The 72089-nt window shown below is 45.6% G+C and overlaps 1 protein-coding gene and 1 pseudogene across 5 annotated transcripts; one reads left to right on the forward strand and one right to left on the reverse strand.

Moving 5' to 3' along the window:
• The first annotated feature begins 26258 nt into the window (after window positions 1–26258).
• LOC123128458 (non-specific lipid transfer protein-like 1) lies at window positions 26259–46809 on the forward strand. 5 transcript variants are annotated; one of them, XM_044548464.1, is made up of 3 exons: window positions 26259–26678; window positions 30388–30405; window positions 46394–46809. In XM_044548464.1, exons 1-3 carry the CDS (start codon window positions 26327–26329, stop codon window positions 46408–46410), a joined length of 387 nt encoding a protein of 128 aa, XP_044404399.1. In that variant the 5' UTR covers window positions 26259–26326; the 3' UTR covers window positions 46411–46809. The 5 variants fall into 5 exon arrangements, with proteins under 5 accessions (XP_044404399.1, XP_044404398.1, XP_044404396.1 ...); XM_044548463.1 differs by lacking the exon at window positions 46394–46809 and adding an exon at window positions 41775–42069; XM_044548461.1 differs by lacking the exons at window positions 26259–26678; window positions 46394–46809 and adding exons at window positions 29663–30155; window positions 41775–42069.
• A 2836-nt stretch (window positions 46810–49645) lies between these two features.
• On the reverse strand, window positions 49646–51450 carry LOC123131011 (7-deoxyloganetin glucosyltransferase-like; annotated as a pseudogene).
• Window positions 51451–72089: the final 20639 nt, after the last annotated feature.

Consider the following 72089-nt stretch of genomic DNA (forward strand, 5'->3'; position numbering starts at 1 on the left):
AAAGAGCTTGAGCAAAAGGGACACAACACTCCGGTTAAAAGTACAAGCATGAAAAGAACAGGATCCTGACAAGAACGAGAAGAAAGGTTGAAGAGAGCAACAACACAATTCCTCCGGAAGAAAGAAATAGAAGATAGATCATTGAGATAAAAGAATGTAGAAGAAAATTCCAACTTCTGCTACAAAAGAGCTTGAAAAGGTATCCTTAGGAGAAGGGTCGAACGGAGTTGTTGGAAAAAACCAACAACGAAAAGAATAAGCTTGATATGGTCTTATGGAATACATCTCAAATTATGAGGTGACAACCTGCCACCCACGGGAAAAGAATTGATTGGATTTATATGAACAAGGAGACGAGAAACTTATTTCACCGGGAGGATAAAAGAAGAACTTGGGTCATTTATAAGCACCATAATAGCAACAAACCTTAGAGAAGGCTTTAGGTGAAATATAACCCAAGATAACTCCAATGACGAGATTGATGGATTTCAAATATCTCATTCATGACAACATGTGAATCATGAAACATGAATTCAAATTATCAAGAATGACATAATACCACCTCCAATGATACGGAAGAAAGAATTGCACTCCGGATTACAGGATGAAGAAAGCATGAGCTCCTCAGAAAAGAATGTTGATGAACACTTCGAGAAGGAATTAAATCCTTTATGAACCATCATGTAGAGTCTCCATGAAGAACTCCGGTAAGAAAAGAATGATCAAACGAAAGGAAAGAGAGGTTGAAAACACAAGGTGAATCCTTGCAATGATTTGATGGATCTTTGGAATGATAATTGAAATAACTTTGAGCTCCGGAAAAGAAAGATGGACAACTTGAATCGAGAATTTGATGAACCTCCGAAATAAGGAATTAATCACTTGGATGAAGCAAGAATAAGAATTACGTTATGTGTATCCTTCACCAATTAAATTGATGACAATCAACGGATTTGGCAAACTACTTATTCTCGTATAAAGGATTAAGATAGATATAACATAACTTGAGAACGTCTTCAATGAACCGCCGGTAGGATTGAAACAACGAATGAATTAATATGATAAATGAAGGAAGAGGAACTCTTGAACGAACCACCGTAAGAATTGAAAATGATCGAAGTAGGGGTGAATCACCGGTAAGAATTAGCAAATGAACGAAGGTGCTTGAGAGAATTTAGATACAAGAGAACGAAGGGATCACGAACTAATTAGAGATTACTTGAACGAAGCACCGGTAAGATAGGAGAATGATAACTGACAGCTGAGAATGAATAAACCTGAATTGATGGACTCCGGATAACAAACTAAGAAGACTCTTGAATTGCTTCGGATAGGTGAAAAGAATTTTTCACGATCAAAACAATTACGAGAGGATGGCAACAAACTAGAATCATGAATCTTGAAGAGAATGGAGCAAGATTAAAGAGAAACTCTTCTTCGGTCTTCAAATTCTGAGAATGACGATGAGAAACACCACCGTGAATTGTTGAGATACTCCGAAAGAATCAAAAGCGAAGAGGTAGAGCCAACGATGAAAAGAATTTAATCGATCTTGGAGAAAGACATTTGACTGATGATAAATCATTCTTACGTCAAACTTTGAAAGATTTGAGAATAGCTCCGGTAAAGTAAGAAGAGTCAGGTAAGATCTTGGGAAAAGACCTGTGGGTTAGGGCCCACTCAAAAGAAACATCATAGAACGATTACTTGAAAAAGGAGATTGCACCGGTTGAATTAAATGGCTTGAATAAGATAAGAACCTCGCAAAAGCTTGAACAGATTGAGAATGGAAACGAATCTTCTGAGATATCTTGAGCACTCCGGAACAATTGAATAGCGAGAAATGAATGAATATGAGGAGCACCGGTAAGAGAAGGTACTTGAAACGAGGAAAAAGGATATGATCAACACCAAAAAGCTTGAATTGAATCCACCGGAGAAGAAAAGAATGAAGAATGACGAACGAGTAGAGCATCTTCATGAGAAACACCAGGTAAAAAAACATGAAGGAAAAAGAATGGAGAGACTTCCATCAATAAAATGGATAGTGATTAAGAAATCTAAATCCTTGAAGAAAAAGGGTGGGTGGGCGGGAAAACAAATGCAACTTGGAATGGATGAAACGAACACCGTTGGAAAACCCAAGAGGTGATCTTACGGATGTTGAAGTGATCGGATCCACTTGAAGAGAAAAAACGCCGGTTGAAAAGGACTGACATGACAATCTCAATTATCATGAGGATTGGTATCCACATCGGAGTATGAGAACACCATTTCGGAAAAAGTATGGAATCAACATTTGACTTCGAAGCAACTCGAATACCACAACTCAAAAACAAAACAAAGGATTGGCTTGCAGAATAAGCCGGAACAAACATATGATAGAGATTTCGTCCGAAGTTTTCGTGGTGGGGCCTACATGGGCTTGATCGTACAGCACCATCATGTACAAGGCAATGCACATGACATACGAAGCGTCCCCGAGTCGGCATAGCCAAGGACTCTTTAAGACACAACGAGACCACTGTAAAACCAACCGTGAATAGGCGGACCACTAGACGTCAAACCCCAATTTCATATCATACATCTGTCGGAAAGATATCCTAAGAGCTACTTGAATTCCCACCTATAAACTCCCGAACCTTTCCGGTTATGCAATCAGGTGTTGGGATACAGGGGAAGCATAATATCTCACCCAAAACTAGCAAATCCTACATCCAGCTGTATCTCAGGGTGTGCAAAACCGAACCGAAAACCAATAACCAAACCGAAAAAAACAAAACCGAACCGAATTTCGGTTTTTTCAGTTTTTGGTTTCAGTTTCAGTTTTTGATTTTCAAAACCATACACCCTTCGGTTTTTTTGGTTAGAAACCGACGGTTTTCGGTTAAACCGAATTAAACCGAAAGTACCCCCACTGTATGAAGGGATTTAAGTGAAACTACAGCCACTCCTCTATTTATAGCCTTCTGCCAACCACGATGCTGCTCCATACGCGAGGTGGGACTAAAACGCTGCAGTTTGAACGAACGACCTGGGCACCCAGCGTACGTTGTGCTTGCTTGGGCCTCAAATTATCCAGCCCATATGACCACTCTGGTCGCTTGCCTGAGAAAAATGCCAGCCCGCCGCTTTTGTCATGATTAGGATTCGCTCTTTCCTTTTTTTGCTTTCTCCGTCTTGTAATAAAATGAATATAATTGACTCTTTCCTTTAGCTTGCTCCCTCACGTAATAAAAAACCTTCCTAATCTCAGATTTGCTGCCATTTAATACCTAGGACCAGTCCATGTGTGCCATCTAATAATGATCTAATCTACGTAGGCACTTCTCACAAGAAAAATCTTACCTACATACACAGACCAAATCATGTGACCAAAATATATTTGTTGTTCATTCAAAAATTCGCGTCAACTTTGGTTATTTTGGTTATTACCGAAACCAAACCGAATTTAAATGGTTATTACCGAAACCGAACTGTATCTATGTATAAAACCGTATAAACCGAAGTATAAAAACCGTATAAACCAAAAACCGTATAAACCGAACCGAATCAAACCGAAAAAACCGATTGCACACCCTGAGCTGTATCCATCCTTCAACACATAACCAAGAAACCTTCGGAAATCATCTACCTCATACTTCGAAAAGCATCCGTTATACGAGTTATGGCAATACTCCCGAACTCCCGCCCCAGTACTGGGTGGCGTCGAGGTTATCTCACCAACAACTGCATAAAAGAGATTTTCGATGTCGGCGAAACTAAACTCATGTATTCCAGAACTGCAACGATAAAATTGTGATGACAACACCTCGGAGCTCAACTCCCCGGGACACTGCCACAACCCCTAAATGACAGGAGGCACCAAGAACAATGTTCTCGTCACAAATCGATCTGAAGGATTCCAAGATACCCGCGTGATCCTAAAAAAATTAGTGAAATTTGAGAAGAGAAGAGCCAAAATTCTACGTCAGGATGCCTCACCAGAGCGATGAAGGGACTGGGAAGTAAAAAAGAATTCCTAAACTCTCCGATATATAATTCCTAAATGACTCAAAACATTTTTCTAGACTCAACTCGTCAGCTAATTCGATCAAGCAGTGGGGGCTCCTAAGGTCGGGGAAGGCTCTGATTACCAACTTGTAACGCCCTCGATGCGGCTATATCTCCCATGTGTCGAAGCACGACTTAGAGGCATAACCGCATTGAAAGCAATGTCGCAAGTGAGGTAATCTTCACACAACCCATGTAATATATAAGGGACAGAGATACATAGTTGGCTTACAATCACCACTTCATACAATTACATGAATAAAGCATTACAACATCCAAATACAATCAAGGTCCGACTACGGAACCAAAATAAAAGAAGACTACCCCAAATGCTACACAGATCCCCGATCGACCCCAACTGGGCTCCACTACTGATCAACTGGAAACGGATCAACACAAAGGACAAGTCTTCATAGAGCTCCTCCTTGAGCTTGGTTGCGTCACCTGCACGGTCTCATCGGCACCTGCAAGCTGGTTTTGAAAGTATCTGTGAGTCACGGGGACTCAGCAATCTCTCACCCTCGCGATCAAGACTATTTAAGCTTATGGGTAAGGTAAAGGTATGAGGTGGAGCTGCAGCAAGCGACTAGCATATATGGTGGCTAACATACGCAAATGAGAGCGAGAAGAGAAGGCAAAGCACGGTCGAACAACTATGATCAAGAAGTGATCCTAGAACAACCTACGTCAAGCATAACTCCAACACCGTGTTCACTTCCCGGACTCCGCCGGAAAGAGACCATCACGGTTACACACGCGGTTGATGTATTTTAATTAAGGTCAACTTCAGGTTTTTTACAACCGGACGTTAACAAATTCCCATCTGCCCATAACCGCGGGCACGGCTTTCGAAAGTTCAAATCCCTGCAGGGGTGTCCCAACTTAGCCCATGACAAGCTCTCACGGTCAACGAAGGATATACCTTCTCTAGAGACATTCCGATCAGACTCGGTATCCCGGTTCTACAAGACACTTCGACAAGTTAAAACAAATCCAACAACACCGCCCGAATGTGCTGACAAATCCCGATAGGAGCTGCACATATCTCGTTCTCAGGGCACATTTAGATGAGACATCCTACGAGTAAAACCAAACCTCAAGTTGCCCCGAGGTGGCCCCGCAGTTTGCTCGGTCGGACCAACACTCAGAGGAGCACTGGCCCGGGGGGGTTAGAATAAAGATGACCCTTGAGTCTGCAAAACCCAAGGGAAGGTGGTAGGTTGTTAGTGCAAATGGTAAAACCAAGGTTGGGCATTGCTGGAGGAGTTTTATTCAAGGCGAACTGTCAAGGGGTTCCCATTATTACCCAACCGCGTAAGGAACGCAAAATCCGGGAACATAACACCGATATGACGGAAACTAGGGCGGCAAGAGTGGAACAAAACACCAGGCATAAGGTCAAGCCTTCCACCCTTTACCAAGTATATAGATGCATTAATTAAATAAGAGATATTGTGATATCCCAACAAAATATCCATGTTCCAAACATGGAACAAGCTCCAATCTTCACCTGCAACTAACAACGCTATAAGAGGGGCTGAGCAAAGCGGTAACATAGCCAAACAACGGTTTGCTAGGACAAGGTGGGTTAGAGGCTTGGTTCAACAATATGGGAGGCATGATAAACAAGTGGTAGGTATCGCAGCATAGGCATAGCAAAAGAGCGAGCAACTAGCAAGCAAACATAGAAGTGATTTCGAGGGTATGATCATCTTGCCTGAAATCCCGCAAGGAAGAAGAACGAGTCCATGATGAAGACAAACGGACGTAGACGAATGGGTCCTCACAAACACGACGTTATCGGAACCAACTCAAAGAAGCAAACACCGGAAAGAAGCACGCAACATAGTAAACAGCCACGACATGAACATGGCATGATGCACAATCAAGTATGATGCATGTCCGGTTTAATGATACATGGCATGGCATGGCAAAGTGCAACAAACAACACTACAACTTAAGTGGAGCTCAATATGCAACGGAGTTGCATATTGAAGAAAACACCACATGACTTATTTAGTTCTCTCTCGTTTAGGTACCCAACAATATTAAATTTGTTAAACAGACAAGGGGTGAAGCATAAAGAAACTATCTATCTAGGCAAGTTTAAATGAGACCGGAAATAACAAACAACAAATCCGAAAACTCCTCATGTGCATATATTAGGTTTGGTCTTGTTCTGCCCTAAACCATATTTTAGAGTTGTTAAACATGCAAGATGATGCCACCATGTTAAACTAGGCAAAATTCTATCCCATTTACATATAAAGTTTATTAAATTTGGAGCTACGGTTAATTAGTTATGAATTAAAACATTTTAACATGGCATATGAGAAAAATTACACAAACAGCCTTTTAAACATTTTTAACATGCAAGAAAGTTGGATATTGTGAAACTAGACGAGAATCTAAGCATTTTACATATATAACTTATTTTAAACCGATGCACGGTTGAGGAGTTATAATATGCATGAAGTTAAGGGCCTAATATGTAAACATGCAGTTTTTACAAAATAGAGAAATTCGTCTGCTTAAAAAAAATAGCAGTTGGGCCGAAACTGGTTGGCCCAACAGAGAAAGGAAAAAAAAGGAGGGCGCTTGGGGGGCGGCCTCACCATGGGCTCGGCCCAGATCTGTGGAGAGGGAGAGGCCGACAGGGGCGCACTGGGCGAGCCTGCTAGTTCAATCGGGGAAGGGCCAACGCGGTCGACCGCATCTCTCGAAGGAAGCAGAGGATGCAGCGCCAGGGACTTGCAGGCGAGGCAGGGAAACTTGGCGGCGCCAGGCGACTTGGTCTCGGAGCAGCGAGGCGGCGACCATCCATGGCGTCGGGCAGGGGAGGCCCACGGGCAGTGAAGACAGCGACGTGGGTTACACCGGGAGCGAAGACGATGAGAGGACGAGGCGCTGCTACTCTCGTTCTTAAGAACTGAAATAGCAGCAGGTGTCTGGCGATGCAGAAGACGATGCAGTGGGGTTTCCGCGACGAGGTCGACGGAAGCCGGACGGAATGGGTGGAACGGAGCGTGGGGAGACGCCTGAGTTCAGATCCGGCAAGGGGAGGCGCGGATCAGAGCTCGAAGCAGAGGTGCAGTGCAACCTGTTCGAACAAGAGAGAGGGAGCTCGAGGTTAGGAGAGGAAGAGAGTAAACAGAGGGGAACGAGGAGGAGAGGGCAACGTGGGGGCTTGCTCACCCGCGGACCACGGTGGCCGGCGCTCCTGCGATCCCGCATGGTCGAGGTGCTCCTCGAAGGGTTCCTGTAGGCGACGGGGAGAGAGTCAGGCCAGGCATGGGTGAAGGAAAAAGAAAAAAAAAGAGGAGGAAGGGAACGAGAGAAGCAGGACACGATGCCGGTGGGAGAAGGAGCGCGAGGGCGGAGGTCCTGGTCCTGTGGGTCGCCGGGATGCACCGGACGAGTGGCGGCGGTTCTGCTTGCGGGCGAGCTCCGGCTCGAGGGACACATGCACGAAGCATGAGCGCGGTGGGGGCACGGGGCCTGCTAGTTCGGTCGTGGCTGAACACGAGGAGGGAGATGGTTGGCTGCGGGAGGATTTGGATCTGGGAAGATCCCGAGGTGGAAGGAGAGACCAGGTGGAGTGGCGGCGCGGTGAGGAAAAGATGGGACATCTCCCAAAATTTTAGGGTTGGTATGGATATATAGCAGACGGGGGGAGTTTTAGGTGCGTCCGATCGTCATCGGACGGCTCTAGGTCAATTGGATAGTCAAAAGAAAAAACGAAAGAAGTATTGTGGTATTTCAGGGTTGATCCGGACTCAACTGTTATGATTGAGGGGGTCGGGTTAGGGGGTATCCCGTCCCTCCGATCAAAATCGGACGGTCAGGAAAAAATAGGCTAGGGAGTCCAAATAAGAAAACGATGATGTTTTGTAGATGTTTGGGGATGATCCGGACCCGACGGTGACGACTGCCCGGGTCGGGTCCGGGGAAGTTTCGGACGCGCACGTGAGGGATTAGAAGCACTGTGCAGAGAGGGTTTCGGGGTCTGGCGGTTGTCAGCGGACTGTGCAGAAGCTTTGGGCTAAGAGAAGAGAAGAGAGAGAGACACGGCGACAGTTTCCGGAGACCGAAAATATCCGACGTTAGACCGACTATAATGTCGCTATAGTTATCTGTTGGGATATCAAACGAACTCCGAATGCGTTGAAACTTGACAGGCGGTCTATCTGCACTATAATAAGACCACACTCAACTCTCATCCCATTCCGAGAACATTTTTCTGGCCACTTATAAAATAATATTTCGGACGTGCCGCGGGCGCGTGCAAGTGTGTCTGGGCTCAGAACGGACACGGACGGAACTGGGAGACCCGGACTAATGCAAGTTTCGAAAACATGATGATGCAATGCGGATGATGACATGATGAAAAGCAACACGCAAGCAAATGACATGGCAACGACAGCGAACAACAGGAGGACACCTGGCGCAATGGTCTCGGGGCATCACACCCAACCCCCAACAGGGCTCAACTAAGCTATTGCTAGATACATCAGTGCACAGTCAGTGCACCAATGGCACTGAGATATGGAAACTCTGGTCCCAATATCTCTTGATCATCACCCTTAGGCCTAAATGGGTCTTTATCTCTATCAAGAGATTTGACGACCATAGGTGTTTTTGACGGATATGCTTTATCCATATTGAACTTTTCCAATATCTTTTGGATGTAAGCAGACTGATGAACAAGTATTCCTCAAGAAAAATGTTCAAGTTGCAAACCAAGACCGAATTTGGTTTTACCCAAATCTTTCATCTCGAATCCCGCCTTCAAATGATTACTTGCCTTATGTATTTCTCGTGTAGTTCCAATGATGTTCAAGTCATCAACATACACAAAAATTATACAAAATCCACCAGTGGATTTCTTGATGAACACACATGGGCAATCATTGTTGTTTGAGTAACGCTTCTTTAGAAGGAACTCACTTAGTCGGTTATACCACATTCTACTCGACTGTCTCAAGCCGTATAACGACTTTAGTAGCTTTACGCAATGCATGTTACGATTAGCTTTCGGATCCGGAATCTTCAGTTCCTCGGGAACTTTCATATAGATATCCTTCTTGAGTGACCCATATAAATATGTTGTCACCACATCCATCAATTGGATATACAAATTCATTTGCATTGCCAGTGATATCAAGTATCGGTACGTGATTCCACTCATCACGGGAGAATATGTTTCATCATAATCGATGCCAGGTCTCTGTGTAAACCCTTGTGCTACAAGCCTCGCTTTATATCTCACCACCTCATTGTTTTCATTCCGTCGAACAAAAACTCATTTTGCCCCCACAGGGACAACATTTGGAGGAGTAGGTATTACTGCAGTAAATACCCCTCTCTTGGCAAGCGAGTGCAATTCGTCCTCTATTGCAACCTTCTAATTGGACCAGTTTGAGCATTTCATACACTCTGCCATGGACTTAGGTTCGCGATCCAATGCCAGGTCATCTGTAATCTTTGAGGCGAAAAATATGTCGACAATTGTAGTCTTTCTATTGAATGATTCTCCCGATTCAACTTAGTTGATGGAAATCTCATCAATACCTTCTGACTCATCGATTTCCCACAATAATCGAGTCAAGGTGTACCAATGTCCCAGCACCAATATTTGTGTGCACGGTTGTGCTGGGTTCTGGATGCATAACGTCCTTTAGGTGTCTTTCAACACTAAGTTGAATATCAACTCGCGGTTGACCTGCATTTACTATTTGAGGGATCCTCACTTCCCGCGGACACTTCTGAGAAGCCTTGTCCTCTTAATTGCCAAGAGTTCAGCTTCGAATATATCATTGCATGAGATTAGGTGTCTACTGGAGCTTAATATAATTGTCCCCTCGTGGTCTCTAAGGACCATGCGTACTCCTGCATTACCATGGAGTACCGATCCATCTGTATTTAGTTTAACACGTCCATTCACCGGTTTAGTCCATGTTTGGTGCAAAGAGCATCAAATAGGAGGTCCACTATGGGTGTGTTTGATTCCTGGAATGGACTGGAATGTCATGGGTCGGACCTATTCCTGGGCCTAGTTCTCGCATTTGGTTGGTACATGGAATGGTAACCAACTCGTCCCCGCAGAGCGAATATTCGGCCCAGATGCGGAACCGAGTGGAACCTCCAAATCGGGCGGACGACATGGAACTGCTCCTCATCTCACCCCCGCAAACCCAATCGAGCCTCACCTGTCCTGGTGCGTCGTTGCCCCTCGTCTCTCTTCCTCCCTCGATCTAGTCTGCCGCCCCGGTTCCTTCCGATTCTCGCCGCCGGCAGACTCTTCTTTCCTCTCTCTGGATCTACAGCACCATAGGGGAGTCACGAACGGGGCAGAAGAACCCCCCCCTCTCTCGATCAGAAGCTGCGTGCCGGCGTTCTTGCAGCGGGACGGAGGTCTAGGTGGGATTCCGGCAGGCTAACATTGGCGCAGAGGTGCAGCAGACTCTCCTCTCCTGAAGGTACGAGCCTCTCTCAGATCCCCTTGTATATGATGCAGCTGGTACTTTTTTCAATCATGGAAATTGTCCAGCCGAGAGAGCTAGTTCGGCTTGTGGTTGTTTTTTGATTCATGGCTGTTTTTTGATCCAATATCTACTCAAATAAATGCTATCTAGTATGTGTTTGCAGTATATGCTAACGTGTGATATTCTTTTTGATTCAAGGAAGAGAAGATCACGCAAGGAAGAGAAGATTTGTGTTCGATGTGCTATCATTTATGTGTCAAGCTTGTCAATATATACTGATATGTTGCCTTTCTTAAAAATACAATTGAAATGCTGCCCAAATTATGAATTTTATGCCGTTCCATTTTTCATTCCGTTCTTCCAACCAAACACCGGAACGGAAACAACTCATTCTACTTTTTTGCTCATACCAAACACAAGAATGGAACTGACCCGTTTCTCTGGAATGGAACCATTCCATTCCATGACAATTGGTTCCTCAACCAAACACACCCTATGTATACACGTTCGGACGGCCCTTTACCTCCTTTTGGTTTTGGGAAGGTTCTATAACCAAAAACATGATTATGTTTTTCTACTTTTTTCAGTTTCATTTTATATTTTATTTTTTTGTTTCATTTTCACTTTTATTTATTTTTATTTGTTTTTTAAAAAAATTTACATTCTTTGAAATCATGAACAATTCTCCTATTCGCTAAAATTTCCTACATTTTAAAGAAAATAAAATTTCCTTTTGAAAATCATGAACATTTTTCGAATTGACTATTATTTTTGAAATTGATGGACAATATTTGAAAGCCACAAACATATTTTCGTTTTGACAAACATTTTTGAAATGCATGAAATTTTTTTGAATCAGCAATTATTTTAATTGATGGAATTTTTTGTAATTCACTAACTTTTTTGAATATTGGGAACATTTTAAAGAACCATGAACATTTTTAGAATTTGTGAAAAAAATTGTTCCAATTCGTGATTTTTAATGTATGAACACTTTTTCCAGATAATGAAAAACTCTATTTCCCGAATTTTTTAATATGCATACATTTTTAAAAAAATCCCGAACATTCTTTGACTCCCTGAGAATTTTATGATTTGTTGAACATTTGTTCTTTAAAAGTCACATTTTTTAAATGTGGAATTTCTTTGAAATCTCTCTCTTTTTTTTAAACGAAGAACACAAAATAGAAGGACAAAGGCTAAAAAAGAATGCCCCGCACATGGGCTAGCCGAAAAAGGGCGCGCGGGGGGAAGTATGTGTGCGCTGGGTCGTTCGCCAACGCCTAGCGACAGATAGGAGGTTCCTGTGTCAATGGCCTTAAATTCTTCAGCCGAAAATTCTACACACACGGGGTTTTACATAGAACTTAAAGGGCCTGTCCTAAGTAATCTTTTCTCCCCTGTGAATTTCAGCGGGGTTAGACCCCTCACCTTATTTCTATCTGTGCGTGTAGTGTTGTTCTTCTTCAACGCATTGTCAGCTCACTTTGCCCTTGTTTTTTGAGGGTCAAACGCTGCATTTATCTATGCGCAAAAAAAAAAACGCTGCATTTATCACTTAGTTCCCGACGAAATCGTTGAAGAGAACATCACGAATACACGCTGGAGAAATACTAAACCAGGTTTTACAAAGCCTGTTCATGCAGCCTTCCCTCGCCAGCTGACTTTGCCCTTGTTACTTGTTAGTAGCCCATGTGTGCTCCTGAGGCGACTCGGGGGCGAACCCCAGATCCCCTCCGCGCCTCCCCCTCCCTCTCCTCTCCCTCCGCCGCCGCCTGAGGTGCTCGTCGGCGCGGCCGCGCGACACCTATGAAGGTGGCGGCGGGGATCTGGTGGCTCCGTCTTCGCGGAGGGCCCCGGCGTCCGGGTCGGCGGCTCCGATGGGTGGTGCCCGGCGTGGCCGGTGCGGCGGGCTGCGCCGGCGGGTGCTGTCGGGCTACCTCCCTGGCCGTGCGGACGGCGGGGGGTGGCGGGTGCTGGCGATGCGGCGCCCCCGCGTGGGTCGTCTTGCGCTCCTGGAGAAGCTCCCTCCCCGACCTCGGTCTGCTCCGATCTGCGCCTGCTCCAGCCCCTGGTGGCTTCGGTCGCCGCCATGGGGGTCTGGACGGTCGGATCTGGTGGTTGGGCGTGATTCCGGGGGAAACCCCTGGCCGGCGCGGCGGCCTCACCAAAGGCGACGTTTTCGGCGCCGTGGTCCTTCCTGGGGGCTTTGGTGTGGTTCTCCCCTCCCACCCTCCCTTGAGCATAGGTGAAGACCTGCCCTCCCCTTGCTTGGACGAGGCGGCTTCCGGTGACGTGCTCCTTCTTGAAGGCGTCTTCCGGGATTGCTCGTGTGGGGTGGAGCTGCTGGTGGCGTGGTGACGGTGTGAGGCGGCCTGCTCTTCTCAGTGGCGGCCGCGGTGGTCTCGGTTGCATTCCAATCCTTGACCACCGCTTTGGTTGTACCCCTTTTGGCCATCCCGTGGTTCTTCGCCTTCGTCCGACGACTTGCGGCTGCCGTCCTGTCCTGCGGCTTCCGGCGACGGTGCTCTTGGTCGGCTTCCGGTGCGTGTGGGTCTGCCTTTGCTGTTTCCCTTGGTGGCTCGGCGCCCTGGTCTGGGTTCATGTGGAACCTCTCTGCCGGCCGCCGGTGCGGCTCCCGTCGAGCCCGGGTAAAGGGTTGTGGCCCTTTGCGGCGGCAGAGACAGATCTTGGGCTGCTCTTGTCTTCCCGTGCGGTTGCAGTCAGCAACACAATACTATCCTAGAGTTATCGTCCTCCTGTAGCCTTAGTTTGGTTGCTTGTTTGACACTGTAGTGGTTGTTGGCAACTTTGTCTGTTGTTGTCTTTGGGCCGTTCCACTTAGCACTATGTATCTCTGCTCTGCTTGTTTCCTTTAATGTCGTTCCTTGTAATCCTGGCCGGTTGATGGCTTTGTTAATTCAAAGCCAGGCTAGGTTCGAGCCCTCTCTCGGGCTCGGTCGATGCCTTTTCTCTAAAAGTAGCCCATGTGCCTTGTCATCTTATGTTCCTTCGTCAATGGACTATTTTTTTAAAAGCAAGGGTTCCCTCAGTTTCCTCTAATAGAATGACTGCACTATTCAAGAAAGTACTGACACCATGTGTAACATCCCAAATTTTCTAAATTTGGATGTTACTAAAACCATGCACTCCATATCATTATTCAAATGCATTGTTAGATTTTTTTTAGGATATTCAAACCATCTTATAACGAAGGAAAATTTAGTGAGCGAAGATAATATTGATTCTTCCATATAAAAAGAATTGGGAAATATTGGGATATTATTTGGAGTTAAATAACCCCTAAAAGTAATTTTACATAATTCTTATTAAGACCCGAATTGGTTTTATTAAATGAAATAAATTAGTTGCATTTGGAGCGGGAAGATAATTTTCCTAGGTTCTACATGAGTATTATTAGTTTTTTGATTTCTTTGATATTTTCATAAAATGATTCGGAGTATTATTTGAGCCAAAATAATTATTTGGATTATTTTTAGCAGGAAAAACCTATTTATACTAGGAGGAACATCACAAAGTGTGGCTTGCACTCTGTAGGTGCTGGGTCGAGACCCAAGCTCCACCGCTTGTCGGTGGAGCCTCCCGACGTGGTCAAACCCTATTCGGCGCCTTTAGCGGCCGATACTACTCATTTCACTAAGGGGTTGTGCGCCCCTCATCGTGTTTGGGCTGGCCCATTTTTCTGTTCCTAAAGTGCACAAAGTGTGCGCGAGCCAGGATTCGATCCCACGACACGCAAGTTCAGAGTAGGACGCGACAACCACCCAACCACTATAGTTTTTTGTGATTACTTACATGTTTTTATCGCTAGGAAGTCGTTTCGGTTTTTATCCTTTTTACATTTCTTCTGTTTTTCCTTTTTTCTATCCCCCTTTTCTTTCCTTTTTCAAATTAGAGAAACTTTTTTCTTCATGAATTTTTTTCTGCAATCGATGAATTCTTCTTCAAATTCGAAGAACCATTTTTCAAACACGCTGAACTTTTTCAAACTCGAAGAACTTTTTTTCAAATCCGATAAACTTTTTTTCAAATCCGATAAACTTTTTTTCAAATCTTCTGAAATGTGTTTAAAAATTGATGAAAGTTTTTTTAGAATTGATGAACTTTTTCAAATTCATGAACTGCTTTCAAAATTCGTAATTTTCATATCTGCATGTTTTTTCAATTTTGTGAATGAAGGGCCGCACACACAAAAACGAACGAACGAAACACACACGGAGCGAGTGTGTTAGCTAGGCCGGCCCACGCGAAGCTGCTACGAGCGTCCGCTAAGCTAACCAGCGCCTAAGGCGCCGAAGAGGAGGTCTCCCCGACGTGGATCCTCTAGCAGCCTACGACTTCCCCACAGTCCGGCTCGGATCCAACAATGGCGTAGTAGGCGCAGTCCACGTCACCATCGGAGCTTGTCCCTGCGATATTTACCTCGAAAATGACACCCACCATGGTTACAAATGTGATAGTTGCCACGACTACTCTGGGGTACAGGCAAGGCATGTTGGGGAACGTAGTAATTTCAAATTTTTCTATGCACACGCAAGATCATGGTGATGCATAGCAATAAAAGGGGAGAGTGTTGTCTACGTATCCTCGTAGACCGGAAGCGGAAGCGTTAGCACAACACGGTTGATGTAGTCGTACGTCTTCACGGCCCGACCGATCAAGCACCGAAACTACGGCACCTCTGAGTTCTAGCACACGTTCAGCTCGATGACGATCCCCGGACTCCGATCCAGCAGAATGTTGGGGAAGAGTTCCGTCAGCACGACGGCATGGTGACGATCTTGATGTTCTACTGTCGCAGGGCTTCGCCTAAGCACCGCTACAATATTATCGAGGATTATGGTGGAAGGGGGCACCGCACACGGCTAAGAGATCAATGATCAATTGTTGTGTCTCTGGGGTGCCCCCTGCCCCTGTATATAAAGGAGTGGAGGAGGGAGCCGGCCAAGGAGGGTAGCGCGCCCAAAGGGGGGAGTCCAACTCCCACCGAGAGTAGGACTCCCCTTTTCCTATTAGGAGTAGGAGAAGGAAGGAAGATGAAGGAGGGAGGAAGGAAAGGGGGGGCGGGCCCCCTCCCAATTCGGATTGGGCTTGGGGGGCGCCCCCTCCCTTGCTCCTTTCCCCTCCTTTCCACTAAGGCCCAATAAGGCCCATATACCTCCCGGGGGGTTCCGATAACCTCCCGGTGATCCGGTATTGTCCCAATCTTACCCGGAACCTTTCCGGTGTCCAAATATAGTCGTCCAATATATCGATCTTTATGTCTCGACCATTTCGAGACTCCTCATCAAGTCCGTGATCACATCCGGGACTCCGAACAACCTTCGGTACATCAAAATATATAAACTCATAATGAAACTGTCATCGTAACATTAAGCGTGCAGACCCTATGGGTTCAAGAACAATGTAGACATGACCGAGACATGTCTCCGGTCAATAACTAATAGTGGAACCTAGATGCTCATATTGGCTCCTACATATTCTATGAAGATCTTTATCGGTCAGACCACATAACAACATACGTTGTTCCCTTTGTCATCGGTATGTTACTTGCCCGAGATTCGATCATCGGTATCTCAATACCTAGTTCAATCTCGTTACCGGCAAGTCTCTTTACTCGTTCCGTAATACATCATCCTGCAACTAACTCATTAGTTGCAATGCTTGCAAGGCTTAAGTGATGTGCATTACCGAGAGGGCCCAGAGATACCTCTCCGACAATCGGAGTGACAAATCCTAATCTCAAAATATGCCAACCCAACAAGTACCTTCGGAGACACCTGTAGAGCACCTTTATAATCACCCAGTTACATTGTGACGTTTGGTGGCACACAAACTGTTCCTCCGGTAAACGGGAGTTGCATAATCTCATAGTCATAGGAACATGTATAAGTCATGAAGAAAGCAATAGCAACAAACTAAACGATCAAGTGCTATGCTAACGGAATGGGTCAAGTCAATCACATCATTCTCCTAATGATGTGATCCCGTTAATCAAATGACAACTCATGTATATGGTTAGGAAACATAACCATCTTTGATCAACGAGCTAGTCAAGTAGAGGCATACTAGTGACACTCTGTTTGTCTATGTATTCACACATGTATTATGTTTCCGGTTAATACAATTCTAGAATGAATAATAAACATTTATCATGATATAAGGAAATAAATAATAACTTTATTATTGCCTCTAGGGCATATTTCCTTCAGTCTCCCACTTGCACTAGAGTCAATAATCTAGTTCACATCACCATGTGATTTAATACCAATAGTTCACATCACCATGTGATTAACACCCATAGTTCACATCGACATGTGACCAACACCCAAAGGGTTTACTAGAGTCAATAATCTAGTTCATATCGCTATGTGATTAACACCCAAAGAGTACTAAGGTGTGATCATGTTTTTGCTTGTGAGAGAAGTTTAGTCAACGGGTCTGCCATAATCAGATCCATACGTATTTTGCAAATTTCTATGTCAACAATGCTCTGCACGGAGCTACTCTAGCTAATTGCTCCCACTTTCAATATGTATCCAGATTGAGACTTAGAGTCATCTGGATTAGTGTCAAAACTTGCATCGACGTAACCCTTTACGACGAACCTTTTGTCACCTCCATAATTGAGAAACATATCCTTATTCCACTAAGGATAATTTTGACCAATGTCCAGTGATCTTCTCCTAGATCACTATTGTACTCCCTTGCCAAACTCAGGGCAGGGTATACAATAGGTCTGGTACACAGCATGGCATACTTTATAGAACATATGACTGAGGCATAGGGAATGACTTTCATTCTCTCTCTATCTCCTGCCGTGGTCGAGCTTTGAGTCTTACTCAATTTCACACCTTGTAACACAGGCAAGAACTCTTTCTTTGACTGTTCCATTTTGAACTACTTCAAAAACTTGTCAAGGTATGTACTCATTGAAAACTTATCAAGCGTCTTGATCTATCTCTATAGATCTTGATGCTCAATATGTAAGCAGCTTCACCGAGGTCTTTCCTTGAAAAACTCCTTTCAAACATTCCTTTATGCTTTGCAGAATAATTCTACATTATCTCCGATCAACAATATGTCATTCACATATACTTATCAGAAATGTTGTAGTGCTCCCACTCACTTTCTTGTAAATACAGGCTTCACCGCAAGTCTGTATAAAACTATATGCTTTGATCAACTTATCAAAGCGTATATTCCAACTCCGAGATGCTTGCACCAGTCCATAGATGGATCTCTAGAGCTTGCATATTTTGTTAGTACCTTTAGGATTGGCAAAATCTTCTGGTTGCATCATATACAACTTCTTCTTTGATAAACCCATTAAAGAATGCAGTTTTGTTTATCCATTCGCCAGATTTCATAAAATGCGGCTAACATGATTCGGACAGACTTAAGCATAGATACGAGTGAGAAACTCTCATCGTAGTCAACACCTTCAACTTGTCGAAAACCTTTTTGCGACAATTCTAGCTTTGTAGATAGTAACACTACTATCAACGTCCGTCTTCCTCTTGAAGATCCATTTAATCTCAATGACTCGCCGATCATTGGGCAAGTCAATCAAAGTCCATACTTTGTTCTCATACATGGATCTCATCTCAGATTTCATGGCCTCAAACCATTTCGCGGAATCTGGGCTCATCATCGCTTCCTCATAGTTCGTAGGTTCGTCATGGTCAAGTAACATGACCTCCAAAATAGGATTACCATACCACTCTAGTGCGGATCTCACTCTGGTTTACCTACGAGATTCGGTAGTAACTTGATCTGAAGTTACATGATCATCATTATTAGCTTCCTCACTAATTGGTGTAGTAGTCACAGGAACAGATTTCTATGATGAACTACTTTCCAAGAAGGAAGCAGGTACAGTTACCTCATCAAGTTCTACTTTCCTCCCACTCACTTCTTTCGAGAGAAACTCCTTCTCTATAAAGGATCCATTCTCAGCAATGAATATCTTGCCTTCGGATCTATGATAGAAGGTGTACCCAACATTTTCTTTTGGGTATCCTATGAAGAATTACTTCTCCGATTTGGGTTCGAGCTTATCAAGTTGAAACTTTTTCACATAAGCATCGCAGTCCCAAACTTTAAGAAACGACAGCTTAGGTTTCTCGCCAAACCACAGTTCATACGACGTCGTCTCAACGAATTTAGATGGTGCCCTATTTAACGTGAATGTAGTTGTCTCTAATGCATAACCCCAAAACGATAGTGGTAATCGGTAAGAGACATCATAGATTGCACCATATCTAATAAAGCACGGTTACGATGTTCGGACACACCATTACACTGTGGTGTTCCAGGTGGCGTGAGTAGTGAAACTATTTCACATTGTTTTAACTGAAGGCCAAACTCGTAACTCAAATATTTTACTTCTGCGATCATATCGTAGAAACTTTTATTTTTGTTACGATGATTCTCCACTTCACTCTGAAATTCTTTGAACTTTTCAAATATTTCAAACTTGTGTTTCATCAAGTAGATATACTCATATCTGCTCAAATCATCTGTGAAGATCAGAAAATAGTGATACCTGCCACGAGCCTCAATATTCATCGGACCACATACATCAGTATGTATGATTTCCAACAAATCTGTTGTTCGCTCCATTGTTCTGGAGAACGGAGTCTTAGTCATCTTGCCCATGAGGCATGGTTCACAAGCATCAACTGATTCATAATCAAGTGATTCCAAAATCCCATCAGCATGGATTTTCTTCATGCGCTTTACACCAATATGACCATAACGGCAGTGCAACAAATAAATTGCACCATCATTATTAACTTTACATCTTTTGGTTTCAATATTATGAATATGTGTATCACTACGATCGAGATCCAACGAACCATTTTCATTGGGTGTGTAACCATATAAGGTTTTATTCATGTAAACAGAACAACAATTTATTCTCTTACTTAAATGAATAACCGTATTGCAATAAACATGATCAAATCATATTCATGCTCAACACAAACACCAAATAACACTTATTTAGATTCAACACTAATCCCAAAAGTATAGGGAGTGTGCGATGATGATCATATCAATCCTGGAACCACTTCCAACACACATCGTCACTTCACCCTTAACTAGTCTATGTTCATTCTGCAACTCCCGTTTCGAGTTACTACTCTTAGAAACTGAACCAGTATCAAATACCGAGGGGTTGCTACGAACACTAGTAAAATACACATCAATAATATGTATATCAAATATACCTTTGTTCACTTTGCCATCCTTCTTATCCGCCAAATACTTGGGGCAGTTCCGCTTCCAGTGACCAGTCCCTTTGCAGTAGAAGCACTTAGTCTCAGGCTTAGGACCAGACTTGGGCTTCTTCACTTGAGCAGCAACTTGCTTGTCGTTCTTCTTGAAGTTCCCCTTCTTCCCTTTGCCCTTTTCTTGAAACTAGTGGTCTTGTCTACCATCAACACTTGATATTTTTCTTGATTTCTACCTTCATCGATTTCATCATCATGAAAAGCTCGGGAATCGTTTTCATCATCCCTTGCATACTATAGTTCATCATGAAGTTCTACTAACTTGGTGATGGTGAATAGAGAATTCTGTCAATCACTATTTTATCTGGAAGATTAACTCCCACTTGATTCAAGCGATTGTAGTACCCAGACAATCTGAACACATGCTCACTGTTTGAGCTATTCTCCTCCATCTTTTAGCTATAGAACTTGTTGGAGACTTCATATCTCTCAACTCGGGTATTTGCTTGAAATATTAACTTCAACTCATGGAACATCCATATGATCCATGACGTTCAAAACGGCTTTGAAGTCCCGATTCTAAGCTGTTAAGCATGGTGCACTAAACTATCAAGTAGTCATCATATTGAGCTAGCCAAACGTTCATGACGTCCGCATCTGCTCCTGCAATAGGTCTGTCACCTAGCGGTGCATTAAGGACATAATTCTTCTGTGCAGCAATGAGGATAAACCTCAGATCATAGATCCAATCCGCATCATTGCTACTAACATCTTTCAACTTAGTTTTCTCTATGAACATATCAAAAGTAAAACAGGGGAGCTAAACACGAGCTATTGATCTACAACATAGATATTCTAATACTACCAGGACTAAGTTCATGATAAATTAAAGTTCAATTAATCATATTACTTAAGAACTCCCACTTAGAAAGACATCCCTCCTATCTTCTAAGTGATCACGTGATCCAAATCAACTAAACCATAATCGATCATCATGTGAAATGGAGTAGTTTTCAATGGTGAACATCACTATGTTGATCATATCTACTATATGATTCACGCTCGACCTTTCGGTCTCAGTGTTCCGAGGCCATATCTGCATATGCTAGGCTCGTCAAGTTTAACCTGAGTATTCTGCGTGTGCAAAACTGGCTTGCACCCGTTGTAGATGGACGTAGAGCTTATCACACCCGATCATCACGTGGTGTTTGGGCACGACGAACTTTGGCAACAGTGCATACTCAGGGAGAACACTTTTTATCTTGAAATTTAGTGAGAGATCATCTTATAATGCTACCGTCAATTAAAGCAAGATAAGATGCATAAAAGATAAACATCACATGCAATCAAAATATGTGACATGATATGGCCATCATCATCTTGTGCCTTTGATCTCCATCTCCAAAACATCATCATGATTTCCATCGTCACTGGCATGACACCATGATCTCCATCATCTTGATCTATATCAATGTGTCGTCACATGGTCGTCTCGCCAACTATTGCTCTTGCAACTATTGCTATCGCATAGCGATAATTGTAAAGCAATTATTTGGCGCTTGCATCTTATGCAATAAAGAGACAACCATAAGGCTTCTGTCAGTTGCAGATAACTTCAACAAAACATGATCATATTATACAACAACTTATATCTCATCACGTCTTGACCATATCACATCACAACATGCCCTGCAAAAACAAGTTAGACGTCCTCTACTTTGTTGTTACAAGTTTTACGTGGCTGCTACGGGCTTAGCAAGAACCGTTCTTACCTACGCATAAAAACCACAACGATAGTTTGTCAAGTTGGTACTGTTTTAACCTTCTCAAGGACCGGGCGTGGCCACACTCGGTTCAACTAAAGTTGGAGAAACTGACACCCGCTAGTCACCTGTGTGCATAGCACGGCGGTAAAACCAGTCTCACGTAAGCGTACACGTAATGTCGGTCCGGGCCGCTTCATCCAATAATACCGCCGAACCAAAGTGTGACATGCTGGTAAGCAGTATGAATTATATCGCCCACAACTCACTTGTGTTTTACTCGTGCATATAACATCAATGCATAAAACCTAGGCTCTGATACCACTGTTGGGGAACGTAGTAATTTAAAATTTTCCTACGCACACGCAAGATCATGGTGATGCATAGCAATAAAAGGGGAGAGTGTTGTCTACGTACCCTCATAGACCGGAAGCTGAAGCGTTAGCACAACGCGGTTGATGTAGTCGTACGTCTTCACGGCCCGACCGATCAAGCACCGAAACTACGGCACCTCCGAGTTCTAGCACACGTTCAGCTCGATGACGATCCCCGGACTCCGATCCAGCAGAATGTCGGGGGAAGAGTTCCGTCAGCACGACGGCGTGGTGACGATCTTGATGTTCTACCGTCGCAGGGCTTCACCTAAGCACCGCTACAATATTATCGAGGATTATGGTGGAAGGGGGCACCGCACACGGCTAAGAGATCAATGATCAATTGTTGTGTCTCTGGGGTGCCCCCCTGCCCCTGTATATAAAGGAGTGGAGGAGGGGGCCGGCCAAGGAGGGTGGCGCGCCCAAAGGAGGAGTCCAACTCCCACCGGGAGTAGGACTCCCCTTTTTCCTATTAGGAGTAGGAGAGGGAAGGAAGATGAAGGAGGGAGGAAGGAAAGGGGGGGCCGGGCCCCCTCCCAATTCGGATTGGGCTTGGGGGGGGGCGCCCCCTCCCTTGCTCCTTTCCCCTCCTTTCCACTAAGGCCCAATAAGGCCCATATACCTCCCGGGGGGTTCCGATAACCTCCCGGTGATCCCGTATTGTCCCAATCTTACCCGGAACCTTTCCGGTGTCCAAATATAGTCATCCAATATATCGATCTTTATGTCTCGACCATTTCGAGACTCCTCGTCAAGTCCGTGATCACATTCGGGACTCCGAACAACCTTCGGTACATCAAAATATATAAACTCATAATGAAACTGTCATCGTAACGTTAAGCGTGCGGACCCTACGGGTTCGAGAACAATGTAGACATGACCGAGACATGTCTTTGGTCAATAACCAATAGCGGAACCTGGATGCTCATATTGGCTCCTACATATTCTACGAAGGTCTTTATCGGTCAGACCGCATAACAACATATGTTGTTCCCTTTGTCATCGGTATGTTACTTGCCCGAGATTCGATCGTCGGTATCTCAATACCTAGTTCAATCTCGTTACCGGCAAGTCTCTTTACTCGTTCCGTAATACATCATCCTGCAACTAACTCATTAGTTGCAATGCTTGCAAGGCTTAAGTGATGTGCATTACCAAGAGGGCCCAGAGATACCTCTCCGACAATCGGAGTGACAAATCCTAATCTTGAAATACGCCAACCCAACAAGTACCTTCAGAGACACCTGTAGAGCACCTTTATAATCACCCAGTTACGTTGTGATGTTTAGTGGCACACAAAGTGTTCCTCCGGTAAACGGGAGTTGCATAATCTCATAGTCATAGGAACATGTATAAGTCATGAAGAAAGCAATAGCAACAAACTAAACGATCAAGTGCTATGCTAACGGAATGGGTCAAGTCAATCAGATCATTCTCCTAATGATGTGATCCCGTTAATCAAATGACAACTCATCTCTATGGTTAGGAAACATAACCATCTTTGATCAACGAGCTAGTCAAGTAGAGGCATACTAGTGACACTCTGTTTGTCTATGTATTCACACATGTATTCTGTTTCCGGTTAATACAATTTTAGCATGAATAATAAACATTTATCATCATATAAGGAAATAAATAATAACTTTATTATTGCCTCTAGGGCATATTTCCTTCAAGGCATGCCCGTTGTGAGAGGGTGAACGCGTGTTGCGACTCCTGCTCGTCCTCTACGGTGTTGGCGCCGTCTGGATCTCACGAGGGCCGGGTCGTCCGTACGGTCAAGCAGCAGATGCTAATCTCTAAGGGCACCTACAGCCGGACTGAAGAAATTTGGCCTCTCAAACGTTCACGGATGCGTCCGTCAGTGTGCGGGTGTGTCTGTTTTGACTCTATTTTCTCATTCATGCAACCATGTCCTTCACTTTTACCTTATATGTCCAGTCACATGCATATGATTGATGGAGAAGGAGAGAGAGAAAGAAAAGAAGGAAAAAAGATGCTATGTGGTGGGCCTAATCCTATGTGACGGACGCAGTACCACTGACCGGACACGCCCAGCACTCCTTATACTCATCTCATATATGAGATGAATATGAGGAGTGTCGGACAACGCGGGCATTTAAGGAGGCTTTGAGGGGTCTGGTTAGATAAACTTTTTTGCTTCTCTCTCCTGTTCGGTCAGTGGTCCTGCGTCCGCCTGATCAATTTGAAGAGTCCGCCTGTAGATGCTCTAAGGAGTCAGATGTGTGCCGCCGTCGAATCAACACCAAGTTAATGCAGAGGGTATTGCGGCGTCGCGCTTCAACGCGGAGAAGAAAGCAAAGGAGGATGCCTGTGCCTGAATCCTCGTGAAGGAGCAAACCAGGGTCGCCCCTGACCTCACGGAGGAGAAAGCCTGGGCCATCTATGCCTTAGCCGGCATGCCCGCAAAGTCAGACGAGAACATGTCCCATGCCTCCTTCGACACATCCAACTCATGCGGCAAACGGATCCGCCTCGACCCCTACATACTCTCCAAACTCTATTTTCGCGATAACGACGACAAGTTCAAGGGCAAGGGCAGCCGTCAATGAAATTTCCCTATCTACTCCTAGCTTAGTTTAGTGTTGTCTTACGCCATCGAACTGTCTAGTCTTAGTTTAATATTAATGTTGTCCTCTGTTGGCCTATGTATGTATGTGTTGATCGACGTTGCATGGTTTGTATGGATTTTAGAGCAACTCCAACACACTGACACAAACGGACGCGCGTTTTGTCCGCCTTTTGTACGTTTGGGTCGACTGGCTGCTCATCGTCCGCCCCCTTTTGCATTTGCAGCGGTCGTGTGCCCAACGCGCGGACGCATTTTCGTCCTCGCGGCCGGCCTGCTGTGTTTTTGCAAACATATGGAAATTTGACCCTAGTTTACATATTTCAAACCAAATACAATATCGGTTGTCCGACGGTAGCGACGCGGGTTCGTCCTTCACGCGGCACTCAATTTGGACGCCGCAGTTGCATGCCGGGGACGTCAGGTCCTCCTTGATGCGGCATCTGATCTGAACGTTACCGTGGTTGCGTAGGGGGACGTTGTCTCCTCCTTCACGCGGCGGAGTGGAAACGCGATAGAGCGGTAGAGTGGAGATGCAATAGCGCGGCGGGGATGACGGTTCCTCCTTGTTGGAACGCGGCGGCAAGGGCGGTGTTGGTTCACACTCCTGGAGCGATCGCCCAGTAATGCTTCCGTCAAAGCAAGGAGGCGCGATTGACACTGCAGCAGCGTCTGGTCCTCCTCATTGCCGGAGGAGATGGCAATCTCCTTTTTGCCAGAGGAGCCGGTCGTCGTGGAGGCCGAGGCCCCCCGAAACCGCGGCGGCGACGCCATGAGCTTGACGAAGATCGACTACTTCTGCTGGCGCGGAGAACCAATATTTCAACATCGCTAGAGTTGGTGAGGCTTGAGGAGGAGGAGGGGCTCATAGAGGAGAAGGTGTGGATGTGCATTGTCGGAACACGGTTCATTTAGCCGCGGCGAGGCCATGCGAACGGACGGCCAACCCGCTTCAATGTGGCGCAACGCCCCGAGTTGGTTTCTTGAGGCGCGACACCCACATTGAAGCAGTGACACCCGAGAGGTTGCATCGTTAGCGCTGCCCTCCCAACCGGTCATGTCGCACAACTTCAATGTCGGTTGGTACGTGCTCTGGGCTGCCATGAATGCGGGAAAGAAAAACGAAGCGTGGGTTGGATGGAAATGGTGGGAGAGGCCGAATGTTTTTTTAGGTGGGCTAGGATATTCGGAAGCGGGCATGGTTTGCGGGTCCGTACCGTCGAACAGAGCAATACAGGACCGCGTTAGATGGCAAAACACGTCCGGACCGCGTGATATGGACGATTACGAACAGTTTGAGAGTCGGCATTGGAGATGCCCTAAGTCTCCTTTTCCATCTCAGGTAATACAAAGGATTACAAATTCAGCCAGCCGCTTTTTCCATGAGAGGAGGGCAAACTTAATCTGGTTCAAATCTGATGACGTCAGTTTGATCAATTTCAATGACATCAAAGCAAATCCGAAGAGACAAGAGAGAGACAGAGACTTACACACGAGATTGACGAGCAGAGTGGCGAAGTGAAAGCTTGATCAAGTTCAAAACAAATCAGATGATAGCAGTTCAATCAATTCCACTGCTCCGTCGACCTCCCTCCGTCGACCTCGCGTCCACTTCAGCGGGTCAATTCCACTGCGCGTCGACTGCGCGTTTCTGTCGTCCTCGCGCCGTATACGTCCGAGGATCTCGCTTAAAAAATGACTCCACGCCTCCTTTAATTCTGTCGACCATACCTGGTTCGCCTCCCAGCTCCACCGCCACAGACTCGAATCCACTCCACTCGCACCCAAGCGCACACCACACCCCATGGCTCTCACCGGCGCCGCCACCACCACAGCGTGCATCCTCGTCCTCCTCGCACTCGCCGGCGCCGCGGGGGCAACCTTCTCGGGCTCGGCGCCGCCGCCGGTGGACTGCTCGGCATTGTTGGCTGGCCTCGCAGACTGCCTCGACTTTGTGTCGCCCGGCAGCAAGTCGAGCCAGCCTTCCAAGACCTGCTGCGGGGAGGTGAAGACCTCCGTCGGCAGCCCCGCCGTCGTCGACTGCGTCTGCGCCGCCATGTTCTCGAAGCTGACGCAGTTACCGATCAACAGGACACGGGTGTACGCTCTCCCCGACGCCTGCGGCACACCCGCCTCCGTCTTGAACAGGTGCCATGGTGAGCACCGTGCCTTTTCTCACTTCTTTCATAATCTTCTTGCCCTGACTCTGGCTAGAATCTGCTTCCCTTTTTTACATCAAGAGACTAGAGCTAAATCGTGTTGTTTTACTAGGAAGTTTATCGTTGATTTGATTCCTGTGTGGGATTTACGATGAAAGATCTCAATTCTTGTTAGAGCATCTGCAACAGCAATGCACAAATCTGACCCCCTCTATGTCCGCGGACACATCCACGAATAGGGGCCAACCAACCCATGTATGTCCTCCCTGCAACCACATCCTTCACTTGCAAAATCTCAAATCCATGTAGCCACATGCACGTCGATCATTTCATGATACGGATACATGTAACAATGATTATAGCACACAATTAAAATCTAGGGCGGCGACCATGTCCGAGGCGGCAAGGACAACCGTGCATGGTTTGGGTCCGATGGTGGCGGTGTTGTGGGTTGGGGACAGCGACGAAGCTAGGGTGACGGCGGCGGCTGAGCAAGGGAAGGGGTGGCATGGAAGAGACAAAAGAAGGCAGGTTGGGCAAAGGCAAGGGATGATTTGGAGAGATATGAGATGAACCTGACCTGTCGGGTCCGACATGTTGGACGCGTTCGAGCGTCCCCATATCCACGCCACATATGGACTGAATTTGAGGGGTATCAAACAACCCGGACATTTAGGGGAAAATGTGTGTGTGTGTGTGTGTGTGTGTGTGTGTTGGGGGGGGAGTGGGGGTGTGAAGTGGAGGGTCTGGTTGTAGATGCTCTTAGACCTTTTTGGTTGGATTTAACTTTCATGTCTTGTTTGATCGCCGTTGTGTGGGCTAGCGAAGCAAAACAATTGCATGATCAACATGTTATAACATAGAGCAAACACAATCCCCTGCACCACAAAACATAGGCCAAAATGAACCAAAAGTGCGCATCAAGTCCTATGATGCTTGATGCCCAATTTTGTATCTGTGTATACGAACCACAAAGCTTGTTAGTGGATTCTTAAATGGCGTACCATCGATGGTTGAGCGAGCTCGCGTTCCGATCAAGAATAATTTTAGTATTATACAACAGGTAGAGTTTGTTCTCATGAAAGAATGCATGCACCCTCCTCCAAAATGCCCCCCCCCCCTCTCTGCACCGACAAACGGGTAATACATGTGCCCAACCAAGCCAAGCACAACAATTCGTCCTCTTTCGTCAAGTAGGAGGCTCCTCTCCTTTTCTTTGTCTGCACATCCTGCACTTGCGAGTATTGATCTTCCACTCTTCAGAATTCTCGATCTACGTTGATGATATTCATCATCACATGTTCGGTCATCATTGAGATTGGGTGGGTGGTCCTAATGAATACTGTCCAGGCACCCGTAGATGAGGGCTTCTCTAATGGTATCCGTGACTAGATGGGTTGCGACGACTCGGTGAAGTTGCAATAACTGGTGAGGTCATCGGTGAACGGTCAAGGCCTGCCGGAGTAGGTTGAAACTCCAGACTGCTGCATGGCTGCCGACCCATACTGGGTGGACGCAAAATAGTAGGGCAATGCATACTGGGTGGGCCAGGGCAACGCATATCCATGTGGCATCGGCACGACGGTGTGGTGTGGAGCACGCTCGGACCGCCCCACCTTCTCCCTCCTGCGGTGACGAAGACCGTGTTCAGCGTGGAGTCGGCGTACCTGCACGATGGCGATGCCGGGGCCTCGAAGATGTTGATGGTTCGTCGGACCAGAGAGGTCCATTACAATGGCAGGCGGCTGGGACGAAGTCGCAGCAGGGGCGGCGACATTAAAGCTAGATTTGGCGGCGGTGGAGGGGGAAGAGGGTCAGGAACGGGAAGACTGTGGGAGAGTGTGAAAACCGTGTGGTATGGAGTTTTGATTCAGGTGTTGGGAGTCCAACGTATCATATGTCTAAAAATCTTACTCCATCTCTCAATTTGCAGTCGACTTGAGAGATTTTGGTTCGGATACGTCTGACTCAAAGTAAGGATCCCGCGTTAGAGGCTAAAACTGTTGGACCGTCTGGTCTGAATATTTGAGGCTGGAATCGGGGCCTACATTGAATACGGAACCAATCCACATGCGACAACTTATTTAGTAAACAGGTCGACTTTATTAATAAATTTGACAAAGTACATGAAATCAAACAAAAACGAGTCAACAAAGGACCAAGATAAAACAAAAAGTCACATCAAAGTCTTATGTGGTCATTGACCCTAGATCCATCTCTTGCATGTCGACTTTTCTCCATCCATCCAATGAAGAAACTACACCAGACCAAACATGCACAAGCTTTGACTATTCTCACAGGTTTCAAAGAGCCGCATAAGGTGCTCACCCCGAATAGGTGACAACATAAAATTGTTGAACACACTGTGGCGAGGACACCCCCCCCCTGCAAGATAGGTTGTCGAACTGCTACTTCATCGTCATATTGTCGAGGAAGAAGATCGAGAGCACAAAAGAACAAATCAACACACCCAATGACAAGAGCATGCTTGACAATATTATCGTCGCCACCATCGTCAAGATAATTTGAAGCAGCGGGTGACATTCCACGAGAATGAGACCGTCGATATGTGGGAGCAAAAACGAGGCTCGCTGGTGCAAGTCGCGTCGGCCACGACAGCCACACCCGGACGGGGATAGAGCCATGGAGCTTATATTTTGTACGACACCGCCTCTATCATTGAAATTTAGCCAATTCTAGAAAAAAAAACTTTACCGTCAAAGACATAAAAATCAAACATAGATTAAAGAAAAAACTAAACTCTAAGCGTTGATCTGTAGTTTCCCAACCTCTAGAAGGCCGAAAAGATGACTGAAGACCAGGAGGACCAGCAAAAGTCACGAACCCAAGTCGTCGGCGGCTAGGGTTATTAGTCCCACATTCATACCACAAAAGATAATCAAACGGTCCAACAAAAAAGAAAAATCAAACGGTTGGGGCCCACGGTCGCCGTAGCCCATCCGCCACTTAAAAAAATGACCCCTACACCCCTCCTCAACTCCGTCCAACGAACCTCTTTCCCCTCCCCGCATCCCAAGCCTCCCCGCTCCATCGCCACACGCTCGAACCCACTCCTCTCACGCTCGAGTGCACACCGCACCACACCAACCAGAGCAGCCATGGCTCTCGCCGGCGGCGCCGCCACCGCAGCGTGCATCCTCGTCCTCCTCGCGCTCGCCGACGCCGCGGGGGCGGCTAACCCGTCGCCGGCGCCCGCGCCGGCGCCGGACTGCACGGAGGCGTTGATTGGCCTCGCGGACTGCCTCGACTATGTGATGCCCGGCAGCAAGTCGGCTCGGCCTCCCAAGGCCTGCTGCACGGAGGTGAAGACCGCCGTCGGCACCCCCGCCACCGTGAAGTGCCTCTGCGCTGCCCTGGACGCCAAGACAACTCCGATACCGATCAACATGACACGGGTGCTCGCCCTCCCCACCGCCTGCGGCCAGTCCGCCTCCGTCTTGAGCAAGTGCCACGGTGAGCACCGTGCCTTTCCTCACCTTTTCCAGGACCTTCTTGTCCTGGGTCTGGCTAGAATCCGCTCCCATTTTTTTTTTACACCAAGGAACTAGACCTTCTTGTTTTACTAGTAGGAAGTTTGTGTCATTTCTTCGGTTCATATGTGAGATTTATTACTATGAAAGATCTCGATTTGTGTTGGAAATTTTTGGCTGGGTTCTGACCTTCTTCACCTCTTGTTTGCTTGCAGCTGCGGCGCCTGCTGAAGGTAACACATTCTTCTCTACACATCATCGTCTTTGTATTTCATTCTTTGATGCATGCACGTTTCTTATTTCTGTTGTCTTGTTCTCTTTCGTACCATGATTTGCATCTGTCTCAGTAATGCATATGCTCGGTAAAATGATGACGATGAACTCACACATCGTATTTGTGCGCTTAATTTGAGAGTCTGAACAAACAGAAGCTTCTTTAGTTACATATATGAAATTTAACTGAGAATATCTTTGTTACTTGTCTTTCTACTAAAAATTGACTCTAACCCTTGCGTTTCCACTAAAACTTGATCCACAAAATCAAGAAAGGAACATCGTTATTTTATAAAAATACTCTCCATTTGGTTCACAAGAACGGCATAAAAATGGGGCCGCCGCAGTGTTCGTCGTCCGTGAACACAGCTGTATATTATTTTTTGATTTTTTTCTGAGCTTTTCCGTTGGCTTGTATCCTTGCGAGCCATTGCATGTGCGCTCTGAGCCTGGGGTCTGGGCAGTCAAAAGATACAGACAAGAGCATATAGGCTAAAATAAATAAAAAATCTTGGAAAAAGTACAAGTAGCTAAAAGAATTTGGACGAGCGAGTCACATGCTGTGATAGACAAAACCCATGCTCCTGGCCTTGTATATGTGCATCGAGCGGTTCATTTCTTAGCCGTTTTTCGGAAGCACAAATGCATTAAAACAAGGCCCCCCTCCTGTACCGTATTTTGATTTTGGTGTACAAAGAAATCGTTTGTTTCTGGTAGGTATACTCCATTGCTGTTCGTGGGACCAAATTGGGATGCACATGTTGCCACTAATCCGTCCACTAGTCCACTAGCATCCGAGGAATGCCCCATCAGGCCACCAATACATTTCCTGCTAGTTGCCTACGTGGTGTCTCCTTCCGCGGTTTCATTCAAGAGCGGGCAAGCTGACAATTGTGTGGTTTAGGCTGGTTGTAATGGAGAGTATCATATATTAGTATCATGCATATGATACTAGTGTGTATGATACTACCTCTCTAATGCATAGTATCATATATTAGTATTATGTAGTACTTTATTTATTGGCATGCATGACAGAAAGTAGCATAGCATTTATTATGATACGGTATCATGATATGATATTACACCCTTTCTTTCTTCATTTAATACTATGTCATCTCATCAAAATTGTCTAGTTGGTATGCATGATACTAGCTATGATACTACCATTACGACCAGCCTTACAACTACTAGTCTGATAGCTACAACAATAATGATACTTGTCCAAACTGCAAATTAGGGAGCATGCATGCATGTGAACGCTACAATCAAACGTGTCTCGAGACAATTTTTACATTGTATAGCTGTTTTATATGGTATGCCCTTATAAAGTCTCTTCTTTCGTCACTGCAACACCGGCGTCTTCAGCATCTAGTGGCGGCGCAACCGCTTCACCACCGAAGGCGAATGCGGCGGCTGTTGGGGAACGTAGCAGAAATTCAAAATTTTCCTACGCGTCACCAAGATCTATCTATGGAGAAACCAGCAAAGAGTAGAAAGAGAGTGCATCTACATACCCTTGTAGATCGCTAAGCGGAAGCGTTCAAGTGAACGGGGTTGATGGAGTCGTACTCGTCGTGATTCAGATCACCGATGATCCTAGTGCCGAACGGACGGCACCTCCGCGTTCAACACACGTACAACTCGATGATGTCTCCCACGCCTTGATCCAGCAAGGAGAGAGGGAGAGGTTGAGGAAGACTCCATCCAGCAGCAGCACAACGGCATGGTGGTGATGGAGGAGCGTGGCAATCCTGCAGGGCTTCGCCAAGCACCTACGGGAGAGGAGGAGGTGTCACGGGAGGGAGGGAGGCGCCAAGGGCTCAGGTATGGATGCCCTCCCTCCCCTCCACTATATATAGGGGCAGGGGAGAGGGGGGAGGCGCAGCCTTGCCCCTTCCTCCAAGGAAGGGGTGCGGCTAAGAGGGGGGGAGGAGTCCATCCTCCCCAAGGCACCTCGGAGGTGCCTTGCCCCTTTAGGACTCTCCCCTTTTTCCTATATCTTGGCGCATGGGCCTCTAGGGGCTGGTGCCCTTGGCCCATGTAGGCCAAGGCGCACCCCCTACAGCCCATGTGGCCCCCGGGGCAGGTGGCCCCACCCGGTGGGCCCCCGGGACCCTTCCGGTGGTCCCGGTACAATACCGATGACCCCGAAACTTGTCCCGATGGCCGAAACAGGACTTCCTATATATAAATCTTTACCTCCGGACCATTCCGGAACTCCTCGTGACGTTCGGGATCTCATCCCGGACTCCGAACAACATTCGGTAATCACATACAAGCTTCCTTTATAACCCTAGCGTCATCGAACCTTAAATGTGTAGACCCTACGGGTTCGGGAGACATGCAGACATGACCAAGATGTTCTCCGGTCAATAACCAACAGCGGGATCTGGATACCCATGTTGGCTCCCACATGTTCCACGATGATCTCATCGGATGAACCATGATGTCAAGGACTCAATTGATCCCGTATACAATTCCCTTTGTCTAGCGGTATGGTACTTGCCCGAGATTCGATCGTCGGTATACCGATACCTTGTTCAATCTCGTTACCGGCAAGTCTCTTTACTCGTTCCGTAACACATCATCCCGTGATCAACCCCTTGGTCACATTGTGCACATTATGATGATGTCCTACCGAGTGGGCCCAGAGATACCTCTCCGTTTACACGGAGTGACAAAATCCCAATCTCGATTCGTGCCAACCCAACAGACACTTTCAGAGATACTCGTAGTGTACCTTTATAGCCACCCAGTTACGTTGTGACGTTTGGCACACCCAAAGCACTCCTACGGTATCTGGGAGTTGCACAATCTCATGGTCTAAGGAAATGATAATTGACATTAGAAAAGCTTTAGCATACGAACTACATGATCTTGTGCTAGGCTTAGGATTGGGTCTTGTCCATCACATCATTCTCCTAATGATGTGATCCCGTTATCAACGACATCCAATGTCCATGGTCAGGAAACCGTAACCATCTATTGATTAACGAGCTAGTCAACTAGAGGCTTACTAGGGACATGGTGTTGTCTATCTATCCACACATGTATCTGAGTTTCCTATCAATACAATTCTAGCATGGATAATAAACGATTATCATGAACAAGGAAATATAATAATAATCAATTTATTATTGCCTCTAGGGCATATTTCCAACAGTCTCCCACTTGCACTAGAGTCAATAATCTAGTTCACATCACCATGTGATTAACACTGACAGGTCACATCACCATGTGACCAACATCCAAAGAGTCTTGGGTTTGATCATGTTGCTTGTGAGAGAGGTTTTTTAGTCACCGGGTCTGAACCTTTCAGATCCGTGTGTGCTTTACAAATCTCTATGTCATCGCCTAGATGTAGCTCCCACGTTCTATTTGGAGCTATTCCAAATAACTGTTCTACTTGGAGCTATTCTAAATTGTTGCTCCATTATACGTATCCGGTATCTCTACTCAGAGCTATCCGGATAGGTGTTAAGCTTGCATCGACGTAACCCTTTACGACGAACTCTTTTACCACCTCCATAATTGAGAAAATTCCTTAGTCCACTAGTTACTAAGGATAACTTTGACCGCTGTCCTGTGATCCATTCTTGGATCACTCTTGTACCCCTTGACTGACTCATGGTAAAGCACACTTCAGGTGCGGTACACAGCATAGCATACTGTAGAGCCTATGTCTTAAGCATAGGGGACGACCTTCGTTCCTTTCTCTCTATTCTGCCATGGTCGAGCTTTAAGTCTTAACTTCATACCTTACAACTCAGGCAAGAACTCCTTCTTTGACTGATCCATCTTGAACACCTTCAAGATCACGTCAAGGCATGTGCTCACGTCAAGATCACGTCGGTATACCGATACCTTGTTCAATCTCGTTACCGGCAAGTCTCTTTACTCGTTCCGTAACACATCATCCCGTGATCAACCCCTTGGTCACATTGTGCACATTATGATGATGTCCTACCGAGTGGGCCCAGAGATACCTCTCCGTTTACACGGAGTGACAAAATCCCAATCTCGATTCGTGCCAACCCAACAGACACTTTCAGAGATACCCGTAGTGTACCTTTATAGCCACCCAGTTACGTTGTGACGTTTGGCACACCCAAAGCACTCCTACGGTATCCGGGAGTTGCACAATCTCATGGTCTAAGGAAATGATACTTGACATTAGAAAAGCTTTAGCATACGAACTACATGATCTTGTGCTAGGCTTAGGATTGGGTCTTGTCCATCACATCATTCTCCTAATGATGTGATCCCGTTATCAACGACATCCAATGTCCATGGTCAGGAAACCGTAACCATCTATTGATTAACGAGCTAGTCAACTAGAGGCTTACTAGGGACATGGTGTTGTCTATGTATACACACATGTATCTGAGTTTCCTATCAATACAATTCTAGCATGGATAATAAACGATTATCATGAACAAGGAAATATAATAATAATCAATTTATTATTGCCTCTAGGGCATATTTCCAACAGTCTCCCACTTGCACTAGAGTCAATAATCTAGTTCACATCGATATGTGATTAACACTCAAGGTCACATCCCCATGTGACTAACACCCAAAGAGTTTACTAGAGTCAATAATCTAGTTCACATTTACCATGTGATTAACACTCGATGAGTTCTGGGTTTGATCATGTTATGCTTGTGAGAGAGGTTATAGTCAACGGGTCTGAACCTTTCAGATCCGTGTGTGCTTTACAAATCTCTATGTCATCTCCTAGATGCAGCTACCACGTTCTATTTGGAGCTATTCCAAATAACTGTTCTACTTGGAGCTATTCTAAATTGTTGCTCCATTATACGTGTCCGGTATCTCTACTCATAGCTATCCGGATAGGTGTTAAGCTTGCATCGACGTAACCCTTTACGACGAACTCTTTTACCACCTCCATAATTGAGAAAATTCCTTAGTCCACTAGTTACTAAGGATAACTTTGACCGCTGTCCTGTGATCCATTCTTGGATCACTCTTGTACCCCTTGACTGACTCATGGTAAAGCACACTTCAGGTGCGGTACACAGCATAGCATACTGTAGAGCCTATGTCTTAAGCATAGGGGACGACCTTCGTTCCTTTCTCTCTATTCTGCCATGGTCGAGCTTTAAGTCTTAACTTCATACCTTACAACTCAGGCAAGAACTCCTTCTTTGACTGATCCATCTTGAACACCTTCAAGATCACGTCAAGGCATGTGCTCATTTGAAAGTACTATTAAGCGTTTTGATCTATCCTTATAGATCTTGATGCTCAATGTTCAAGTAGCTTAATCCAGGTTTTCCATTGAAAACACTTTCCAAATAACCCTATATGCTTTCCAGAAATTCTACGTCATTTCTGATCATTAATATGTCAACAACATACACTCATCAGAAATTCTATAGTGCTCCCACTCACTTCTTTGGAAATACAAGTTTCTCATAAACTTTGTATACACCCAAAATCTTTGATCATCATCAAAGCATACATTCCAACTCCGAGATGCTCACTCCAGTCCTCAGAAGGATTGCTGGAGCTTTGCATACTTATTAGCATATTTCAGGATAGACAAAACCTTCCGGTTGTATCACATACAACCTTTCCTCAAGAATCGTCGAGGAAACAATGTTTTGACATCCTATCTGCAAGATTTCATAAATAATGCAGTAATTGCTAATATAATTCCAACAGATTCTTAGCATCGCTACGAGTGAGAAAGTCTCATCGTAGTCAACTCCTTGAACTTGTCGAAAAACATCTCAACGACAAGTCGAGCTTTCTCAATGGTGACACTTACCATCATTGTCTGTCTTCCTTTCAAAATCCATATGTACCTAACAGCCTTACGACCATCAAGTAGTTCTTCCAAAGTCTACACTTTGTTTTCATACATGGATCCTCTCTCGGGTTTTATGGCCTTGAGCCATTTATCGGAATCCGGGCCCACCATCGCTTCTCCATAGCTCGTAGGTTCATTGTTGTCTAGCAACATGACTTCCAAGACAGGATTACGTACCACTCTGAAGTAGTACGTATCCTTGTCATCCCACGATGTTTGGTAGTGACTTGATCTGAAGTTTCATGATCAATATCATAAGCTTCCACTTCAATTGGTGTAGGTGCCACAGGAACAACTTCCTGTGCCCTGCCACACACTAGTTGAAGAGACGGTTCATTAACCTTATCAAGTTTCCACCATCCTTCCACTCAATTCTTTCGAGAGAAACTTTTCCTCGAGAAAGGACCCGATTCTAGAAACAATCCCTTATTGCTTTCGGATCTGAGACAGGAGGTATACTCAACTGTTTTTGGGTGTCCTATGAAGATGCATTTTATCTGCTTTGGGTTCGAGCTTATCAACCTGAAACCTTTTCACATAAGCGTCGCAGCCCCAAACTTTCAAGAAACGGCAACTTAGGTTTCTCCAAACCATAGTTCATACGGTGTCGTCTCAATGAAATTATGTGGTGCCCTATTTAAAGTGAATGTGGTTGTCTCTAATGCCTAACCCATGAACGATAGTGGTAACTCGATAAGAGACATCATGGTATGCACCATATCCAATAGGGTGCAACTATGACGTTTGGACACACCATCACACTATGGTGTTCCAGGCTGTATCAGTTGTGAAACAATTTCCACAATGTCTTAATTCTGTGCCAAACTCGTGATTCAGATATTCATCTCTATGATCATATCATAGATCTTTTATCCTCTTGTCACGGCGATCTTTCAACTTCACACTGAAATTACTTGAACCTTTCAATAATTCAGACTCGTGATTCATCAAGTAAATATACTCAACATCTACTCGAATCATCTGTGAAGTAAGAACATAACAATATCCACTACATGCCTCAGCACTCATTGGACTGTACACATCAAAATGTATTACTTCCAACAAGTTGCTATCTTGTTCCATCTTACTGAAAACAAGGCTTTTCAGTCATCTTGCCCGTGTGGTATGATTTGCATGTCCCAAGTGATTCAAAATCAAGTGAGTCAAAACGGTCCATTTGCATGGAGTTTCTTCATGCATATACACCAATATGACTTACGTGGCAGTGCCACAAGTAGGTGGTACTATCATTACTATCTTTTGGCATGAACATGTGTATCACTACGATCGAGATTTAATAAACCATTCATTTTAGGTGTAAGACCATTGAAGGTATTATTCGAATAAACAGAGTAACCATTATTCTCTTTAAATGAATAACCGTATTGCGATAGACGTAATCCAATCATGTCTATGCTCAACGCAAACACCAAATAACAATTATTTAGGTTTAACACCAATCTCTTTGGTAGAGGGAGCGTGCGATGCTTGATCATATCAAGCTTAGAAAAACTTCCAACACATATCGTCAGCTCACCTTTAGCTAGTCTCCGTTTATTCCGTCGCCTTTTGTTTCAAGCTACTAACACTTAGCAACCGAACCGGTATCTAATACCCTGGTGCTACTAGGAGTACTAGCAAAGTACACATTAACACAATGTATATCCAATATACTTCTATCGACCTTGCCAGCCTTCTTATCTACCAAGTATCTAGGGTAATTCTGCTCTAGTGGTTGTTCCCCTTATTACAGAAGCACTTAGTCTCGGGTTTGGGTTTTACCTTGGGTTTCTTCACTAGAGCAGCAGCTGATTTGCCGTTTCATGAAGTATCCCTTCTTGCCCTTGCCCTTCTTGAAACTAGTGGTTTCACCAACCATCAACAATTGATGCTCCTTCTTGATTTCTACTTTCGCGGTGTCAAACATCGCGAATACCTCAAGGATCATCATATCTATCCCTGATATGTTATAGTTCATCACGAAGCTCTAGCAGCTTGGTGGTAATGACTTCAGAAAAACAACACTTTCTCATCTGGAAGATCAACTCCCACTCGATTCAAATGATTGTTGTACTCAGACAATCTGAGCACAAGCTCGACAATTGAGCTTTTCTCCTTAGTTTGCAGGTTAAGAAAGTCATCGGAGGTCTTATACCTCTTGATATGGCACGAGCCTGAAATCCCAATTTCAGCCCTCAAAACATCTCATATGTTTCGCGATGTTTCAAAAACGTCTTTGGTGCCTCAACTCTAAACCGTTTAACTGAACTATCACGTAGTTATCAAAACGTGTATGTCAGATGTTCGCAACAACCACAGACAACATTCGAGGTTCAGCACACTGAGCGGTGCATTAAGGACATAAGCCTTCTATGAAGCAATGAGGACAATCCTCAGTTTACGGACCTAGTCCGCATAATTGCTACTATCAACTTTCAACTAATTTTTCTCTAGGAACATATCTAAACAGTAGAACTATAGCGTGAGCTACGACATAATTTGCAAAATCCTTTTGACTATGTTCAGGATAATTAAGTTCATCTTATGAACTCCCACTCAGATAGACATCCCTCTAGTCATCTAAGTGATTACATGATCCGAGTCAAACTAGGCCGTGTCCGATCATCACGTGAGACGGACTAGTCATCATCGGTGAACATCTTCATGTTGATCGTATCTTCTATACGACTCATGCTCGACCTTTCGGTCTCCGTGTTCCGAGGCCATGTCTGTACATGCTAGGCTCGTCAAGTTAACCCTAAGTGTTTCGCGTGTGTTCCGAGGCCATGTCTGTACATGCTAGGCTCGTCAACACCCGTTGTATTTGAACGTCTGAATAAAACACCCGATCATCACGTGATGTTTTGAAACAGCGAACTGTCGCAACGGTGCATAGTTAGGGGAGAACACTTCTTGAAATTGTTGTAAGGGATCATCTTATTTACTACCGTCGTTCTAAGCAAATAAGATGTATAAACATGATAAACATCACATGCAATCAAATAGTGACATGATATGGCCATCATCACTTTGCTCCTTTTGATCTCCATCTTCGGGGCTCCATGATCATCATCGTCACCGGCATGACACCATGATCTCCATCATCATGATCTCCATCATCGTGTCTTCATGAAGTTGCCTCGCCAACTATTACTTCTACTACTATGGCTAACGGTTAGCAATAAAGTAAAGTAATTACATGACGTTTAAGTTGACACGCAGGTCACAAATAAATAAAGACAACTCCTATGGCTCCTGCCGGTTGTCATACTCATCGACATGCAAGTCGTGATTCCTATTACAAGAACATGATCAATCTCATACATCACATATATCATTCATCACATCCTTTTTGGCCATATCACATCACATAGCATACCCTGCAAAAACAAGTTAGACGTCCTCTAATTGTTGTTTGCATGTTTTACGTGGCTGCTATGGGTTTCTAGCAAGAACGTTTCTTACCTACGCATGAACCACAACGTGATATGCCAATTGCTATTTACCCTTCATAAGGACCCTTTTCATCGAATCCGATCCGACTAAAGTGGGAGAGACAGACACCCGCCAGCCACCTTATGCAACTAGTGCATGTTTGTCGGTGGAACCGGTCTCACGTAAGCGTACGTGTAAGGTTGGTCCGGGCCGCTTCATCCCACGATGCCGCCGAATCAAGATAAGACTAGTAACGGCAAGCATATTGAACAATATCGACGCCCACAACTACTTTGTGTTCTACTCGTGCAAAGAATCTACGCAATAGACCTAGCTCATGATGCCACTGTTGGGGAACGTAGCAGAAATTCAAAATTTTCCTACGCGTCACCAAGATCTATCTATGGAGAAACCAGCAAAGAGTAGAAAGAGAGTGCATCTACATACCCTTGTAGATCGCTAAGCGGAAGCGTTCAAGTGAACGGGGTTGATGGAGTCGTACTCGTCGTAATTCAGATCACCGATGATCCTAGTGCCGAACGGACGGCACCTCCGCGTTCAACACACGTACAACTCGATGATGTCTCCCACGCCTTGATCCAGCAAGGAGAGAGGGAGAGGTTGAGGAAGACTCCATCCAGCAGCAGCACAACGGCATGGTGGTGATGGAGAAGCGTGGCAATCCTGCAGGGCTTCGCCAAGCACCTACGGGAGAGGAGGAGGTGTCACGGGAGGGAGGGAGGCGCCAAGGGCTCAGGTATGGATGCCCTCCCTCCCCTCCACTATATATAGGGGCAGGGGAGAGGGGGGAGGCGCAGCCTTGCCCCTTCCTCCAAGGAAGGGGTGCGGCTAAGAGGGGGGGAGGAGTCCATCCTCCCCAAGGCACCTCGGAGGTGCCTTCCCCCTTTAGGACTCTCCCCTTTTTCCTATATCTTGGCGCATGGGCCTCTAGGGGCTGGTGCCCTTGGCCCATGTAGGCCAAGGCGCACCCCCTACAGCCCATGTAGCCCCCGGGGCAGGTGGCCCCACCCGGTGGTCCCGGTACAATACCGATGACCCCGAAACTTGTCCCGATGGCCGAAACAGGACTTCCTATATATAAATCTTTACCTCCGGACCATCCCGGAACTCCTGGTGACGTTCGGGATCTCATCCGGGACTCCGAACAACATTCGGTAACCACATACAAGCTTCCTTTATAACCCTAGCGTCATCGAACCTTAAATGTGTAGACCCTACGGGTTCGGGAGACATGCAGACATGACCAAGATGTTCTCCGGTCAATAACCAACAGCGGGATCTGGATACCCATGTTGGCTCCCACATGTTCCACGATGATCTCATCGGATGAACCATGATGTCAAGGACTCAATCGATCCCGTATACAATTCCCTTTGTCTAGCGGTATGGTACTTGCCCGAGATTCGATCGTCGGTATACCGATACCTTGTTCAATCTCGTTACCGGCAAGTCTCTTTACTCGTTCCGTAACACATCATCCCGTGATCAACCCCTTGGTCACATTGTGCACATTATGATGATGTCCTACCGAGTGGGCCCAGAGATACCTCTCCGTTTACACGGAGTGACAAAATCCCAATCTCGATTCGTGCCAACCCAATAGACACTTTCAGAGATACCCGTAGTGTACCTTTATAGCCACCCAGTTACGTTGTGACGTTTGGCACACCCAAAGCACTCCTACGGTATCCGGGAGTTGCACAATCTCATGGTCTAAGGAAATGATAATTGACATTAGAAAAGTTTTAGCATACGAACTACATGATCTTGTGCTAGGCTTAGGATTGGGTCTTGTCCATCACATCATTCTCCTAATGATGTGATCCCGTTATCAACGACATCCAATGTCCATGGTCAGGAAACCGTAACCATCTATTGATTAACGAGCTAGTCAACTAGAGGCTTACTAGGGACATGGTGTTGTCTATCTATCCACACATGTATCTGAGTTTCCTATCAATACAATTCTAGCATGGATAATAAACGATTATCATGAACAAGGAAATATAATAATAATCAATTTATTATTGCCTCTAGGGCATATTTCCAACAGCGGCGAGGTCTCCCGGCGGCCCCGCAACCGTTATCCTGGCAACCGTGGCGACTTTGCTGCTTGCCTTCTATTACCTCTGAGGGCCGACATCTCCGCCTCTCTCACGTGTTCTGTTGCACAGACCTTGTGACTCTGTGTTGCGCAGTGTTGTAATCTGAGTTTACTCTGTTTATCGGGATGGGCTCTGAGTTACTGTTATTATCATGTACCGTCGACTCAATTTTGAGTAGTAAATTGCCATGTACCTTGGACTGAATATTGAGAACTCGTTGCTAGTTATGACACTTTGTTGACTTTGGAATGTGCAGATGATCTCCTACAAACTTTTTTTTGGGTTATGAACATGTTTTTCATGAACTTTTTTGAATTCATGAACATTTTTAGTTCATTAACTTTTTTTAATTTCGTGAACATATTTTTGAATTGACAAAAAATTCAAACTCACAAACATATTTGAATTTATGATTTTTTTTCCAATTCAGAATATTTTTTCGAATTCAAGAACAATTTTTACAATTCATGAACATTTTAACTGGATTTTTTTCCCGAAGTTCATGATGATTTTTTGAATTCGAAAATATTTTTTGAATTCATGAATTTTTTAAAATACTTAATTTTTGGAATTGATGAGAATTATGAAACTCACGAACATTTTTTGAGGTTTTGAACATTTGCTGATTCATGAACATTATTAAATTGACAAACATTTTTCAAATCCATTTACATGTTTCATTACATAAATAAACATTTATCATTTTAAAAGGGGGAAACGCGACATAAAAAAGTTATAATTTTTTTGTAATTGTTTTATATGTGTAAAACTAATGAATTAAAATAAAAGTTGAAAAACAAACAAAAGAAAAAAAAAGAAAGCCGTGCTAGCTATCGGACGTGCCAATGGTCCGGCCCAGCCCAGCCCAGGAGCGCGTGACTGTCTCACCTAGCGATGCCTAGCGTGCTGGTCGCGTGAAGCGACATACAGCACCGCCCGATCCCATCCCCAATCTCGCCCTGCCCTTGCCCTGGTGCTATCTGTAGTACAACTCCGCCGCCCGTGGATCTGCTCCTCCATCTTCGCCCGGCAGGCAACCCGTATCCATCAGCGACGGGGACAAGGACACAAGGTGATTCAACCAGGAGCCATGGGCGTCCGGCGGTTTCTGAATCTGTTCGCGGCGAACCGCCCGGGCTGCATGTATTCGCTGCGCCGCTTCGATCTCTCCCGCAACCAGTTCTTCTACACCACACCGGAAGAAGTAGCTCTGCACGGGCGAGTTCTGTCGCGGATACAAAGAGACTCTGCATCATATTCATCCCTGAAAAAGGCCTGCGGCAGGGTCAAGAAGCAGCAAGCCTCAGAGATCGGGTCGATCCGGTTGCCGGCGCGACTCTTCAACATGCGGCCGGCGCCATACCCAAAGCCAAAATCCGACGAGCTCAGAATGGACGCGTTCGCTCTCTCGGAGCGCAGCATCGTGTTCGCGGACCGCAAGGGGCACGTCTTCACCTACGACGCCGACTCGGACTGCCTCGTGACCATGCCCGGCCTCCACGCCCCCAAGGATGAGCCCTTGGCCGTCTCCGTTCCACGCCCCGGAGGCAGCGAAGGCGGCCTCTACGTGATCGAGAGGCTGCTCCGTCCTGGCAAGAGCTTCCAGTTCGAGGCCCTTGTCTCCGGCCAGCACTACAACGAGTACCATCCCTGCCGGACCTGGCAGTGTGAGGAGCTCCCGCTGCCGTCCCTACAAGAAGACGTGTACCTCGGCTCTGTCGCGGTGGTGGGCAACGTCATCTGCATCTCTGCAGATCACTTTGGCACCTACTGCTTCGACACGGTGAGCCGCTCCTGGAGCTTTGCCGGTGACTGGGTGCTGCCCTTCTTTGGCACCGCCGAGTATGTCCCCGAGCTCAACCTCTGGTTTGGCGTCTCCGACCAGGACTACCACTTGCCTTGCGCGGCCGATCTCTCACCCGTCCTCGCAGGGCAGCGGCCGGAGCCGGGCCTGATTTGGGCGGACAATTACCTGCCGGAGGAGTGGCATCATAGCGGCCAAAATGGTCAGCCTGGGTTCTGGAAGGTTTTGCCTCATCAGGTTCCTTGAAACTCAGATACCCAACATCGATACTGAGCTGGTATTTGTGGACAAAGCGTATGCTGTCTTCACTGGTCTGGAGGTGGTGTTAGCTGGGAAGGGCAATGGCAAGGGCAGCATAAACGGTAATAGGCTACGCATGGTTAGACACAAGTCCAGACGCTGCAGGAATCGTGACTCCAACTTCATCGAGTGTATACTCTGATGTCTCCACTATGCATCATCATTTAATTTGCCTGTTCCGCAGGTGGATGCGTCCTATATGGATTTTTTTTTAGTGATTCAACAAAAAGTCAAAAAATTCTGAAGATATTTTGAAATATACTTGACCTTCCAATCTACTTGTGAGAACAATTTCACAAAAAGTAAATCCCCCTTTGACTTCTTTTAAATTTTTTTGGCTAAAATAATGTGAACAGTGACCTATAATAGCAAATAAATTTATCTTTTTGCCCTGAAGTCAACGTTAGGTTTTCTCGTGAAAATTTATATACTAGTAAAAAAGAAAGTCAATTTATTCTGAAAAAAGCTTCTAAACTATTTTGACATTTTGTTTAATTATGTTAGAAAATTTCCCATATAAAGTGTATATACAACCAGGTTCCAAAGTGTATTTCACTACCGCGGGCAAAGTATTGAAACAGAACTCTGTGGGGTCTTTGCTATGGTGTTCTACCGCTGTTTTATTCCTTGTTTTGAATCTTAGGACAAGGACGATGACGTTTGGTTCTTGAGTGTATCTACACCCTATATGAAAAAAAATAACTACATAAGGAGTCAAAATTTCTGAAAATATTTTTGTGCCCCCTTAGGACAACTTCATCGTTGTACATGAAGACAAACATCTCACATGTCCATGTGGACAGCTACAGTGAAGCCGATCATCCAACTGTATGCATCAAATAGGCATCAAATCCGGACTTCAGAGTGGGCCAGACAAACCTAGAGAAGAAAACACATGGGGTGTGAGAAGAGAGCGACTACTATAGAAAAGCACCTTGTGGTGCAAAAATAGAAAACTCGAAGCTGGACAACTCAATTGAGGATGGATGGCACACGACTACTATAGAAAAGCACCTTGTGGTGCAAAAATAGAAAACTTGAAGCTGGACAACTCAATTGAGGATGGATGGCACAGATTCAACTGGTGGGATGTGTACACACAAATCCATGCTTCTGTGCAAAAAGGACCCTCGTTTCTACCTTATTTGCTTCTGAATGTGCCATCAAACGACAGCCACCCCTCTCTTCCATCTCCCCTGTTGCTTGCCGACGGCGGCGGCGCTTTAGATCCGGTGGCAAGCGCCTCCCTTCCCCTTCCCAGCTACTCTTACTCAAGGCCACCTGACTCCTCCTGGCCGCCGTCACGGCGGTGAACCCCGGGGCCCTGCTCCTGTAGGCGCCTAGGAGGCACTGCGTGGCATTCCCTGTGCCCGCCTCCGGCGCATCTACGGCGAGAATGAGCTCGTGCTGTCTGCGCCCAAGCTGCAAGGTGGCCACCTCTCCCCTGCTTTCTCACCATGCCGCTGCTATGTACTGTCATTTTCTTTGCCGTAAATGACAGATTATATCACTACTTTGATGCAGGCTGATGCTAATCTGAAGCCATCTTTGATGCTAATTTGGAGCCATTTTCTTTGCCGCTATGCACAGTCCAGAGCTGGAGCCATGCCCTTTAGTTTGTAGTTCGTTAATCTGTCAGTATTGAGATTACATTGATTCTGAAGCGTGTTAAGGATGCATTGTTAGTACTATTTTGAATAATGGATTTACAGAATTTGTGACATTCCACTCCTCAGTTTGTTTGTGTCAGTTTCTTTAACAAATAGCAATGCACTCCATATCTTTTTAAGGCTTAAAAAATCCTCAGTTTGTACAAGTCAGGCTCAAGTCCTAGTGCATGCTTGTACAAGAATCGATCAAGTGCTTCTGCTACTGTTCTAGGCGTTTTGGTACTCTAATTTGGAAGTTTTGTTTCACTCATAAGTAATATGGAGAATCAAATTAGAAGATTCAGTCCGGTCAGATAATTTCAGCGTCTTGCAGTTTAGCACAATTCACTAAAAAGATTAATACTTCCAGTTCCGTATACAGCGTCTTCCGTATACAGAGTCAATAGCTTGAAAAGTTGGAAAGAAAGTAAATTTATTCTGCTAGGCAAAAAATAAAATAAAATTGTCCATTTATCAGCATATCAAAATCTGGATTCATGTATATAAGATTCATAGCTGAAATTGCTCTAGTTTAACAGAGAATAATAAGAAGTGTCCTTGTATATATCAATCTGGATTCATGTATATATGATCTCGCGTGATAATTGATTTCTTGCTGTTAGTCCTCAATGTTGGATTTCACTAAGACAAATTGATCTTCATACACACCGTCAGATGGTATTGTTGATGCATATTTATTTGCTCAGCTCACAATTAAAAAGTTTTAGGTCTGAATGTATGACACATACATGGGCTTGCGCTAACTGAATCATATTTGTCACATATGACCTCTCCCAGGACAAGAAGCTGGATGAACAAGTGCTGCATCTGGAAGCAACTGTTGTGTGCCATCAAGATAGCAACGTTGATATAGTTCTTAATGGCAATCCTTGTTGAGTGATGATTAGCATAGTCCTTCAGACTTAGCATTGCCCGTCATGTACCAAAGCTGATGCAACTTTCGCTAGGAATTCTTGTTGATCCTGTCATGTTATTGATAACCTGATAGGAATGTCTTCTCGTGTTTTGCCTGGGAGTTCCAGTTTGACATGTACTCAAAAGATGTGGCGGGGATAGTCCAGTTTGACATGCAGTCAAGCCTTTGTGCTTAGAGTGGTCCATTTTAACATGTATACCCAATTTCTTGTGCCTGAGATGGTCCAGCTTAAACGTACTCACATATCAATGCCTGCGATGGTCCAGTTTTCTGTGTAGAGGCTGGCTTAATTTTGTTGTTTACTCAAATATCTTTGACATGCAATACTATGTGCAAAGGGAGGGATCAGGAATGAATGTTGTGAAGATATGCAATACTCCCTCCATTCCACAATGTAGTGCTTCCTCTATCTCCGTGCTTCAACTTTGACCGTAAATTTAACTATCAAGACCAATTGCGGCGGGGGCAAAAATTATATCAGTGAATTCGTATTCGAAAGAAGTTTTCAATTCTATAATTTTTTCTCCCGCCGCAGTTGGTATCGTTGGTTAAATTTATGGTCAAAATTGGACTTCGGGAAGCGCGGGCGCACTATATTTTGAAATGGAGGGAGTACTATTTACTAAGAACCAAACGTTTGGACATTAAAGGTGGAGGTGGTTACTGCAAAAGTCTATTTGACATCTGACTATTAGAGAGGGGGGGGGGGGGGGGGGGGGGTCATAAAATGCACATTAAGTGGCCTGGGATCCCTACATTTAAATCTGTACCATCTGCAATGGATCCTATGGCCCAGATTCGTTTTTCTATTTTTGCACCACAAGGTGCTTTTCTATTGTAGTCGCTCCCGTGTGAGGACATGTGCTCCAACTGACAATAGACCAAATAGACCAAACAGATTGTCCAGACTTCCAAATCTTCCCTAGGTTTGATTCGTGTTTGTGACAACTGGAACGTCCGGACTGATCCATGCACGTTTGATGAAGGGTGTTGGAGGAAAAAATGTATCTGGACCACACAGCCGAATGTACTCGGCTTATGTTATGTTGGATTGGATAGCATTTTTTTGGAATGCACCCTCAGGGCTCTTTAATCATACGAGGGCGGAAATTAGAAACACAAGAGTTACATCAAGATTTAAAGAGATCGCTTCCAAAGACAGCACTTCCCTAGCATAAGTATGAGCTACCGAATTTGCTACTCTACTAACAAATGGCAGCTTAACCTCGGTAAACGATGGAGATCACCTTTCATCTCCATGAACACTTGACAACTATTGATCTGGCATCTCCCTTGATCCACTGATTGCACACATTTTGGCAGTCTATTTCTAAGATAACACGCGAGAGACCCTTCTCTAGGGCTAGAGCTAGAGCGTCCCTACAGGCGAAAGACACGATCAATACCGGGCCCTTAATAGATTCATACTTCGTTAGCCTACCCATAAGGACTGATCCCTGATCATCCCAAGCCACCACTCCAGTAGTCGCTAGCCCACTGTGCATCGCAATGGTCCTATCAGCATTGATCTTCGTCCTTCCCGCTTTTGGTGGAGTCCATCGTGCACACACGCAGTTCTGCAATGGTGCATCCGATTCTGGCACATCTAGTGCCGCTATCAACTCCTTGATGATTTACATTGATTTCGTCGGTTGGATAGCATTTTTACGTTCTGAATAGAACTTCCATGAGTTGTCTCATGTTATTTTAGGTTTATCATCAGATTTATTGCTGAGCAACTTTATTGGACTTTTGGAAATCACTTGCAAAGATTAACATAAAAATGTCCCTTGCGCGACCGATTAAGACCCGATTGTGAGGGGGCAGCAATCGGCGTTTGGGGGATGCTATCCTCCCTAAAAACAACTTTAGAAGATACACGAAATACAATAATAATAGACGTACAAGCTTATTACGATACTTTTATGGAAGACAAAGCTGTCCTCTCTTATTAACCAGGTAAATACCCATGCGTTGCTATGTGATGAAGCAATATCTAAAGAATGGTAGCGTGTGAGCGATTGTCCTCGGACATGGTGGCCTCGACTGTGTTGTCACGATGTTGGTGGCTATCAACTCCTGCTCGGAGAAGGGTGGTGAGATGAGAGGTGTGGTCGGGCTTTAGATCTTGTCGGGTCTGGGCAGACATCCATCCATATTACATAGATAAAAAATTATAAAATTGCAAAATCTGATATAACAAAAGGGTATAAAATTTCTCTGGAACGGGGTAGAATGTTAGAAAAATAATTTGGAAATCCTACATAGCAAACTTACGAAGACTTGTTCTCTGGTTTGCTACCGAAACTTGATGAAAAAAAGGTTGCATGGCAATTTGCATCCGTACATGGTCGCAAAATAATGTGGATTAAATTTGTTAGCGTATGTTTACTACATACATGAAGACACAAAAATGTGGATTAAAGAATTGCCACCGTGTAGAACACGAAAAATGTACTCCCACCGTATTGTTACTCCACTCAGGGCCATCATCACTCTCGGAAGGAACGAACTTTCTTAACAGACAAATAACATACAGTAGGAGGAGAAATGATGTTCTACCATGCACGGGATATCTCGTGCATGGCTAAGCCATCCATTTCTTGGAGATCCGGATGCATGCAGGTCTGAGCTGCTCTATTTTCATTCGCATGTTGTTTATTCAATTGCATCTATTCCCTTATATTCTACTACTCTTGTGTCTTGTCACATCAATCATTTATTACTATGCTTTATCCACCAAAGAATGCACAAAAGCTATGCTTTGTCCACCATCTCATGTCTTGCTTCACTCCCCTATGTTTTTTCACGTGTTTACAAATTAGAAATTATTTTATCTTATAAACCAAAATTTCAATAGAAGATGCATCTGCATATTTGTGCTTCTCGTGACGAGGACTTTTAAACAAGAACATTCTCGAATATATTTTGACAAGTTTTAAAAATCAAATTTTGAAACACGATGAAACTTTATTAAACACGGTCTTGTTTAAAATTTCACTATAATATTTTCGTGCCTGATCTTGTTTAAAAGGTCTCATCGCGAGGATTACAAATATGCAAACAAATCATAAATCAAACTTGAGCTTCATGATCTATGTGGGTTTCAAATATCGTCAACTTAAAATATAGTACTAATTGACTAGGAGAAAAGAGATAAGCTGATAGATAGAGTAGGTAATACTATTCACCTGACTTTGTCAGACACGCTTTCAAAAATACATCTGACATGGTGGGGTAAATGCATGCGCGGTATATACCGTGCATGGTAGATAATCCGCTCTCACAGTAGTAGCACTCTGTAATTACAGTGAAGATCCATGTAGAGCTAGTTCTTGGGCAGGAGCACGTCGCAGACCAGCTCGTCGAAGTTTCGGTGAGACGAGCCTCCGGGCATGGCCGCCTTGACCGCGCTCTCCTTCCACTCCTGCGCTCTCTTCCTCATGCTCTTCCCCTTCTCCCCTTCCATGATCTCCGTGATAAGTCGGGCGACGGCGTCCCGCCGGACGTTGCTGTTGATCTCCATGCCGACACCCCACTCGTTGCACTGGTACCTACAGTTGGTCTGCTGGGCGGCGAAGAACGGCCAGCTGATCACCGGCACGCCGCCGCACAAGCTCTCCAGCGCCGAGTTTCAGCCACTGTGCGTCAGGAAGGCGCCCACGGCGGGGTGGTCGAGCACCTGCTGCTGCGGGCACCAGGACGCCATGAGCTCGCGCCCCGCCGTCTCGGCCAGGAACTCCTCGGGGAGCACCGCGGCGTCGCCCTTCACCAGGTCTCGGCGGACGATCCACATGAACTGCTTCCCGCTCTGCGCCAGGCCCCACGCGAACTCCACCATTTGCGCGTTGGTCATGACGGTGATGCTGCCGAAGTTGACGTAGACGACGGAGCCGGGCTCCCTGCCGTCCAGCCACTGCAGGCACTCGTCCTGCTCCTTCCAGAGGCTGAGGTTGATGGCGGAGCGCGGCGAGGGCGACTCCTTGTGCGCCAGCAGCGGGAGCGGGCCGAGCGTGTAGACCTTGGGCAGGCCGAGCGCCTCCATGGCCTGCACCGCCTCGCCCTCCAGGTCGTCGAAGCTGTTGAGGATGACGGCCGACGCACCGGCCGTGCGCTCCGTCTCCCGCAGGACGTAGTGCACCATGTACTCGTCCGGGTCCGTGGTGCGTATGAAGGACGGGAAGTCCCCGAGCCTCATGCTCCTCAGCCCCGGCACGTCCTCCACCGGCGTGTCAAGGTATCCGTTCGTCAGCTGCTCGGCGTCTGCATGCATGCGTAAAGACATACATATTCAGATAAGTGCTTCGATCAGCAGCTGTCAATGGCCGCACCGAGCAGAAATGGCTGACGCGCGCACTGACGGGAAACAAAACAAAAAGCAGTACGTACGTACCTTTGAGTGGGGCGAGGCCACGGCCGATGAGGAGGCGGTAGTGGCGGTACCCGAGGTAGCTGATGGCGCTGGCGGTCCAGAGCTGGACGTAGGGGAGGCCGAGCTCGTTGGCGGCCTCCATGGAGAACCCCATGACGACGTCAGAGACGACGCGGGTGACGGGCGGGTTACCCGTGGCAGGGTCGTTGAGCCGGGTGAGGAGGTCGCGGAACGGCCCGAGGCAGGTCTCGGTGGTGGACTTGCAGAGCGCGGGGATGTCTTGCGTGACGTCGTCGTCGCCGGATGGCGGCAGGCCGTCCGGGATGGTGGCGAAGCGGAAGCCCGGGAGGCCGGCCACGGCGGCGGCGCCGCGGGAGCGGACGAGGCGGGCGTGGTTGTACTCGGTGTTGACGAAGGTGACGTCGAAGCCCCGGGCGTGGAGCAGCTTGGCCACGTTGAGCATCGGGGTGATGTGGTGTGCCCCTGCGCTGGGTATGGCAGGCACACCGCGTGCGGCTTCCCGGCGGCAGGTCCCATCGAGCCCATCTCCTCCGCAGACGACTCCTCACTCTCCGTATGTGCGCTTCGAGCTGACCAAGATCGGTCGATGGCAACCATGGCTTCCTCCTGGCTGAACTCTCGTACGTGGCCGGCACTTGCTTTGTTTTGGAGCTTGTAGGATCGTGTTAGTTGGACTGGATGAGTATATTGTTTGTTTATTGCAGCATGGCTGCTTCGAGCCTTGGAGGATGGAGACTTGATGGTCCTACTCCCTCTTCCACGGAAAGCAGCCGGGCCGGGTGTGTGATCAGCATGAGGTCGGTACGCGCGCAACGGCGCCGCATGGGCAACAGCCGCCCGGCGATCCTGCTCCGGCCATGTGCTATACGTGCGCGTGCGCGCTGAAATCGTCAGTAATGCTCTCCGTCTCGGCAGTGTCAACTGTCAGGCGATCCGTTGCGTTCCGAAAACCAAGTTAAAGAACACACTCCTTACTACACGTATGGCTTTTTTCTTTTCTTTTGAGAACCTACACCTACAAGTATGGCTTTGACATTGCTTCAATCATCCACAGTGGTTACGTGCTTGCGAACGCTCCTTTGAAACTAAGCTTAGTCGATGGTTAGCAAGTTTGTACATCTCCTTGACCCAGTCTTGGGCTCTTGGCATGCGGTTGCCATCAGTGTGGCCTCTCCTGGGGTATGGGAAAACGGAAGACAGGAAGTCAACAATTCTCTCACCATAATGCAATACGTTTTCTTCAGATGAACTGCTGCATGTGCTGTGCAACAGACAAGAAATGGGTCCAGAACGACGGCGGCTGCATGCACAGTGCGATCGTTCAGGTCAAGGCTTCTTTTGGTTCATAGAATAGAATTATTGTAGGAATAGAAATTTTGTTGGAAATGAGATGACATGTATCTTAAATCCTATAAATAGGAATAGAAAACGAGATGTCATTTGGTTGACAACAAAGAAATTTTTTCATTGAGTCTAGGCTCATTTTTATTTTCATATAAAATGTGAAACATAGGAACCAATCCTATGTAGGAATAAAAATCTATTCTTATGAAACAAAGGGCTTTAAAGGAAAAAATCATATAAAAATCCTATCCTCTAAATTCCTATGAAATTCCTCCGAACCAAAAAAGGCCCAAGAGTAGCAAATTATTGCGTTTGACATCTTGGTCACGTAACTGAGAAATGAGTGCAGGTCGTCCATGCAAACCAGCTAGATGCATGGATGTAACAAGTATATATTATTTTCTTTGGAGAAAAAAGACCTCATGGGCACATTTTTCACCGATAGTGTGACGCATTTTCAGTCGCAAATCCAAATTTAGTTCAGTTGGGAACAGTGCCTACTTAAAACCCTATCAACCTGGATTGACGCCATCAGAACACAAGTCATCACTCACCCCTCACAATTTTTTAAGATCAAACTTGAGCCCTTAGAAAAAGGAGTAAGCTCTGCCTTTGCATTAAAAAGAACTAGATGATGCGCCGCTCGTTGTTGCTGGATTCTTGTTAAAATATGCATAAATAGTTTCTTAAAAACATCTAAAAACTAATGAAAGGCAAATGTAGCTTTAAAAGGTGAAAATATGAAACATATAAAAAGAGAAAAAATCCAACAAAATATAATTTCTAACAAAAAAAAATACTTCTTCCGTCTCAAAATAAGTGTGTATATTTTGGGACGGAGGGAGTATGAAGGATGAAATGCATAGGTATTCTACAATTGCCAAAAACACATATTGTCACTAAAATCTAATGAAAATAATAATTTATAACTAACACACATGAGTTAATTATATGGCATCCCTGCATGCATAGAGTAATGAAAAAACATGTAATTTATGACTTGTATGCATCCTTTGCTCGTGTGGCATGCTTGCATGTCTATAAAAGGTAGGTAGTGAATTGTAGCTATTTAGCAATAGAGATTAAGAATTGTCCGGTTAATAAGGTAAGCTTATTGAAAACCGTTACATAGACAAGCACTAGTAGAAAACAGGGCTTTGGTTCGGGCCTGGACAGCCCATTAGTCCCGGTTCGGCTACGAACCGGGACCCATGGGGGGCATACGTCCCAGTTCGTGAGCCCAGGGGGTCGGCCGGGGCCTCATGGGCATTGGTCCCTGTCAGTGTCAAAACCGGCGGATCTCGGGTTGGGGGGTCCCGAACTGTGCGTCTAAGGCGGATGGTAACAGGAGGCAGGGGACACGATGTTTACCCAGGTTCGGGCCCTATCGATGGAGGTAATACCCTACGTCCTGCTTGATTGATCTTGATGATATGAGTATTACAAGAGTTGATCTACCACGAGATCGTAGAGGCTAAACCCTAGAAGCTAGCCTATGGTATGATTGTTGTTGTCCTACGAACTAAACCCTCCGGTTTATATAGACACCGGAGGGGCTAGGGTTACACAGAGTCGGTTACAAGGGAGGAGATCTACATATCCGTATTGCCAAGCTTGCTTTCCACGCCAAGGAGAGTCCCATTCGGACACGGGACGAAGTCTTCAATCTTGTATCTTCATAGTCCAACAGACCGGCCAAAGGATATAGTCCGGCTGTCCGGAGACCCCCTAATCCAGGACTCCCTCAGTAGCCCCTGAACCAGGCTTCAATGACGATGAGTCCGGCGTGCAGATTTGTCTTCGGCATTGCAAGGCGGGTTCTTCCTCCGAATACTCCATAGAAGATTTTGAACACAAGGATAGTGTCCGGCTCTGCAAAATAAGTTCCACATACCACCGCAGAGAGAATAATATTTCCACAAATCTAATCTGCTGACACATTTAGCAACATGACATCACGCATGGCCCGGTCATTATTCGAACCGTTTTTCTCAACCAGCACTGCGCATATTGCGAGGCGGTTTTTTTGACACGTCTTGTCGAAGCAGAGATCGTGTCCCCCTTATTACGGGATTCTCATCATTACAAACGTGGGTAACCCAACCGCGTCATCAATTACGGCGCTCGGGGAATAAGCGATTTTACCAGATAAGTGGGGAGGCACATCGCCTCTTCCGCCCTTATAAAGGGACAAAGACTCACCCTTTTTACCCACGCCTTCTTCCTCCTTGCTTATCCATTCTCGCGCACTCGAGCTCCAGCGCCCAAGTTCGGGTCTTTCTCCTCAAACCCCTCCAAACATGTCCGGAGCGGGAGGCAAGTGGATGGTCTCCTCCGTCACGGAGGAGAACATCGCAAAGCTACGGGAAGCCGGATATCTGGCCGCGGACATCGCGCACCGGCTGCCAGATGCGGGCAAATCATTCCTACGCCCGCACCCCATGAGAGGGTAGTTTTCCTTACCCACTTTGTCCGCAGACTGGGATTTCCCCTTCACCCGTTTGTCCGTGGGCTCATGTTCTACTACAGGCTGGATTTTCATGATCTGGCCCCCAATTTCATCCTCAACATCTCGGCGTTTATCGTCGTATGCGAGGCCTTCCTCCGCATCAGGCCCCACTTCGGCCTGTGGCTGAAGACCTTCAATGTTAAACCGAAGGTGGTGGTCGGCCAACAAGCGGAGTGCGGAGGCGCCATGGTGGGCAAAATGCCTAAGATCACCTGGCTCGAAGGCTCCTATGTGGAGACCATAAAGGGGTGGCAATCGGGGTGGTTCTACATCACCGAGCCGCGCGACACCAACTAGGTGGCGGCCCCTGAATTTTGATCCGGAATCCCCACGCGGCTCACCTCCTGGAAAGAGAAGAGCCTGTCCTGGGGTTCCCCGGTAGAGCTGACCGGACTCCAGACCTGCATCAAGAACATGATGAGCAAGAAAATCAAGCTCGTCAACGTGGTCCAGGTCATGCTCTTCCACCGGATTCTCTCGTGTCAACGACGGGTATTCAATTTGTGGGAGTTCGACCCGGCCAAGCACCAGACGCTGCGAGAGCTCTTTGATACGACGCACAAGGATGTCTGGAAGGTGCTGTTCAAGGGCGCCGAGGTACCTCCTCCCCTTACCGAGGACCGCGAACTCAGCGCAAAGCGCCATGCCAATCCGGTAAGTTTTGATATCTCACAGGATATTTATTTGCCCCAGTTTAATCATGTGCGGGATCTAAGCTTCCATGCCATTAACATGACTGGGTAGACACAACGGAGCGGATCGATTGCCGAGCCCCCGTGCCTGAAGATCCTGCAGATGCTCTCCTAACGGAGATGCTGGTTCCAGCGCCTTACGAGGTGCCGGTGAATAAGGCCAAGAAGAAGGCCACGGGGACCCGAAAGGGTCTCCGGCGCAAGGTTATATCGGACTCATTGTCCGATAACTCCGAAGCGCACTCCTCCCACGAAAACGAGGAGGAGGAAGAGGAAAGTCCCCCCCCTCAGCCGGGGGAGACAAGAAAAGGAAGGCCGCCCCAACCGGGGAGGCCGAAGGGTCCAAGAAGGGAAGGACCCTCCTTCCGGACTGCTCCACGACAGCTGCCCACAGCGACGATGAGTGGTTACCCAGGGACAAGCCCCTGGCGAAGTCGTAAGTATCCAGATACCATAGTAATTCATGGTATGTTTTATTGCACTGCTTCTCCTTACGCCGAATATGGTTATGCAGTCCGTCCCGATCCCGTATCGACGGATCTTTGTCGGACGGTTCTTTGGACTCGTCAGATATGAATAGCGATTCACTTCCGACTGCCTCCACCCCTTGTCCTACGGACAACGTCGAGGTGTTGTCTCAAAAGGCACCGAGCCAAGGGGAGGTAGTCCTGGGGGCGCCTCAAGGCGACCTTCCGGACCCTGGGCGCAAAGGGAGCAAGACTCCCACGGGCTCCAAGTTCGGCCCCCAGCCGAACACTGCGCTGGAACCTTCTGTGGTTCCAGACTCTGGTAGGCGACCTCCCGTTGAGGGGGGCAAGTCGCCCGTGCCGGTGGCCTCTGTCCATCCAGAGGCACCGGACAACTTGCTGAAAGCGCTTCGTGGCGCTTCCATCAACGAATAGCAACACACTATCATGAGTGCGGTGATCGAGAAAGTTCAGTCCGCCAAAAATGGACTAACCGAAGCTTGTGCCAGCCTCCTAACAGGCTTTCAGGTAAGCAATCAAACTATAGGAAAATATTACCGCATAGACAGTAGCCCCTGATGCTCTGTTTGGTGTTCGCGAAGAAAGGCCGAATAGAGGACCAAATAATGACTCAGCAGTCTAATCAAAATATGTCTATGTGCATATGCAGGCTTCATTGCTGGCCGCTGCTGCATGTACTGCGGAGGTCGCTGCACTGAAGTAGGACCTTGAGCGGTCCGAGGACGAGCTCGGCCTTACCAAGTAGCAGCTCGAGGAGAGCAAAGGTAAGCAATACCTTGTCTATATATTTAAAAGAAATTTGGTTGTAAAATAATAGGATCATCATGAATTTGCCAGGGGCCACGACCGAGGTGGCGACCCTGAAGAAGGCGCTGTCCGAGGCCGAAGACAAAGTGGCCAAGGAGCGCATTGAGCGGGAAAAGCAAGAAGCCCGGGTAGGCGAGGTGCAGCAAGAGCTCAAGGCTCTCGCCAAAAAACACGAGTCCTTGGAGCTTGACTCTAAGATGCGAGAGTCCGAGCTTGTGAAGGCGCTCGAAAGCGCACAGAACGCCAGGGCTGAAGCCCACAAGGCCCTCCAGGAGATTGATGCGGTGAAGAAGATAGCGGTGGGTAAGGCATTCATTATGCAAAGCAAGAATATGAAGGAAACTTTCCTTTTACTTACTCGAGTTCGGAGCTCTCCAGGAGCGTTCGCAGATCTTCCCTACAGTGTGCTGGATGCTGCGGAGTTTTACCGAGCTGAGGAGGGGAGCTCGACGGAAAAGTTGTTCTGGTCTCAGTATACTGGGACCGAACACCCAATGCCCTTGAGCGACCAGCTGAAGCAACTGGTCGAGCTTCACAAGGCGGCCGAATAGGCCATGAAGGGTCTTATAGTCCGGATGTGGCCTGGCGATCCCCTGCCTAGCAGCTACTTTGGTCTGGTGAGGCGGCTTGTGGATGCGTGCCCACGGCTTGAAGTCATAAAGCGGTCCGTCTGCATCGAGGGTGCGCGCAGGGCTTTTGCCCGGGCGATGGTGCACTAGGCGAAGCTGGACGCCGTAAAGCTGGTGAAGGAGGGGCTGCCGGAGGGCAAGGAGCATCGATGCCCCAAAATGTATTATGACAGTGTCCTGAAGGGTTCCCGCCTTGTGGCGGATGAATGTGCTAGAGATGTAATTTTTGAATGAACATGCTCATGTGATCCTGTAATGTGAAACGAGTTCATTTGCGCTATGCAATGCTTTTTGAATTTAAAATATTACCTTCTGTGCGGCCGTTTATAAAATCTGAGAGCTGGCTAGTCGTCGCCTTCTGCCCCCATGTAACTAGTACTGGGGTGTTCGGGATAAACCTGACCACTCTTTTTCCCAATTTTGGGTCCTTCGAGGGAGGTGTTCAGCACAACGAACCAGGCAATCGGACTATAAGGCTTTATCACTCTCACTTAGCCATAGAAGTCTATAATTTTAAATTTTGGCGAAGCCCCTAGTATTCGGAAGGCCGAATTTGAGGCGCTATATGCGCCTAAGTCGGGCAAGACCGACTCCTCTCCCTAAGCGGAAAAAGTCTTTAAGGACTTGAGACCTCTCGAACAGCGACCATCTCTCACCTTATCATAATAGTCAGTTTTGGGCTGTCTCTACTGAGGTGCTTGTCCGGAAGAACCGGGACACAATCGCAGTAGTTCTCCCAGCGCTACCTTATCCGATATAGCGGAACATAAGATACCAAAACATGGGAGCCGGGCAAACCCAACTATTGACCCAAGACATGATTCAGAGCTGATGCATATAATGCTATAAGTTCGGGATACTGCACTGTCAAAAGTGTTCGGACGTCTCACGCCGTATTATGGGGTAAACGAAAGCCCCTGGCGTACCGACCGTACCAGAATGTACGGGTGCAAGTTGTCGTAAATGAACATATAAGAAAAAAAAGGATGGGTAATGCAATAATAGACTAATGCTATGCATTGTTATTTAAATAATATGTCGAAGCGTACTGGTACGAGTAGTGCAATAAACAAAAGAATAGGACTATTTGACATGTCCTATCCAAGGGCAAGCTGCGTATGGGTCGTAAAAAGCAGGTATATCGTTTGTTATTAGAGACCACCTGGGGGTTCCCTTGTACGTCTTAGCTTCTTGCCTCCTTGGTTGTTCCTTCCCGTAATGTGTCCAGCAATCATACTGCCGGAAAGGGCTTCCAGAGAGTAAGGTCCTGAAAGAGAAAAAATTATAAAGGTATGCAGCCCCTAGGGCGGTTAAGCCGCATTGCGGAACGTGCCCTGATCGTTCCCCCGCCTATGCCCATGGTATTTTCAATGCGTAATTATGTACGTGCGGCACAGATTTCGTCGCTTGACAAGGACTAGGACGGGGGCCGAATTGCTAGGCGAGCTCTGAACGTGCCAGGCGATCCTGTTGCAGGTTAATCCGAACTCGCTTGATGGTGTCTGGGGGCTGTATCGCCGAATTGGCGGTTTGCCTTAAAAGGCTGCTTTGTGCTTCTGCTGCGAGGGCCGCAGTGTGCTCTTTCGTGCGGAGCGAGCATTCTGTGTTTCCATTAACTGTTATGACCCCCCTAGGTCCTGGCATCTTGAGCTTGAGGTATGCGTAATGTGGTACCGCATTGAATTTTGCAAATGCGGTTTGCCCGAGCAGTGCATGATAGCCACTGCGGAACGGGACGATATCGAAGATTAACTCCTCGCTTCGGAAGTTGTCCGGAGATCCGAAGACCACTTCCAGTGTGATTGAGCCCGTGCAACGGGCCTCTACACCTGGGATGATGCCCTTAAAGGTGGTTTTGGTGGGTTTGATCCTCGATGGATCTATACCCATTTTGCGCACTGTATCCTGATAGAGCAGGTTCAGGCTACTGCCGTCATCCATAAGGACTCGAGTGAGGTGATATCTTCTGATGATGGGGTCTAGGACCAATGCGGCGGATCCGCCATGACGGATACTAGTGGGGTGGTCCCTGCGATCAAAGGTGATCGGACAAGAGGACCATGGGTTGAACTTTGGGGCGACGGGCTCCATCGCATAGACGTCCCTTAATGCACGCTTGCGTTCCCTCTTGGGAATGTGGGTTGCGTATATCATGTTCACCATCTTCACTTGTGGGGGGAACCTCTTCTGTGCTCCTGTGTTCGACGGCCGGGGCTCCTCCTCGTCATCACTATGCAGCCCCTTGTCCTTGTTTTCGGCATTCAACTTGTCGGCCTGCTTGAACACCCAACATTCTCTGTTGGTGTGATTGGCTAGCTTATCGGGGGTACCGTGGATTTGACATGAGCGATCGAGTATGCGATCAAAACTGGACGGGCCCAGAGTACTTCTTTTGAATGGCTTTTTCCACTGACCGGATCTAGAGCCTCTGAATCCGGCATTGATTGTCGTATCATCGGCGTTATCGCCGTTGTTGTGGCGCTTGTGTCTGTTACGACGTGGTCTGCCGTTGGCATCTTTAGTATCCGAAGTGCTCAGATTCCTTGATGTGTTGTTGCTGCGAGCCAGCCAGCTATCTTCGCCCGCACAAAAGAGGGTCATGAGTGTCGTGAGGGCTGCCATAGACTTCAGGTTCTCCTGGCCGAGGTGTCGGGCGAGCCACTCGTCACGGATGTTATGCTTGAATGCCGCTAAGGCCTCTGCATTCGGACAGTCGACAATTTGGTTTTTCTTATTTAGGAACCGTGTCCAGAATTGCCTGGCCGATTCCCCTGGCTGCTGAGTTATATGGCTCAAGTCATCAACATCTGGTGGTCGCACATAAGTGCCCTGGAAGTTGTCAAGGAATGCATCTTCCAAATCCTCCCAACTACCGACGGAGTCTGCTGGCAAGCTATTCAGCCAATGCTGAGCTGGTCCTTTGAGTTTAAGTGGGAGGTACTTGATGGCATGCAGATCATCACTGCGAGCCATGTGGATGTGGAGGAGGAAATCCTTAATCCATACAGCGGGATCTGTTGTACCATCATGTGATTTGATATTTACGGGTTTAAAACCCTCCGAGAATTCAAGATCCATAACTTCATCCGTGAAGCATAGGGGGTGTGCGGCGCCTCTGTGCCGGGCTATATCACGACGCAGTTCATATGAGTCTTGTCTGCTGTATTCGGCACAGCCGGATTTACTTTTAGTGTATCCGGCGTGATGGTCATCGTCTCGCATTAGCGCGCGTCCCCGTGACTGATGTCTCCTACACAACCTTCTTCTTGTAGACGTTGTTGGGCCTCCAAGTGCAGGGGTTTGTAGGACAGTAGCAAATTTCCCTCAAGTGGATGACCTAAGGTTTATCAATCTGTAGGAGGCGTAGGATGAAGATGGTCTCTCTCAAGCAACCCTGCAACCAAATAACAAAGAGTCTCTTGTGTCCCCAACACACCCAGTACAATGGTAAATTGTATAGGTGCACTAGTCCGGCGAAGAGATGGTGATACAGGTGGTATATGGATAGTAGATAATAGTTTTTGTAATCTGAAATTATAAAAACAGCAAGGTAAATAATGGTAAAAGTGAGCGTAAACGGTATTGCAATGCTAGGAAACAAGGCCTAGGATTCATACTTTCACTAGTGCAAGTACTCTCAACAATAATATCATATTTGGATCACATAACTATCCCTCAACATGCAACAAAGAGTCACTCCAAAGTCACTAATAGCGGAGAACGAACGAAGAGATTATGGTAGGGTACGAAACCACCTCAAAGTTATTCTTTCCTATCAATCCGTTGGGCTATTCCTATAGGTGTCACAAACAGCCCTAGAGTTCATACTAGAATAACACCTTAAGACACAAATCAATCAAAACTCTAATGTCACCTAGATACTCCAATGTCACCTCAAGTATCCGTTGGTATGATTATACGATATGCATCACACAATCTCAGATTCATCTATTCAACCAACACAAAGGACCTCAAAGAGTGCCCCAAAGTTCTACCGGAGAATCACGACGAAAACGTGTGCCAACCCCTATACATAGGTTCATGGGCGGAACCCGCAAGTTGATCACCAAAACATACATCAAGTGGATCAATAGAATACCCCATTGTCACCACGGGTATCCCACGCAAGACATACATCAAGTGTTCTCAAATCTTTAAAGACTCAATCCGATAAGATTACTTCAAAGGGGAAACTCAATTCATTACAAGAGAGAAGAGGGGGAGGAGAAACATAGGATTCAACTATAATAGCAAAGCTCGCGATACATCAAGATCGTGCCAAATCAAGAACACGAGAGAGAGAGAGATCAAACACATAGCTACTGGTACATACCCTCAGCCCCGAGGGAGAACTACTCCCTTCTAGTCATGGAGAGCACCGGGATGATGAAGATGGCCACCGGAGGAGGATTGCCCCCTCCGGCAGGGTGCCGGAACGGGTCTAGATTGGCTTTCGGTGGCTACGGAGGCTTCTGGCAACGGAACACCCGATCTAATCTCCGTTCTGGAAGTTTTAGGATACGTGGGTATATATGGGTGAAAGGAGTATGTCGGTGGACCGAAGGGGGGGGGGGCACAAGGCAGGGGGGCGGGCCCCAGGGGGGTGGGCGCGCCCCCTACCCTCGTGAGCTCCTCCTTCACCTTCTGATGTAGGGTCCAAGTCTATCCGGTAGGTTTCCTTCCAAAATTAACTTCTCCAATTGATTTCGTTCCGTTTCGACTCCGTTTGATATTCCTTTTCTTCGAAACACTGAAATAGGCATAAAACAGCAAATCTGGGTTGGGCCTCCGGTTAATAGGTTAGTCCCAAAAATAATATAAAAGTGGAAAATAAAGCCCAATATTGCCCAAAACTGTAGATAATATAGCATGGACCAATCAAAAGTTATAGATACGTTGGAGACGTATCAAGCATCCCCAAGCTTAATTCCTGCTCATCCTCGAGTAGGTAAATGATAAAAAGATAATTTTTGATGCGGAGTGCTACTTGGCATAATTTCAATGTAATTCTTCTTAATTGTGGCCTGAATATTCAGATCCGAAAGATTCAAGATAAAAGTTCATATTGACATGAAAACAATAATAATTCAAGCATACTAACTAAGCAATTATGTCTTCCCAAAATAACATGGCCAAAGAAAGCTATCCCTACAAAATCATATAGTCTGGCTATGCTCTATCTTCACCATACAAAATATTTAAATCATGCACAACCCCGATGACAAGCCAAGCAATTGTTTCATACTTTTGATGTTCTCAAACTTTTTCAATCTTCACACAATACATGAGCGTGAGCCATGGATATAGCACTATAGGTGGAATAGAGTGGTGGTTGTGGAGAAGACAAAAAGGGGGAATATAGTCTCACATCAACTAGGCGTATCAACGGGCTATGGAGATGCCCATCAATAGATATCAATGTGAGTGAGTAGGGATTGCCATGCAATGGATGCACTAGAGCTATAAATGTATGAAAGCTCAACAAAAGAAACTACTGGGTGTGCATCCAACTCGCTTGCTCACGAAGACCTAGGGAATTTTGAGGAAGCCCATCATTGGAATATACAAGCCAAGTTCTATAATGAAAGATTCCCACTAGTATATGAAAGTGACAACATAGGAGACTCTCTATCATGAAGATCATGGTGCTACTTTGAAGCACAAGTGTGGTAAAAGGATAGTAGCATTGCCCTTCTCTCTTTTTCTCTCATTTTTTTTATTTTTTTATTTGGGCCTTTTCTCTTTTTTATGGCCTCTTTTCTTTCTTTTTTTATTTGGGCCTTTTCTCTTTTTTATGGCCTCTTTTCTTTCTTTTTTTATTTTGGGATTCTTTGGCCTCTTTTATTTATTTTTCGTCCGGAGTCTCATCCCGACTTGTGGGGGAATCATAGTCTCCATCATCCTTTCCTCACTGGGACAATGCTCTAATAATGATGATCATCACACTTTTATTTACTTACAACTCAAGAATTACAACTTGATACTTAGAAAAAGATATGACTCTATATGAATGCCTCCGGCGGTGTACCGGGATGTGCAATGACTCATGAGTGACATGTATGAAAGAATTATGAATGGTGGCTTTGCCACAAATACAATGTCAACTACATGATCATGCTAAGCAATATGACAATGATGGAGTGTGTCATAATAAACGGAACGGTGGAAAGTTGCATGGCAATATATCTCGGAATGGCTATGGAAATGCCATAATAGGTAGGTATGGTGGCTGTTTTGAGGAAGGTATATGGTGGGTTTATGGTACCGGCAAAAGTTGCGCGGTGCTAGAGAGGCTAGCAATGGTGGAAGGGTGAGAGTGCGTATAATCCATGGACTCAATATTAGTCATAAAGAACTCACATACTTATTGCAAAAATCTATTAGTTATCTAAACAAAGTACTATGCGCATGCTCCTAGGGGGGTAGATTGGTAGGAAAAGACCATCGCTCGTCCTCGACCACCACTCATAAGGAAGACAATCAATAAATAAATCATGCTCCGACTTCATCACATAACGGTTCACCATACGTGCATGCTATGGGAATCACAAACTTCAACACAAGTATTTCTCAAATTCACAACTACTCAACTAGCATGACTCTAATATTACCATCCTTGTATCTCAAAACAATCATCAAGTATCAAGCTTCTCATAGTATTCAACACACTCATAAGAGAATTTTATTATTCTTGAATACCTAGCATATTAGGATTTTAAGCAAATTACCATGCTATTTAAGACTCTAAAAATAATCTAAGTGAAGCATGAGAGTTCATCTATTTCTATAAAATAAAACCACCACCGTGCTCTAAAAGGATATAAGTGAAGCACTAGAGCAAATGACAAACTACTCCGAAAGATATAAGTGAAGATCAATGAGTAGTCGAATAATTATGCAACTATGTGAAGACTCTATAACATTTAATAATTTCAGATCTTGGTAATTTATTCAAACATCAAGCAAAGCAAAATAAAATGACATCTAAGAATAGCAAACATCATGTGAAGAAGCAAAAACTTAGGATCAACTGGTACTAACCGATAGTTGTTGAAGAAGAAAGGTGGGATGCCAACCGGGGCATCCCCAAGCTTAGATGCTTGAGACTTCTTGAAATATTATCTTGGGGTGCCTTGGGCATCCCCAAGCTTGAGCTTTTGTGTCTCCTTAATTCCTCTCATATCATGGTCTCCCTAAATCTCAAAAGCTTCATCCACACAAAACTCAACAAGGACTCGTGAGATAAGTTAGTATAAACCATTGCAAAAACCTTATCATACTCTACTGTAGCAAATCACTAAAATTATTATTCAACATTTCATACTAAATGCCTCTGCATATTTAATAGTCCTATCCTCAAATAGAATCGTTAAAGAAGCAAACATATGCAAACAATGCAAACATAACAGCAATCTGCCTAAACAGGACAGTCTGTAAAGAATGCAGCAACATCCATACTTCCCTAGCTCCAAAAATTATTAAACAAAATTCCCACTGTAGTAAATTTATCAGAGCTTAATATGAAAAAGGTTTCATCATTTTATCACATCCTGACTTTTCTAGGGAATTATTGCAACAGCGGTAAACTTTCTGTTTTCAAACAGCAACATGTATACTTGTAACATAGGCATAGTAAAGGCTATCAATGCCACTTTTATTGAAATAAAAGATGCAAAACATTGTTCTAAATAACATCAAGCAAATCCTAACAAAATAAATTGATGCTACAAGCAAAAACACATATCATGTGGTGAATAAAAATATAGCTCCAAGTAAAGTTACCGATGAACGAAGACGAAAGAGGGGATGCCTTCCGGGGCACCCCCAAGCTTAGGCTCTTGGTTATCCTTGAATATTACCTTGGGGTGCCTTGGGAATCCAAATTTTAGGCTCTTGCCACTCCTTATTCCATAGTCCATCGAATCCTTACCCAAAACTTGAAAACTTCACAACACAAAACTTAACAGAAAACTCGTAAGCTCCGTTAGCGAAAGAAAACAAAAGACCACTTCAAGGTACTGTAATGAACTCATTCTTTATTTATATTGGTGTAATATCTACTGTATTCCAACTTATCTATGGTTTATAATCTCTTTTACTAGCCATAGATTCATCAAAATAAGCAAACAACACATAGAAAACAGAATCTGTCAAAAACAGAACACTCTGTAGTAATCTGAATCAAACGTATACTTCTGGAACTCATAAAATTCTCAAATAAATTGATGTACCTGAGGAATTTATATATTAATCATATGAAAAAAATAATTAACTAAGTAAAACTCTCCAAATAAAAATGGCAGCAATTCTCGTGAGCGCTAAAGTTTCTGTTTTTTTACAGCATGATCAACAAGACTTTCCCCAAGTCTTCCCAAAGGTTCTACTTGGCACAAACACTAATTAAAAGCATAAAACCACATCTAAACAGAGTCTAGATGAATTATTTATTACTAAACAGGAACAAAAATCAAGGAACTAAAATAAAATTGGGTTGCCTCCCAACAAGCGCTGTCGTTTGACGCCCCTAGCTAGGCATGATGATTTCAATGATGCTCACATAAAGGATAAGAATTGAAACATAAAGAGAGCATCATGAAGAATATGACTAGCACATTTAAGTCTAACATGCTTCCTATGCATAGGGATTTTGTGAGCAAACAACTTGTGGGAACAAGAATCAACTTGCATAGGAAGGTAAAACAAGCATAACTTCAAAATTTTAAGCACATAGAGAGGAAACTTGATACTATTGCAATTCCTGCAAGCATATGTTCCTCCCTCATAATAATTTTCAGTATCATCATGAATGAATTCAACAATATAACTAGCACCTAAATCATTCTTTTCATGATCTACAAGCATAGAAAATTTACTACTCTCCACATAAGCAAAAAAATTCCCATTCGGAATAGTGGGAGTATCATAAGACTTGAATACAATAAATTGTTTCCACATTAAAAGAGTAATGTTCAGAGAAGGGGTAATCATAATCATGACAAGTTTTATAAATATAATCACTACTTTTTATAGCATAAGTATCATCACAATAATCATCATAGGTAGGAGGCATGCTATCATCATTATAAATTTGCATATCAAAACTTGGGAGACTAAAAATATCATCTTCATTAAGCGTAGCATCCCCAAGCTTAGGACAAACATTAATTGCAGCAAATATATTCTCAAAAACATCATCTTCATCAAACATAGCATCCCCAAGCTTGGGCCTTTTCATATCATAAGCATAATCACTCTCATAATTAATAGTATGGATAGCACCAATAGTATAGCAATTATCATATTCTTCCAAGCAAGTGCCAAAAAGATTTTCAAGATCATAAGAAGTATCATTATCTTCCACAATTATATTTTCATGAGGCACAATAGAAATAGGGGCAGCATTATTTGGGAGAGATACCTTTTTACCTCTCTTCCTTTTTCTTTTCTTCTTCTTCACCACATCACGTGTGGGTTCAATCCTCTTTTTGGAGCTCCTTATTAATGAGATTGGTTGAATAGAGGGCCCCTCTTCGTTACCTGATTCATCATAAGAAATAACAGGAAAATATTGGGAAGTCTCTTCCCTTTCGTTAGCATTCTCTTCATCTTCTATTTGTTTTCTTTTCTTTATGTAATTGGCAATATAAGGATTTTCAATGCAATTCACCGTGCAATACATATAAATTTCCTCTAGATCAAAATGAAGAACTTTATCAAGGGCAAATTTTGGAATATCCTTAGTTCTATGTTTAATTTCTTCATAACCCAAGAGCAAACTAAGTTCATTATGATGTGCAAGGGAAATCAAGTCATCACAATTTTTGGACATGATACGCTCATGAAACAATTTGCATTGGGTACTACAATGATCACGTTCATTGCAAAGTTCACAAGTAGGGCTAAGAAAAGATAATTTTTTAGCACATTCATCTAGCTCTTCTTGCAACAATTTGGTTTCTAAGTACTTATGGCTCTTGCAATATCTATCTTCCCTATTTGGTGTGTACTTGCAAACCCAGTCTACTCCACAAAAATTGGCATGTTTATAGGAGGCATTTTCATCATAACTAGTGCAATCATCATTAGCATCATGGATATTCAAAGAATTCGTACTAACAACATTGCAATCATGCTCATCATTCAAATATTTAGTGCCAAACATTTTAGAGATCTCTTCTTCTAGCACTTGAGCATAATTATCCTTTCCATCATACTCACAGAAGATATTAAAAAGATGAAGCGTATGAGGCAAACTCAATTCCATTTTTTTGTAATTTTCTTTTATAAACTAAACTAGTGATAAAACAAGAAACTAAAAGACTCGATTGCAAGATCTAAAGATATACCTTCAAGCACTCACCTCCCCGGCAACGGCGCCAGAAAAGAGCTTGATGTCTACTACACAACCTTCTTCTTGTAGACGTTGTTGGGCCTCCAAGTACAGAGGTTTGTAGGACAGTAGCAAATTTCCCTCAAGTGGATGACCTAAGGTTTATCAAACCGTAGGAGGCGTAGGATGAAGATGGTCTCTCTCAAGCAACCCTGCAACCAAATAACAAAGAGTCTCTTGTGTCCCCAACACACCCAATACAATGGTAAATTGTATAGGTGCACTAGTTCGGCGAAGAGATGGTGATACATGTGGTATATGGATAGTAGATAATAGTTTTGGTAATCTGAAATTATAAAAACAGCAAGGTAAATAATGGTAAAAGTGAGCGTAAACGGTATTGCAATGCTAGGAAACAAGGCCTAGGATTCATACTTTCACTAGTGCAAGTCCTCTCAACAATAATATCATAATTGGATCACATAACTATCCCTCAAAATGCAACAAAGAGTCACTCCAAAGTCACTAATAGCGGAGAACGAACGAAGAGATTATGGTAGGGTACGAAACCACCTCAAAGTTATTCTTTCCAATCAATCCGTTGGGATATTCCTATAGGTGTCACAAACAGCCCTAGAGTTTGTACTAGAATAACACCTTAAGACACAAATTAATCAAAACCCTAATGTCACCTAGATACTCCAATGTCACCTCAAGTATCCGTGGGTATGATTATATGATATGCATCACACAATCTCATATTCATCTATTCAACCAACACAAAGGACCTCAAAGAGTGCCCCAAAGTTCTACCGGAGAATCACGACGAAAACGTGTGCCAACCCCTATGCATAGGTTCATGGGCGGAACCCGCAAGTTGATCACCAAAACATACATCAAGTGGATCAATAGAATGCCCCATTGTCACCACGGGTATCCCACGCAAGACATACATCAAGTGTTCTCAAATCTTTAAAGACTCAATCCGATAAGATTACTTCAAAGGGGAAACTCAATTCATTACAAGAGAGAAGAGGGGGAAGAGAAACATAGGATCCAACTATAATAGCAAAGCTCGCGATACATCAAGATCGTGCCAAATCAAGAACATGAGAGAGAGAGATCAAACACATAGCTACTTGTACATACCCTCAGCCCCGAGGGAGAACTACTCCCTTCTCGTCATGGAGAGCACCGGGATGATGAAGATGGCCACCGGAGAAGGATTGCCCCCTCCGGCAGGGTGCCGGAACGGGTCTAGATTGGCTTTCGGTGGCTACGGAGGCTTCTGGCGGCGGAACTCCCGATCTAATCTCTGTTATGGAAGTTTTAGGATACGTGGGTATATATGGGTGAAAGGAGTACGTCGGTGGACCGAAGGGGGGGGGCGCGAGGCAGGGGGGTGCGCCCCAGGGGGGTGGGCGCGCCCCTACCCTCGTGAGCTCCTCCTTCATCTTCTGACGTAGGGTCCAAGTCTATTCGGTAGGTTTTCTTGCAAAAATAACTTCTCTAGTTGATTTCATTCCGTTTCGAGTCCGTTTGATATTCCTTTTCTTCGAAACACTTAAATAGGCATAAAACAGCAAATCTAGGTTGGGCCTCCGGTTAATAGGTTAGTCCCAAAAATAATATAAAAGTGGAAAATAAAGCCCAATATTGCCCATAACTGTAGATAATATAGCATGGAGCAATCAAAAATTATAGATACGTTGGAGACGTATCAGTGACCCATATATCGACCTTGCATGTTTTGCCCTGCTTTCCAATACGTCTCGCAGGTCCCGCGTGTTACCCCGGGCCTTGGTATTTTTGTTTGAGTGGCGGCGGGGTGCAGGCTGAACTTCAGGCTGAAGCGCCTCTCTGGCTCGGCCACGAGGTGGCCGGTCAGCCGCATCGTACACTGGTGATGTAGGTTTCAATGCTTCCTCCTCGAGGTGAGGTAGCAACTTGCGCTTTGGGTAACTCTTGGAGGGGCGCTCGAGTTCATATTCCTCGGCCGCAAGGACTTTGGTCTATCTGTCTGCTAGCAAATCTTGATCAGCTTGAAACTATTGTTGCTTTTTCTTCAAGCTATTTGTTGTGGCCATAAGCCGGCGCTTGAAGCGCTCCTGCTCGACGGGATCCTCAGGCACGATAAATTCTTCGTCGCCGAGGCTCACCTCATCTTCGGATAGAGGCATGTAATTGTCCTCCTCCGATTCTCCATCTGCTGCCCGCTCTGGAGGGCTAGCTTGTTCACCCTCCCGCTCTAAATCGTGCTGGAGGGGATTGTTGTCGTCTTCGGCACTATCCGGAGTGTTAGTATCTCTTGTGCCGGTATCACTACTTTTGCTATGGCGGGACTTAGAGCTTGGGTTGCTTCTTGGAGGGGTCATCCTCCGCTGTCTCGTCGCCATTGCCTACTTTGGGGATGTCCACCATGTATACATCATATGATGAGGTGGCAGTCCAGCGCCCTGTGGGCGGTGGTTCTTGTTCGTCTCCTGCATCGTCGTCCATACCATCGATGTCTTTAGAGTCGAAGTCGAGTATGTCGGTTAAATCGTCGACAGTGGCTACTAATTGGGTGGTGGGTGGGGAGCGAATTTCTTCATCGTCCGCATCCCATTCTAGCCGGACATAGTTCGGCCAAGGATCTCCTGACAAGGAGAGAGACCTTAATGAATTTAGCACGTGCCGAAAGGTGAGTGCTGAAAGATATCCGCGGAGGTGAACTTCATGATCAGCGCCCAATCAGGTTCGATAGGCATGGACGCAGGCGACTCGGAGTCCATGGTCGGAGATGAATCCAGTGGTTCGGCAACATGACTCTTGTAAGGGGTGAAGTCAGTATCCGGCTTCATTGCCACTGAGAGTGCGGTCTCCATGGCGGGGTCTATCCCCCCATCCTCGGATGGCGCAATTTTCTCCGGATTGAGGGCCGGAGTAGTTGCAGGTGTGATCTCCCAAACACTGTCCTACGGCAGAGTTACGTCATGCTCGTCGTGATTGTGCAGCGCACCTGACAAGGGCTCGAATCCGTCGAAGATCAAGTCTCCGCGGATGTCGGCAGTGTAGTTTAAGTTTCCGAACCCGACCTGATGGCCAGGGGCGTAGTTCTCGATCTACTCCAGATGGCCAGGCGAGTTGGCCCGCAATGCTAAGCCGCCGAATACGAAGATCTGCCCGGGGATGAAAACCTCACCCTGGACCGCATCGTTACCGATGATCGAAGGAGCCATCAAGCCTTATGGTGACGGCACAGTGGAACTCTCAATGAAAGCACCAATGTCGGTGTCAAAACCGGTGGATCTCGGGTAGGGGGTCCCGAACTATGCGTCTAAGGCGGATGGTAACAGGAGGCGGGGGACACGATGTTTACCCAGGTTTGGGCCCTCTCGATGGAGGTAATACCCTACATCATGCTTGATTGATCTTGATGATATGAGTATTACAAGAGTTGATCTACCACAAGATCGTAGAGGCTAAACCCTAGAAGCTAGCCTATGGTATGATTGTTGTTGTCCTACGGACTAAACCCTCCGGTTTATATAGACACCGGAGGGGGCTAGGGTTACACAGAGTCGGTTACAAGGGAGGAGATCTACATATCCGTATTGCCAAGCTTGCCTTCCACGCCAAGGAGAGTCCCATCCGGACACGGGACAAAGTCTTCAATCTTGTATCTTCATAGTCCAACAGTCCGGCTGTCCGGAGACCCCCTAATCCAGGACTCCCTCAGTCCCGGTTCGTCTGGACACATTTGTCCCGGTTCCTGGCACAAACCGGGACCAATGGGCCTTGCTCCTGGCCCACATACATTGGCCCCGGTTCGTGGCTCGAACCGGGACAGAAGGGGGACTTTAGACCCGGTTCCAGCCACGAACCGGGACAAATGAGTTGCCTATATATACCCCATCACCGTAGCAGAGAACTCCACAATGCCTCTGTTTTTATGCTGGCGAGGAGAGGGCATTTGGGTGCTCTAGCTCACCTCCTATGCACACGAGGTGTTCGATGAAATGACCGAGCCACACTAGTTGACCTTTCTCCTCTCGAAGCTCGACCTCCAAGCTCCATTTTCCCCGACATTTGCATAGGTTTAGCAGTCCGTCCCGTCCCCATCTTCACCGCCGTCGATCGCCCGCGCCGATCTTGTTGCCGGCACCACCGTGGTGAGCCTCATTTTCTTATCTTCTTTCTGAAAGAAAAGAATTCTTACTTTAGATAGATACTTGTCTAATTTTCTTACTTTTATTATTGCTTGTTATTACATAGTGCGATGGTTTTGGTATCCGCCCCCGTCAGCCCTCCTCCTGTCTATGATTCAGATGTGGTATATATTATCTTTTTATAACTATTTAGTTCATTTATTGTTTATGACAA

The sequence above is a fragment of the Triticum aestivum genome, chromosome 6A, assembly GCF_018294505.1.
Source record: "Triticum aestivum cultivar Chinese Spring chromosome 6A, IWGSC CS RefSeq v2.1, whole genome shotgun sequence".
Classification (NCBI taxonomy): domain Eukaryota; kingdom Viridiplantae; phylum Streptophyta; class Magnoliopsida; order Poales; family Poaceae; genus Triticum; species Triticum aestivum.

Bases quoted from the DNA above. Each gene is read 5' to 3' on its own strand.
- LOC123128458 (XM_044548460.1), top strand. From the start codon at position 42,933: ATGGGCGTCCGGCGGTTTCTGAATCTGTTCGCGGCGAACCGCCCGGGC.